Source organism: Apteryx mantelli, chromosome 1 (assembly GCF_036417845.1).
Source record: "Apteryx mantelli isolate bAptMan1 chromosome 1, bAptMan1.hap1, whole genome shotgun sequence".
Classification (NCBI taxonomy): domain Eukaryota; kingdom Metazoa; phylum Chordata; class Aves; order Apterygiformes; family Apterygidae; genus Apteryx; species Apteryx mantelli.
Genome location: NC_089978.1, coordinates 172815889 through 172875735, shown reverse-complemented (window position 1 = coordinate 172875735; position 59847 = coordinate 172815889). Strand labels below are relative to the sequence as shown.

Below are 59847 nucleotides of genomic sequence, written 5' to 3'. Positions count from 1 at the left end.
CTGTCTTCTGCATAACTGTCTTTGCATACCTGAAAACTGTTATCATTCGCCTTTTCAAATCCTCAATTCCAGACTAAACAAACCCAGCGCTCTCAGCTCTTCCACACTGGTCTTATTTTCCAAATGTCTTTTTAGTAGGAAACCACAGGCCAGCTTACAGGCTTAACCTTGAAATCCAACACTGAGCTTCTATTATCTGTGTACTACAAATAGCAAGGTAATACCAAATACTGCAAGGTAACTGACAAAAAATTTCAGGAAGGGATTTTGTAGCTTGATATGACCAAAAAAGCTCTACATGTAAAGGGTGTAAGTGCTCTAGCTAGTCTCTGACTGGTAGACAGTGAACATACAAAGGGAATTCTGGAAATACCATGTTCAGTAGCTTGAAAAATAATCTCTTTTCCCAGATTCCTCTCTCTCTCTCTCTCCAGCTCTCCATAAAATTCATTTCCTCAAAGTAATGGAAACTTATCTCTGAAAGCAGAAAAATGACAAGCTGGAGAGTTTCCTAGATTCCTCTCCAGTCTGCCCTGACTCTTCACAGGCTACAGAAAGTTACTTGGTCAGTATTTGCAAAGGGTCACTCCACACTTCATGGCACAGCTGCTTCTTCTGCTTCACAGAGGGTGGTATGTTACTGATGTTAGGGATTAGCTGTACCGAAAATGTAGAGTCTTTGCTGTCTCAGAATCCTAATCAAAATGTGTGATTTTTCCCATTTGAGTTCTTTCTCTGTTTTTTGATCCTGCTCTTGTCCAGAAATCATGTGCAGCAAATGACATGTGTGTCCATCTTGGCAAGAGCAGGCAGAAGCCCTTACATGGAGCCGCTCGCATCTCACTACAGTCAGTTGCTTGCAACTGCAACACTGTTCACAGCCAAGCCTGCTGTGCGATTTTTGAAGATGGCTGCTTGCAATAAAACCGTCTGTGTCAATCATCTGCAACACAGCGTGCGGCGTCTCCAAAATATCACGGTGGGCAGCCTTAATTTTTCAGTGGTTGCCAGAGAGCTTCCTGCAGAGCGAAGCAGGGCCTTGCAGCGGATGGGGGTTGCAGCGCGGAGCTGCACAGCAAGGCATGGCCAGTTCTCCCGTTGTGCCCTGTGCTGTGTCTTGTCTTTGTCAACAGCTATCATTGGGGCTGTAGTGACAGCAACAGTGTTGGCCTCTTGGCCCTGATCAGCCTTGGGTGAGGGGGAAAAGAGCTCCCCCAACTCTGCAGGAAAGTGTGTTTCTAAATCCTTTGCAAGCTGTGAACACAAGGATGGCAAAGAGGTCTTATTGCCATTTTTTAGCTACATATGGTCATGCTAAGTGCTAGAAGGAAGTGCATAGGATAATGTGCTAGTAGTATTAAGGATTTTCCAAGGGAAGGAGGCACGTGATCCAGAAAACTTCATGAATGTTCTTAATAAAGCTTCCGTCTCATTGCCTCATGATAAGGAAAGTATGAAGGTCTATGGCACCAGTGGGATGAGCGCTTTTCCACCCCAGAGCACTCAGTGAACTAGGGGGAAAATCCTTGTTCTCACTGAAAGAAAACAACCTGTTTTGCCCAGTGTGTAAGTGCCTTACTTCACACTTAATTTCCTGTTTCTTCAGAAGTCAGGCTGCTAATCTAATGTTTCTTGTTCTAAGCCACATGGTTGCTATTGGGAGTCCTAACAGCTCCTACATCTTCCAGTACACTTTTTATTGGGGCATGAGTGTAAAATCACAGAGAAATGCCTAGGTTTTGTAGTTTCTGAGGAAAATTACAGATATAACCTATTTTTTAGAAATACATATATAAAGTAGTAGCCATAGCAAATTCAAATACTTGAAGAAAACTGGTATGTGGGGCTACCACACTCCTCTCCAGGATAGCCTGTACTGAAATATACGCATTCGTGCTCTGTGGTGCACCCAGGAATCATTGGACCTACTTACTACATACATTTAATGCTATTGTTCTGTGCATAGCAAATTTAATGATTTCAGGACAAACATATTGAGCATACTCAGTTGACCTTTGCAGTACACACAGATTGGGCCCAGAGCTTCTCAGATCTATGTGGGTATGGTGAATCATGCAGTTGCTTAGGGACATGCCCGAGACTTTGGGATATATGGCAACCTGACTGGAGCTTCGGACCAAGAGCAATAACATTCATCTGTTAGTGCTATCAGATAGCTGCTAGTCTGGGACAAATCTAGAAAATCTTCAAGATCTGTCTAGACATTTCCAGGTTGAAAAAAAAACACGTGGTAGGAAGAACACAGGCATATGGTCTCCTTCTTTTCCTTTCCTTCCCGCCCCACAAGTTACCTGCAATTTATCTATTTTTTCAATTCATTCTCTCCCTCCCTCTTCTTTAAGCAATTAACTTTGTGGAAGGCAGCTAGCACATAAACAAGGGCTTGTTATTTTTAACGCCCTCGGTTGTGGAGGATCACTAACAGCAGTTTCAAAGTTCTCCTTTATTAGGGAGTTGTCATTCAAGCAGATCATTTGTAGGACATCACTGAAATGAATTCCTGCCTCTTTTTCAGTCAGTTTTCTCCTGTGCTCGATCTATCTAGTCCATGCACCTCTAACACATCCCCCCCCACCCCTTCCTCAGAGGCTAACCAGGCCACCACCACACTTGAGGTAGTCAATAAAAGCATAGACCTTTTAAATAACTTGCTCTTTTAAGGATTAAATCCATATGATCTTTGTCTCTTTGCTTTTCCCTAGCTGAAATTTCTGACTAAACTGGAGACAGGAGGAGGGCCTTATCGACCCATGACCCGGTGTCAGTGACCAAAAACACATCTGGGAAGGAAGAGCAAAGTGATCTTTGGCCCCCGCTATTTCTTACATCCCCCATCTCCCCAGCCAGCTTCCTGCCTCCTTCTGCTCTCTTGAATTCCCAGTTCTTCCTCTGCCCTAAGCTCCAAAACTTCTCATTCCATTTATTCCCTTCTGTCTCTCTGCCCAGTCTCTCCCTCTTCCCCAAAGCTGCTACCTCACTTTCTCCCATCACTTCCCAGGCAGCATGCACATGTTGCACTTTCTTTTCGCTTCACAGCTAGCTTCTGGTTAGCTAGTATACTCTGATTATATTTCTTCCATATATATACACTCCTTTGGCAGAGATGGATTTTAGTAAAATGACTGCAGACCTTTCTCAGATATCGGCTGAGAGCAAGGTTCAGATTTACATTGCTTGGGTGTGACATGGAATCAGCAACAAACACATTTCCTTGAGCAATTAAATTCACATAACCCCTGTCTCATGGATAGATACTAGCTGGGACATTCTGATATTAGCTGGAATATTCTGCCTGCTGATGCTCACTCTATTGCATTTAGTGCCTAACAGTTAGGCATACCTCTATGCAGAGACTACTCTCTTGCGCTCTCTCTCTCTCTTTCTTTCAAAACATGCCATTGGATTTTGTTCCCCATAGAAGTGGCAGATTTGCACCAAATGACTGAGAGGCAGGAGTGAAGCCAGGCTTTGAGACTTGTCCATGGAGATCTACACAGCTGTACACACATGCACACAGCAGTGGATTTCATCTAAGAAATGATGTTCTGTTCAGAAAGCTGTATCTCAACTTCTTGCTCTTTGGGCTGGAGGTTTGGGCCACAAACCCAGTCCTGCATCATCAGGAGGCAGATACTATTTGAGGCAATATAAGCAAGGATTTGAGTTTACAGTCTTAAAGGATAAAAAAGCTGGTGAACAATAAGGAATTCTCTACCTTAGCTACAGCAAAACTGGTAATCTACTACAATAAAGCACTTGAGGGCTCTGGCAGTCACAAGGCAGTAACGTAAATGCAGTCCTGCATTTCTAACATAAGCACTTTAAAAACAGTTATAATGTAATGGGTAAAAGAGCTGTTGGAAGACAGTGTCTTTGATTAAGAAATCTTAGACCACATCAGAAGACACAATGCTATTGTCTCATAACAGCTACCTTCAGCAGACCCACAATATGGCATGTTTATACCAAGTACCACACTCAAGATGGCCAGCCGCTATCATTGCCTTTCCTTTGTGATCTGGGACCGGGAAGACTGGCCTCAACAGAGGCCTCTCTCTTCTTAATGACTCACAGATGACTTTGCTGGCGTTTCTTGCAGCTCCTCCCAGAAGAAGTTTATGAAGTGTTTAGGGTTCAATTATTGCTGAATCAGTGCATCTTCATGCAACAGGAAAAGAGAAATTCTCTTCCACATCATCTTGCACTGAGCTTAATTAAAAGCAGTTCTGCAGCTGGTTGTGGCCTGTTTGCCAGTTGCAGTTTGACAAATGTTCCCAGTGATGTCTGAAAGCAGAGGTTCTGTTCACTTATCGGGGGACACAAGTATATCTGGTAAAGGTAGTTCTGCACAGGCAGTTTTTAAAACAAATAGTATAGATTCTGGAGCCTCATTCCCTCATGTGCTGTAATTCAGCCAATCATTCATGTCATGGACAATGTATCCAGGCATCTCTCCCCTGTGGATGTGATCTCATTTTTGGAAAAGATAATGAAAACCTTGCTGCAAAAGAGCAGGACCTGATATTATGATTTCACAATTGTGGCACCTCAGGCTCTTTCAGAAAGCCACCTCCAGTATTGTGGAGACAAACCAGTCTGTCAAAAGCTTTGTTGTTTGAAGACAGATTTGTGTTGGAAGTGTCACTGCTCTGCGAGCTCCTTTCTATCTAAATCTTTTACCTTTAACTCTCTTCTTACAACAATGAAGTCCCTGCTTACTGTGAAATGGCAAGTCAGAAAAAAAATAAAATAAAAAAAGGTGTTCACTGCACATCTTTTGCAGGGCTACATTCTGAGGTTTTGTCAGTAACACTGAGCTGCCACAGTGCAATGATAGATTTTTTTTTTTCAGATTTCTTGCACGGGAACAAAACCCCTGCCTGTGTATGTTTGCCACTGCTTTCTATCTGGTTTTACTTTTTTCCTTGACTGCAATTGGGTATTTGAAAATTTCTGCTGAAACTCTAATTACAACTTAACTGCAGTAAACATAAAATACTTTTGCAGTTAAATTGTTCACATAAAATTGATTTTGGTTTTGTTTTTGTTTGTAATATGAAAGCAATAAACATTCCACAGCCTGTTATAAATACCTTAAGGAAAGTTCAGAGAGTAGAGAAAGACCCTGATCACCAATGCTATTTATCTTTCTTCAAGCAGCCAATCCACAGAACTCTAGCTGCAGATAAAGAAAGGCTACAGATATTCCACAGAAATGTTGAAAATAAATGGTTGGTCAGCTCAGTGGTCTGGCTTCAGTAACACGCATTGTAGAGTTAAAGGCTCTTTAGGGCCCTTTAAAGGTTAAAGTTTGTTGTTTCTCCGGAGTGCTGGCTTTATAAAGGCAAGAATGGTGAAGATTACTGAACATATAGACCCTTCCTTCAAAGACATTGATTCTGTATTTGGCCAAAGAGGGATTGGTCAGTCCCTATTTGAAAGTGGGGAACATCTATCACCAATGAGGCTCGTATGATGGAAGGTAGGCAGAGCATACCTTTCAAGAATGAGATGGAAAAAGATCAAAAGGACACCATTTGGACTTGTCCTTAGTTGAGGCTTGACTTGGAGATTCTTAACAAAGAACCTCTTTGATCTAAAATCTTTTAATACTATAGAATATAAAAGCAAGGAACAAAATATTCACCTCAGTTATTTTTCCTCTCCCCTGCCCCAGGAAAGCGAACAATTCGGAGCCTGATGTAGGTTTTGGAAACGTAACTGTGTACTGTGTTTAAAAGTTCCTTTTTACCCGCATTTAACAACCAGCCACAAAACCTAAAGACTCTTAAAAAACTAGACTTGGGGTTATGCTAAAATGAAAGACTGATTTTCTAGTAAGCTCTGAGGCAAAAGAAAATATGCCAAGTATGATTTTACATCCTTGCTGATTGTCTTTTTTCTTCAGTGCAGTCATTCATTTGCTCTGTCACATGTCCCATATTATAAGAACATTATAAACAGAATTTATCAGAAAGTTCCTGGCCCAAGACTGTTAATGGCTATGTGGGTTTCTCTGGAAGTTTACAGGCTTTTTTTCTTTCTGTTCCCAAAGATACTTCTCTTATTTCTATTTTCAAAGAGAAACTGAAGTGTTACTCCTGTAATAGCAGAGGTTATCACTTTGTTATTCCCCCTTCCTTCTTCATCCCCCAGAGCAACTGGAATATGGGAGAAAGTTGGTTTAGTCAGATAAAGCTAATGTGATCATTTAACAAAAACATAGCTCATGCAGAACTATGGTGGACTTAGGTTTTTTCTACTTGGCAAAACATTTAAATATGGGTGGCTAAAACTATCTACTGAATCTAAATAGGAGCCACCTGATTTTCCAGGGCGTTAAGCAACACAAGCTTGCATTTGAGGCTTTTGAGACTGGAATATGGCTGAGGCAGATGCTCTACTCCACCCTCTTTATAGCCTAGTATGTTTAATTAGTCATGTTTTCCAGTATCGCTTCAACTGCTGATCAGAATTTATCCTATTCTGATTTTAGAAGTTCCAAGAAGTTGTGTCTGGATCCTTTAGCCTACATGAAACTGAAGAGAGCTTGCCCTAAAAACAGAGTAACAACAGACACATGATGCTTCCACCAGGACCATTTAAATCATTATGCTTTACATTGCACGAGGGGAAAAACAGTGTTTAAAGCAAAGATTTTTTCCCAGTATTTGGACCTAGCTGAATCCAAAATCCAGGTAGGAACTAAGGATTTTTCAGTTTGAAAATTGTAAAAAAGCACCACTTCTTCTTCAAAATCATGACCTTTTGCAATCTTGTGTCCAAACTTTACTCTTTATTTCCTCCTCTGCCGATTTTTTATTTGATGGGATGAAAACTTCTGAGCACAAACTTTCATATACTGGTTCTTTTTTTTTGGACGTTCCTTGGTCATCATGTCATCTCATATTCAAATATAGATGAACTAGCAAATAGGCAAAGCAGCTAAGGCATTTTAGTTTCTAGATGTAACAGCAGAACATAAGTCCTGCAGTTTTTCTGTACCTACTTTAGTGTTTGAATCAGCTACTGCCATTGCAGGAGCAGCTCATCAAGGGATATAACAAGATCTTAAGGGACACTGAGGAGCAGCCAGCCAGGACTGAAGCTCCCTTCTTCAGCAATCCCTAGGGGGGAAATCTTGACACATATTTGGCTCAGACTCATTCCATTTTGGTCCAGACATTGGCCAATCGTAGTACTCCAATGAAATCCAGAAGTGTAATTTTATTCTTGTTTGGGTCTGACAGCTGACAGACTGCCTGTATAAATGCCAAACAATAATGGTGAAACAACCAATAAAGTCCGAGTCTTCATTCTTTCTGTGCTGTTTATATAGTGGACATTTGAATAAATCCAATTTAAAAGAAAACCCCATGGATTGATCTTGGCAGTTAATCACAGGCTGTGAGCAGGAAGAGAGCTCCTACTTCTCATTCCTTTAGATTAGTTGCTGAATCCTATTTCCTAACAACTGTTCAGTTACTGTTGTCAGTGTTATGAAGCAGATTTCTCTGAAGAAAAATTGCTCTGTGCAAATTTCAGGGAAAAAATGTGCTTCTTTGCTTTACCATGATTTTGAGAGGCTCACTGTACATAAGAGAAAAACTAAAGTCTCTCCAGAGTTGCTGTAAAGAATATATATTTTTCCTCCACAAACAATATAATATAAAATAATACTAACATCTGGGATTCTTGCTACAAGTATTTTCCATGCAGGACTCTGAATAAAGAGAAAGGAAACATAAGGAGTTTGGAGGAAGTTTTACTCAGGAGGATTTGAGTTTAGGCTTGCAGAATTCTCTGCTCTTCCAAATGCAATTTGATGGCATCACTAACACGTAGCATAACGGGAGACAGATACCAGCTGTGCTTTGAGAGTTAATCTCATAAAGTGCTTGCAGAGCAGGTCACGTTCAGAACCCTGAGGGCTTCCAATCTGTTTAGACTTGAAAGGCATGCAAAGGAGGAATTGATTTTAAACCATCCAATTTTAGCATGCAGTTGGGACCCAGCCCTGTGAATCCCCCATGCGCACAGCAAGACACCAGTACATGGAACATGTTGAGAATCAGGCTTTCGGTCTGGAGCTCTGCATCTTCAGAAGAAAACATATAATAACAGGAGAGCCACAAAATGTAGTGATTTATTTGACACAGCACCTTCTATGACCTTTAAGATAAAAAGGTGCACTTCCTCTCACAAAACGGCCATTGCTTGCAGTGTAAATACTGGGTACAGCATGTAGGACTCTGCTCTGATTCTTTAACTCCCATTCTCCACTACAGTTTCCAAGTAAAAAGGCCCTAAATCTGCCAGGAAAATTCACTTATGCTCCAGATACTTGCCAAAACAAGGGGGAAAGGCAAATGATATGTTTGAACATAGCAGGTCAGGGGGAAGGAAAGATTATGGCAGCAGAGAGAAGCAGCATCATTTTCTCTTGCCGCCATTCTTCCAAAACACAAACAAGCCCAATTCTCTAAGTCAAGTAAACAAGCCATAGAAGGAACACTTGAATTATTCTAGTTTCACAGACTTACCTGCTAACACCCTGTAATGGGCTTGTTTTTGACTCAGTGCTCTAAAAAAGAGTATTCATACCATGTCATTCTGGCCCCAATATCAAGTAAGTGCCTATGTGGGGGAAGGCGGATTCCGTTACTGACCTAGTGGAGCTCCTCTAATCAGCCGTTCAGAGCCCCACATTAAAATCCCACTCAAAGTCACTTTTAGCCAGTTCTCTCTCTGGTATATATTTAGTTTCCTATAAAACAAACTAGGGAATCTAGTCTTCTGACCTAAAGATATAACTTAGCCAGTTGAAGCTAGATGATGTGAATACCCTCCCCTCCTCTGGCCCATTTCTTCTTTCTTCTTATCCTCTTATTCCTGAAGTCTTCTCTGCAACTCAGCAGAAGTTTTGCATGCCCAAGGAGACCTGAATTGGAAACAGTGACATATTCACAGTAAGTGCGACAGCACCTTGTTTTAACAATTGCTAAATAAATTTTCAGGATCTTTGTTAAATGCAAATGATATGATTTGGATGATCATAAAATGGCACCAGTAAGTAAAATAGCTGAGGAAGATTATATTAGCTTAAAGATAAAAGGAAATTAAAGTAACTGTGAAAATAAAAGTTAATTAGAACTTGAACTCTATGATATAAAAGACTAGCTTTCAATCTGACGTTTAGATTTGCTTTATTCTTACACAGATATGTAGAAATCCAGGAATATGACACCCAGCCCCCTTTTATTTGCCCATTTTTAAATCTTTTAGAATATTAATAATGGTTGCTTAGTAATAGGGAAAAGCTATCCAGAGAGATTCAGTAAAGGCTATTCCTTTTAAGACTATGAGATACTTTTTATTAAGAGTCAGTCTATTTCATATGAGCCAGCGGAAAACTAGCAGTGACAAGATTTTTCTGTACCAGTCAAGAAGAGACACTATTTTACAAGGACTGAGCAAAGTCAGAGCACCATCACAGACCATGGAACATGACCAGGGAACTGCCCCAGTGGAAAAGTCTACTGACTACAATGAGATATCATATCTTGTATTCATAGGAATAAATCTGTATTTCAAACTCAGACCTTTTGGTGTTGGGCAGGTTTCAAAAGCCTACAGCAAATACTTGCACCACAACTTATCAAGGAGAAAGTAGATAGCCATTTTTTAAACTGAGATTGCTAAAAATGCATATGAGAGTTGTTAGTTCTCATGCAAGCGATATTCACAGGATATTCAGTCTAGGTATTGCATCAGTTGAAAAAGAGAGTAACCTCATTTTGAATATTATTGAAGAAATTTAAGATTGAATAATGCCTACATGTTACACATGGATGTTCCAGGTCTGGGTTACTATAAATTAAAGATGATAACACTGCTCTGCCTAAGATTAATTGACTCTGCAGATAATCTCTGGGGATTTGATTTATTTGAGGCTAATAGTGTGGTATAATCAGTGAGTACAAAATTCACATTGTACAAACAAGAACTTAAAAAAAAAACAGGCTGTTAGGCTGTTTGGTTTAAGTTAAACTTTTATTGTAGGTTGATTCTTAAATTACAGTTTCCAGCTGGCATCACTCAGGATTTATAGCCACAAGGATCTTAATGTTTCCACAACATTTCCGGTACTCTTCACTTCCACCCATTTGCAGAACTTGTCTCTCTCCATATGTCAAAGCTGCATTAGAAGGATGAAATGGCAGTTTCCTTTGTCTATAAGCAATAAAATTAAAAAAAGAATAGGAATCATGATAAACCTGGAGGATTGATTCCCCATTCCCATCTGTGACCTCCTTGGAACAGAACTAGAAACTGTGTATGGGAAATTTTAAAACTTTTGACTTGTATATCACTGCTTTTTACAGACACCAAGATATCTCACTCACAGGCAATACAATAGGAATTAGATGGCTACTTACAGCAGTAAAAGGAAGGGGATTTTCATTTCATCTAATTTCAGTCATCTATAAGTGAAGCAACCAGTCTAAATCAGTTATGTGTGCCACCTCTTTAGTGAGTGGGGAGAGAGAGGCAGTTATAGGAAGCGATTCATCCCGTTAATCACACAGACCTATATTAAGACAAATCCACCACTATGTGGATATGCAGTTTTTTTCCACAGACCCTGTATGACTAGCTGAGATCGGATACCTCTGCTAGATAAATCACACCCTAAAGTACTGGAAGCCCTTTGAAAGCTGTACTTTGTGCAATCTTGCCGTCCAGACTAATGCTACAGTGTTAAGCTATGAGGAATATTTCGAATTTAAAATACTATTCTATGCTACTGCATTACCCTTACATAAGCGTGTCTGAGACCAGGAACAGAAATGAGCTGATATCTTCCAGACAGGTTCCCCTCCCACCCAGATGTGCCATGCTGTCTGCACTCGGGGGTAAGAGTCATGCCTTCAGTGATTTATAAAAGGAAGGCAGTAAGCATACAACTTGCCTGCTCAGGATCTTCATCCATTACAGGATAGCTAGGGTAAGAACAATATCTTTTTTTTTTTTTTTTTTTTTTTTCTGCTTAGGGCTAGTATAAAATGCTGCTACTTTAGAAATATTTTCCTGTGAGGTCAGTTTACACGATTGTTGCATTGAAGTGAAAATGCATGGCACACCTCTCCCTGGATCATTTTTCCAAAACAAGAATATACTGTAGTTAAGCCCCATTTCAAAGCTGTGCTTTATGGGAGCCTCCATAACGAAGACAGATTCTTCTGACAGACACTCTCCTAGAAGCCAGAGACCTATTAAAGTATTGGGCTTGCTTGATGATGCCCTACTTCATTCATCATCAGAAGTTCCAAAAATATCCCAAAGTATCTTAAACTTTGTAGATATTATCATCTTTGTTGTTTATGGTCCCTAATGACAAAATATTGGCTTTTGACTTTTCCTCTGTTTCCGTGAAAATGGCAGGTTGAAAAATGTTGCCAATCCAGTGGATCAATTTACTTTTGGTGTTTTGAAATTTGCAAGCTCAGAAATAGAAATGAGTGGAACTGAATTTGGTGAGATTTAATAATGGTGCGGAGACTTCATAAATTTTCTCCTTATGCCAAAGAACAATAAGAGAAATCATCATGTCCCAAAATAGTCCCTTCTCAGAAAGCTGAGGCAGACACCTCTCATTTGAGAAAGTCAAGCTGAAGTATCAGTTAATTCTGATCTGGAATTAGCACAAAGCTCTTCCATTATACTATGTGCCCTAACCACTAGGCATCTGGGGGTGTAGGGTCTCCCTCTGCTTCTCTCTCTCTGTCATACTTGATCAGCAATTTTATCATGAACCTAAAAAAAGCTTTCTTAATAGATGTGCTTAAATGGCACATTCCTGTGGAAAGACTCAGTGTCAACAAACAGATGATATTTTCTGACAAAAAAATATCAAAACAACTGGTTTGTCAGAAAGCTTTTCTGACAGCTCTGTTAGGGCAAAGCAACCTAATGACACTTGCCAGTTTCTCTGACTATACTATTAGGAGTTTTCTCTTGATATATCAGCTCACACCCCAACAGCTCCACTCCTGCCTTCCTTACAAATTTCCTTCTGGGATCCCTAAAAGCAGGACTTGAAGTGAACATCACAGATTTCAAGAATTGCCAGCTTTCATGATATTAATCTAAACATATAATACTTTGTGGTCACTACGAAGCCTCAGTTCTCTGAGGTGAATATCTAAGTTCTTTGAGGTTGCAACTAAGAATTCCATCCTTTTTCTTAAGTTAATTTTTGGACACTGTTGCTGAGGCAAAAAAGACTTAAATTATGTCTCAGGATCACTCTGAAGGCACAGAAATCAGAAGATAAGCATGAACCTAACACTTATAGCTTTAAAATTTTTCTTCTTATTGTGGTCTGTCATTATTTTTGACCACAAAAGCTGGGAATTTTTAACAAAGGCCTTTGGGTACATTTTGTTCATAAAAGAGACCACAGAGCATTTCACAATGTTTATGAAATCTGAAGACAAGTAAATCTGAGGCAGAGCATGTTCAGTTCTCTGGGTTACTTTTCTTATTCAGTCAAACGTCTTTTCATCCTGCCACTTCTTCTGTCATAGTTCCTTTGTGTGTTTAATCCTATTTGTATCTAACCTGACAGTGATTTGGAAGCCAACCCCAAGGAGGAGCAGCTATATGTATATATCTCTATATCTAGCCAGATGCAGCGACGACTGATGGTGCACTGTGACCTTTCCCATTCCAGCTCCTATCAGCTCATCTGAGACACCCTGGAGAGTTTCTGCTGAGGTGGATGTGGAATACATCTCCGATAGTTCTGGATCTACTTTTGCTAGGAAAATTTCAATGATATTGCTGCCTTTGCTCTATATTGAGTCTGCCTGTATAATGCTAGTTTGACTTTCCTGTGAGAAGGACCAGATTTCTAAATTCCAGACCCAACAAGTTATCTTCCCCTTTTGATCTTCTTTCTTGTCCCTAGTATACCTCTGCTATTTTCTCTTCCTGGGCACTTACCTGACATTGTGATAAGCACAGAGCTGTGCTGAAGTAATCAAGGAATTAAATACTGAATCCTTTCCCATAGTCTTGGTGTAAGAAACTTCAGCGTAAGTGTGAGAAGGCTGGACTGGGCAGATGAAAGAGAGTTTACTGGAACAGCATACATTGTAATTTGCTGTTTCTTACTCAGTACCAGAAAATACTTATTACAAAGTATGTGACCACTGGGCTTGGGACAGGCACATGTGATATCTAACCAATATTTCAGGAACAGCTGAGTCCTTTTTTTCTCCAGTCCACAGAGCTGCTGTAAGAAACCAGAGCTATAGTGTGTACTTGGAGGGTTCATAATGCACTGCTTGGTTTCTTAAGATCAAAAAGTAGAGGAAAGTACTGGGAGAAAATAGGAAGATTACTGACTTCAAATAAGCAGTTAGGGAAAACAAACAGAGGCAAATAACACTTCATTGTCACTGCATTAAGCAGTCCATTGTTTGTCCAGATGCTTTGTGTTGGCCGTTCCTCATCTACTGCTGTCAAACCCTTCTCAAAGCTGCTGTGTTTTTTCTTTCTTTTAAATTAAAATAGGGATGTTTCAAGTCCCTTCTCTGTTGAGTTGGACTGAGATCGAATTTCATGGACAGAGACCAATTTCTAGGTACCAAAAGCAGTAGCACTGAAGTAGCTGGGAGAAAGGTGCTATTCACTTTTAGCACTGAAATCATATATTTGGAGCTAATTTTCTTGGCACTGGGAATTCTCGTGTGAGTCTAGTAGCAAGCTCCCAAACTCCAGCATGGTTAAATACCATGCAGAAACCAAAGCACATTACAGAGCAGTGGATTAAAAACTGTCCTGTGAATATGTGTCAGGTTGTGTTGTTCCCTTTCATAAGATTTTCAAAGTGGAGGGACAGAAAAAAGCAAAACAATTTTGCTCTTTTTCTTCTTATTATTATTTATGAAGTTCTCCCAAGATTATAATTTTTCTTTAGTAAAATTTTTTTTGTGTTTGTTTTCCCACTTTGTCCTGTATGTCAGGAATCCTTGCCAACTCCTTTACATATTCCACAGGAAGACTGAAGGAAAGAAGCAGCTGTGGGCATGGGGCCTCTTTTCACCTGTTTTGGGGCTTACCTTATCTCTTGCCAAGATCCTGACTGTCTCATTTCATTAGTGAAAATGTAAAGTATCATACTAGGGACCAGATTGTGACATTCCTGCTCTCCCAAAGACTCAGTGAAGTCAATGGGAATACAAACCTTAGGAGCCCTGACCAACAAATCTGGCTTCTTCCACCATCCATGTGGCACCTGATAGAAAAATGATATTCCAGCATTAGCTAAAGGATTCCCTGAACATGTTGCTACAGGTACTCTGCAGCTGTGGGGAGACAACTCTAAACACGCACCCCATATTCAATGCAGCTGAGATAGTCTGAGCAGTGGGTTGCGAAAAAAGCTTGAATGAGATATGCCTGGGTGGTGAGGCAATGGCACAGTGAAGTACACAGCACAGCTTTGGGGCTCATGCTATACCACAGCTAGTCACCATCGTGGAGTATGCTGCAAAAGCAGGAGTTTGCCATTGCTTATCCTCTTCATAGTATGTGCAGCTCGGGTCTGAAATCCACGTGGATGAACAGACAGGGCAGAGCAGCTCAGTAACCCCATCACTTCTGAACTTGTGAGCAGGGTTTATATAATGATGAGCCATCAGCTCTTTTATTTCAAGTACTGCCTCAGCTTACGTGGCATAGTAGCAATCTGGCTTTGATGAAGAAAAATGTGAAGGAATGTGTTCCCCAGGGAATAAATGCAATAGACAGACAACATGAATAAGAAGACTATTATGCTGGTAAATGATACACATTTCCATCCAGAACATTTTTATTAGTCTTGGAACTAAATTAAAGCTTGTTTCCACTCTCATTTGCTAAAGGTTAATCCAGATTTCTAAGAGATGTGCCCAGATAAAGGTATGATCTCTTTAATGAACTGCTCTGCCCATTCCTCTAGCTTTTCTGTTTTCTCTCGTATTGATGTTACTACAGATATATGGAAAAAAGCAAAAAGAAAAAATACGTGGAACAGAAAAAAAAACAGACTAGTGCAAAAAAAAATCTTAGGAATGTCAGTTACAAATTCAGCATAGGACTGGCTAATGTTTATACACTGTGTGAGAAATGCAAATGGCAATAAAAACATGGCTGCATTACAGAAATATTTTAAATGGTTATTTTTCAGTCAGTTTTCCTAGTACTCAGTTAAGAATATTTTTGTTGTCTTTCTAAATATTATCTTTTAAGACCTAAAAAGAATCCTAAATAAAATGGTTGCTACAATTCAGTTTCCTAGTGTAGCAGTTAATATTTAGGTTGTACTGTTATTGCTTTGTCTGAAGCTCAGTAAATCCACTGCTCAGTCTTGTCAAAACTTTCAAGAGTATTTCACTTTTTTCTCCTGAATTTATTAATTTCTTCCATCATTCTTCCTTTGTACCTCACCAATCTCATGTTTAATCCCTTAAAATAGCATGTCTCAAGCAATGTCTCAGCAAGATTCTCATGGGTAAAAACAGATGTTAAAAAGCCACCTATCATCTTCATAAAATTGTTCCCCTCCTTAAATGCTTATTCAGATACCTGAGGCTTCAAAACACAGGACAATTCACTCTCAGATTTCCTGATTCTGAGACTGAAATATTTTGGTTTGGAATTTTCAATAACTTTCTTAAACCCTCTTTATTTTCATCTGACATTTTATGTCTCATGACATATGTTCCATTTCACTGACTTCATCTTATGGGATTTCCAATTTCTGGAATATTCTTTGACTCACTGAATGTTTTCTAAGTTCCCGTTATCTGTTATGGATTTGTTGTGATCATTATGAATTGTTTTTTGTTATAATACTGAGCAGGCCAGCAGTATTTCTCTTCCCTGCACTAGAGAGTGCTGAGAACAGATCCACCAGGGTCACTCCAGAGCTCAGGATCTCTGTTGGTAAGCAAACATCAACAAGAGAAAAAGAAAGCAGGAAAACACTTTAAGAAAAGTCTGATCTAGCTCTAAAAGAAATTGGATGCTGGACCTTTGATGAATCACCCATCTGCATGTTATTTGCATGAACTACCACAAATAATCTGACAAAAATATGACTAGTCCATTTTGAGTTTATGGCCTCAGACACAGAAAATAAGTATCATATGAAAAATACTAGGAATATTATAGTTCCCAGAACAATATTAGATTCCTGCTTCTGGTTAGCTTTTGCAAGACACCAAATCCTGTTAAATCCTGTGTTACTAAAGATGCCACTGAAATTTCAGTTTACCTAGGTGCAGGACTTCTCACAGAACCGAACCACTGAGTGTCGATGGCCAAATCTTTCCCACTGAAGGCAATGGTATCTTTGCCATTAACTTTAGGAGACAGAGAATCAGGTCCTGATAGCAGAGAAAGAGATTCTGCCTATTTGTAATTTATGCCTCACCTTTGAGGTGCCTTGTATTTTCACAAGGCCTCTGCTTTTCATTAAGGACAAGGTGGGTAAGCCATTCAAATGCAACTGTATGAAAATTAGACATCTAGTCTAAGTTAGTCATCTAGGTTTTTCCTATAACCAATAGAGAGAGAAAGATGGAGATTCATCCTACCTGTCTTAGATATTTATTCTAGAATAAGGAAAATCTGGCTCTGGATGTGCCTGTGACTCTCCACTGACCTTGAAGAGAGCCTGGATGCCAAGATGCCTATCTTTTAGGTAGCTGAGATTAACCAAAATGATCCCACCTACTAAAAGTGTCTAACTTGGGCACTGCTGCTGCTGGAAATCTAAGTGTAAAGAAGCAGCTCAGACTTGGCTACCTGTAAATCCTATGGAGAAAGAGTCCCACTGCCTTGGCAGGGCCTCAGAATTTCAGCTGGCGCAAATGAGAATAGCCATGCTGGCTACTCTGATTTCTGCCCGTTAAAAACTGGGTCTGAGGGAAGAGTGGGGTTGTGCCCCCCTCTGATCATGTGAGCTCTATTCCTCACTCAACTCTCAGGCCCATTTCTGCTGATGATCACTTGGGCATGGTGCTGCTATTAAAAGGTTCCCTTGCTATTTCCAGATCAGGTTTTTCAGACATTTTCCTTTTGCTCTCTATGCCTGCATTGCTAGCTTCCACAGGAGGTAATACAAGACTGTTAACGAACTACAGTGCTATTTTCTGCATCATTACCCTCCCAAAAGCATCCCTAGTGATGCGACAGATTTTAATTTCCTTTCCTTCCCTGTATATATTGCATCTCAACACCTAGGTCCAGGTCCTACAGAGAATCCTCCAGGGCAGCACTGGCTTTAGAGGCTGCATCTGCTCAAATGGGCCATGGCCTGTTTGGTGGACCTACAGTCAACTGGCACGACGGCTGTAAAATACGTCATGGTCTTTTGTACTGCTAAGGCCATGCAGCTAAACTCTCTCCAGTGTCCTAGCATTGTAGTTTCACTTATTGCGAACAGTTTTTGGCCCATGCTATGCTGCAGGCTGCGCTCAGGCATCGTTGGAGAAGTGCTGTGTAGTTCAGGTTAAACCATGCTCAAGAAAATGCTAAATGAACATTATGAATGAGCACCTGCCAGTGGTTTAACTAAGAGCCTGGTCCTTTAGTTTTCTAGTAGTAGTAGTATAGGTATCGCAAGAGTGCCTAGTATGGCCAATAAGGTTTACCAAACCAAGCTCTGCTGTCAAATATACATGTGCATCTACTGCCTAAATCAATGAGAGTCTTCTCAGTGTAAACAAGAATAGACTTTGACATTCTAAACCAAATGGTTAACACTGATACCAAAGAGGGATATGCTTACCTTTTAAATCCAAATTTCCACTAAGATGTAGTCTAACAAGCTCCTTGCCTTCATGCATGTATTTTTTTTTCAGTGTGCCATTTTACATAGAGGGAAGACTAAAACTATTCATCCAGAATTTTGCCTATAAAGGTATTCAGTATCTAGGTGGAATGGCTCTTTTAAAAAATACGGAAAAGCAGAGAGAAGGACCCTTTTCTCAAGAGGAAGACAAAACAGCCCTAGCATTCTTGCACTCTGGATAAAATATGTTTACTGTGAAACTTTCCACCTACTTGAAATAAATGTAAGATTGTATTATGACCAACAGTTTCTGTTCCTATTACATTACAATTTCCCTCTTCTAATTTGACAGACCAAATTAAAAAAGCCAACCTATTTGTCAATATTACTGGTTTTGTCTCATCCGTTCTCTTTTTCCCATTTGGACTTCTTCTCTTTCTGGAGTCTGATCAACATCTGACTCAGAAGTTTCCTCAGATTTTCAAATAATTGACCTTAGGGTTTAATCAGGAGTGAAAGAAGAAGCAGGTGGGAAGAATTCTTGTAATTTTGTTTACAAGAACATACTTCCAGAAACCTTGCCTGAATTCAGTGGAAACATAGATTTAATTTTCCTCCTATAAAGGATGGATGAAGTGAAGTTGCCAGAAAATGATCCATTTCAAATATTTGACTGTATGCTCTTGTAGCCTGTTTAAAGACTGTTAGGGTTATGACAGCAATGTGGCTTTGTATTACAGTTCTTGCATTTGAATTTACATCATGAAAATATGGAGCTGGTGTCAAAGCTGGGTCATCATCAAACCGGGCTCCACACCCTGTAGCGGCACCAGTGCCTGGAGAAGGAGGCCGTGTTTGCCATCAGAATGGTCATTATCAAGAAAGAAGTGTAGCTCACATGGAAACAACAGTAATTCAAATAATAGTGCCCTTCAAAACGCAGCCCGTGAAGAGTTTTTTCATGAACTTCAATAAATTTTGGTATAAACACAAGAAAGAAAGCAATGAATGAGTTTGTATCACTTTAAAAGGAAAACTACTAAAGTCCTAGCTAAGTGTTTTCTGTCTTTACTTTTTCCACCATACATGCATGCTAGAGAATATGTCCCACTGACTTCAACAGGTCAGCAATCACTACAAGTTTTTGGAGTTTACAGTGATGGATCATTAGGACTTACTGGAAAGCTGACTGTGGATGAATCAGAACAAGAAAGTGGATTTCTCTTAGAAAATATAGAGGCCCTAACAGATATGTCAAGGATAAGCTTTGGAGAGCCAGTAGACTTTTAGATGCTTACCTAAAGACTGGGCTTTTGAAGTTACCAGTTATTATTCATGCCTCTACTTGAAACCCCCAAATCCACAGATCTAAGAAAATAATGATAATATTTATTCACTGCAATATCCTCATAAATAAGTATTTAAAATAGTTAAAATATTTTCTTGTTTCGTTATATTTTACTATATAACCACTATGCTATGTCTTCTCTACAAAGCCATTCACCTAGAGCTATTAACAGAAAAGCTGATTAAAATATCATAAAAATAACTGAAACATCTTCCAAACAGTGTCAAGGATGCCAAAGCAGTATAAAGTTCTTCCAGCACTCTTATACTGTGACTACTTGAATACCACTGGCTAGTAGCTAGTGTTGTGAGTCATTCCTGTGTAGGTCAGTGGGTTTATTTGTTGAATGCATCATTCAGTGAAAAACGCATCATAAAGTAGCCAAAGGGTGTTTTGAGCTAACAACAAATATGAGCTGAGAACATAAGTAGTCTCAAATTAAAGCTATTCAGAAAATGAAAAGCAAAAAAAAAACTTTTTTAGTGTTGTACATATTTTTTATTCCTAGCTATAAGAGCCTTTACCCTTACAGAACAAAACATTTGGCTTTATAGGTGTTTTCCATTTGCCAAAAGAACTGCCAGGGGAATAGATAGTGAAGACCTATTTATCACCTCTTTAGAGCAACTGGGATCAAAGATTCCCTTTGTGGTTTTAAGACATGAAAAAGAAATAACTATGAAAACTAATTCTCAACTATTCATTATTTGTACCATTGCTTTTTCTTGTTTTCATTTCGCAAATATACTCAACTATGCAGGTGATGCAAAAAAAGTAACTTTGGTTCTTTCATATTTGGAAAAAAAATCAGCATTTTCCTGTTTTCAAAGTAACTGCAAAGGTACAGAATATGGGTCTTTTATTATATTTTTACTTTTATTACTATTGCTGTTATTGATTATTGTTAGCCAGTCAGTGAGGTGAGTCTATGCCTTTTTCTTGAAATGAGACCTCAAGACTTATCAGAAGGACTTTTAAACTCAAAAGATAGGTTTCCTTAGAACAGAAATTTGAACTGTTTGAAACAGAGAAAATTCAGAAGAGAAAGAACAGGAATAAAAGAACTTAAACCCCTCCTCTTCCTCCATCCACTCTGTCTTTGCAGGCCAAGTCCTTTCCTCCAGACCTCGGTGCAGCAACCTCAGGGACCTGGACAAACGCTGCAACATCCCTCTGAGTCCTCAGGAAAAGTCTGACTTTCTGATCCCTCTGGGCACGCCTGCTTCCCCATCTCCCAAGCCGTTCCCTGCTCTCTGCCTGCTCTGCCCTGCGCTGCCAATGCTCTGCCCACCAGGCATGCCCTGTTACACCCCATAAGCAATCACTCCCGTCTTTCAGACACTTCTGCCTTGTCCAAAAAAGAAGCCCTGCAAAAACAGAGGCAGATAAACCTCTTCCTTGCCTCCCAGTCACACCCTTTATAAAGGATCAGAGCTTACAATTATATGCAACAAACAACAAACAAGCCAAAGAATAATTAAGGTCGGAAGGAAGCTTTGGAGTTCACCTTCTCCAATCCCCTGCTTGAAGCTGGGCTAACTTCAAAGTTAGATAAGGTTGATCAGGGCCTTGGCGAGGTGATTTCTGGATATCTCCAAGGATGGGGATTCTAGAACTTCTCCAGGTAACTTCTTCTAATGTAATCATTTCCAATGTGGCATTTTTTTTGTCCTTATATCTAGTTCCTTACTAATTTTGTTTTATCCTCATTCTGTTCTCTCCTGTAAATTTAATCAAATTCATTAAATACCCGAGAAATAAACATTGAAATAGCTGCACAAAGGCTAATAGTGCAGCCCCCCCCTGTGCATAGGAATTCTGTGCTGAGATGACTCTCCAGGCCTAGCCCATGTGGTAGGAGAAAGTATATGGAAGGACAAAGGAGATAAAAGAGAAATGAGAGTCATGCTCCCCAGTTCACAGTGCTTAATACTACATTTAGGCAAAGTAAGCCTAGAGAAGCCTAAATCTCCTGTAACAAACGCTGAAAGCTGGGAACATGGCACTTGTTGCAGAAGAACTGAGATTTAGCTTGCTCCTTCATTTCTCTGTTCTTCCACCGAACTGGACAGAAGAGCACTCAGCCCAAGGCAGAAGCTGGCACAGGGTGTGTAGCACTGTCTCTGCACCTCCTCAGTAAAGAGGATCACAACTGCTCAGGTGACTTTGGCTGAAAGGCTTCTCCTCTTCTTTCACTGGTTGCCTAATTGCTTCCTCTCTCTTGAAGCACTAAGGAATGAGAATGAATGGAAGACATTTATGAATCTACTAGCTTATCTTGGAATAAGATAAAGCAAGATGATCTGTTTTGAAAATACAAATTGCAAGTTAGTAAGACTCCTGTGAATGTAACTGTTGACAACCCAACTGTGATAGGGAAAGGTTCATGGAATAATGCATGTTCTGTTTGAGTGCAGGACTCATCAGGGTCCTGTCTAAGGCTCATGAAAATGCTGAAATGCTCCCTTTTGAAAATTACATTAAAAACTGTTTTTATAATGAAGAAAAAATAATGCAGTGCAGCTTGAGCAGTAGAAGCACTACTGTGGTCTCCTTAATTCATCAGAAAGAGCTGACCAAAGAGCATATAAAGCTTTACATAAACACTCTGTTATTTTATCTTGTCTATGTTTGGACCTGTTTTAGACACAGTCAGCAAGGTTCTTTCTCTTCACATTACCCTCCTGGGATCAATAGGGATATTCAAGGTATAAATTATTTTAAGGATTCTTATTATTTGCTTTTTACTTTTTACCTCACACCATCCACCTTACTGCTAATGCATGCACCATCTTTTGCTTTTTATAAAATGAGAGTCTTTTTCATAGGTGCGGGTACAAACTCACAGGAGACAAGGAGTGGTTCTCCAGCTCTGCTGTTGGATATATACACTGTTCATGCACATTTTGGCTCAGAGATTTGAATTCTCATTTAGTCTTTAGATATGGTATCAGACTTCTTTTTTTCTTTTTAGAGTAGTTTTACCTTTTATCAGCAACTAAACATTAACTGGATCAGACAATTAGAACCAGGTCTGGATGGTGTATCTGGGTGTATAAGGCCATAGTTCAAGACCTTACTCTGCCTGATTGTGCAAGCCTGTTTTACCACATACCTGCAGAATACTATAACCCCCTCCACCCCACAACCACAGGCAATTTTAGGATAAATCTCTCTCTTTCATTCATCTTTTTTTTCCCCAGAAATTCCATCCAGTTGAAGTATATGGCTCTATATTTCATTTTGAGACATAAATCCATCTCCCAGGAGACTTTATTAACAGCTTTACCAATGAGGTAAAAATAATAATAATAATTAAAACATGCAATGCTTGTAAAAATAATAATGGTAATTAAAATATAAAATAAAAAAAAACCACAGAGACTGTAGGAGTTTTTCAGTTTCCCTTAATGGCAGGAAAGTGAAGATTTATTTTTAACTGAAGCTTTTACTGAAGCAGCAATTTTTCTTTTTTTTTTTTACTTTTTATTTTCAACCAGATGGGAGTGTCTGGAATGTTATTTTTTATTTTAAAAATAAGTCATCATTTTCACCATCAGCACTCAGATACGAGTCACACTAATCACAATACTAGTGGTTGAAAGGTCTGAGCATTTTTGTGGTTTCTTGAATAAATATAAGTAATTCAATTTTGGTGTTCTCAAATTTGTGGAATGTGATATTTGGAAGGGTCTAAGAACTGAAAATCATTCTAGTCCAAGAAACAAATGCTTTCAATCTTATAATACTGGATGGAAGAAGGCCTTTCTTTTTGCTTTGCTTTTTCCCATAGGGGGACAAGAACAGATAAAGTCTCTATTACACTTAACATCAATTGATGAAAATGAACTCACTGATTAAAAGATTTTGTTTCTTTTAGATAATGCTGATCACACTTAGCTCAACAATACTCTGTATCTCAGTCCAAGGGTAGCATTCAGTGATGATAAAATAAAATGTTTTCTCCCAGTGATTTGAATAAGCCAAGCTTACAGGGCTCCTAATTTTTCTTTTTTTCCAGGAAGGGGGCATAGTGGTTTCTAGCCTCACAGTCTTGATTATCTGTTTGTCTGGTGTCTCCAGCTCCTACTGCAAAACTCCAGCTAAGAACTAAGCCAATACTACAGTATTTATTTTCTGTGTAAAGTCTCCAAAGAAATACGAAGAAAAGGTCTGGAACATAGTTACTTTAGATGTTGTAAGAAAACAAAAATAGTAAAAAATAAAATAAAATAAAAAAATTGGCCAGAACTTTGCTTACAGTTTATGCTACAGAGAGTCCTGTACTTGCTGTTACAATGACTTGATTTGGGTAACAGGAACTCACCTCTGCTACTATACATACTGCCAAATGGGACACATTCACAGGGAAGCCACATCTGAAGAAAACAACACCTGGGAACAGTAGACACAATAACTGTGCCAGTCTGAGGCAGAGTTTCTTCCACTGCATGATAATTGTCGTGTAAGAGCCAGGAATGCCTCTCAGTCGGAAAACTGACACATTGCCACAAAATAGGGAGACCTACGTTCTCTTTGGTACTGTTTAAAGGATCCAGTGCCCTTGAGACCCTGTAAACATTTGAAAACTACTATTTTTGGAATACTGTCCATAGCATTTGATTATTTAATTACATGTCACTATTAGAACTGTCGTTTAGGAGCTCTTCTTTTGGCCTAAACTACTTAAAACTGACTGTCCAAGGGCAAGCAAAGAAAGACTGGGAGGATCTGCTACGGTTATTGAGTTCAGTCCCTTGTTACTGCTGGTTACTCGCCATGCAATGGCCTCCTGAAGTGTCTCTAGCTACATTTAAAGAATGACTAGGCTTTTGCAGACACTTCTGGACTTCCACAACACACATCCTTGTAAATATTCCCATGGCATTTCTTCATGCTTTGTTTTTGCCAACCTTTTTCTTGTGACAAGCAACAAAGTACTGAAGCCACGGAGGAAGCAGAGAAGAAGCAACCGAGGAGACTGATGTGTCTATATGCACAAACAAGCAAGGAATAGCACGAAACAGGGCAAGGACAGAGAGAGAAAACAAACTGTAGTGAGCTAATATGGAAACCGCACTTTCCCACTGGAGCTGCAGCAAAGAACATAATAAATAGTAACAGTTAAACATTCAGGGAGGTTTACACAACTGAGATCCATTCCTCAGCTTCTGCACAATGTCCTGCTCCCTTTGGTGCACCTAAATGCTCTGAGAGAGACCCCTTCCTCCACCAACCCTCACACAAGTGCAACTGGACACTCCCTACTGACTCGGGAGATAATCTGGATTAGAGGGTTGATCAGGATGCTGGACGGGTCAGTGCAGGGCTAGAGAAAGCCAAGCAGTCATCTGCTCAGCCACAAAACAAACAAGCAACCCTCCCTCCCTTCTCAGTCCCCACAGGAAGACCAAGGGTGGTATAACTGGTAAGAGAAGATTAGAGAGCTTTTTAATTGCATCTAGCATCATTTCTTTCATCTCTGGCTATAATATCATTCTGTGAAGACTTAAATTGACAAAGATGTTGACCTGAGTCTTTCCTTTTATTTTTTTTGCAAAAGATGTGAATTCCCTGCAAAAGGAGGGGTCCTCTGTACAGTAGTCCAAATAGATGTTTTCTTCTTTTTCAGTACAAGAGCTGACAATAAAATAAGTAGCTGTCTATATCTGTTCCTGCTAGGGGTTCCTGGTGAACGAGCAAGTTAAAGGAAAACAAATTCAGAAAGTGGCAAGGACAGTTATTAAAAATATCTGAACATTCAGCTGGTAGGTTGATTTCTATATAGAAATAATTCAAAACAAAATGAAACAAAAGCCTCCCTTTGTGTGCAGTAGAGTTCAAGGATTTGTGGCAGGACTTGTCTGCAAGAAACAAAGAGAAGAAATAACCCACCTAACTGCATGGATTACTGTAATTATAATCTTGAATAGAATTTATATGCAAAAATTCCCTCCCAGAAGCTTTTGAAGGGAAAAATATTAACTTGGCAGAAGGTAAATCTGGCATTTAGTCAATCAGTAATAGTGAGATGTGTGAGGAGAGACAATTATGGGTGGAGAAAGATTAGTTAGGAGAAGCCAAGGGGTGGGAAGAAATTTAACATTTTTGACTGTTAAACAAAACTGGATCCCAGAAATAGGGGGATTAATGTATGAACGGATGTTATCTAAACTAATTTATTTACTACTGGTCCAAATAGCAAAGGAAAAAAAAGGAAAATTTTTATAAATTCATCTCAGGATCATTTTTGGAACTGGTGTATGCTTGCTCTTAATTACTGTCTTCCTTCTCTGATTCATAACTGGTTCTCTTTCCCCATTTTTCATAATAGATGAGAACCAGGATAAACAAGTGAGACTGAAGTAAAAGCTTGATATAAGAGTAGACCTGGTATTTATCTATGCACACTTATGGAATTACCGAAATAATTCTGAGGAACAGATTAGATTACGGGGGAGTGTGTGCGGGGGGAAGTGACATTCATTCATACATTGACTGAAACTGTGGTTGAGATGATACTGCTGTTTTCAAATACAATCTTTAAACTTAGCACACACATTCAAAATGTAATTGTTAGCACACTCATTCATAAACTTAACTGATTTCAAAATCTCCCAACTCCTTCAAGCTCCCAACAAACAAAAACAATTTGCAGAACTTCAAACAGGCTAAATAGGTTCAAGGTCCTCCCAACCCCCTAAAGCCCCCAGACAAACAAAACAAATCTGCAGAATTTCACACACAGGTTACACAAAATTTTCTTACTTACAAGTTTCTCTTCGCTCCAAAGGCGGCTTTATTTGCATAAGGCAGCTCTACTGGACATGAAGTTTCTAATTTGTGAATTTGTGAACAAATATAAAGCTGGATTTTCAGTTGCTTTGCACCACTTTCCTTCTTTCATTGTGAAAACAATGCAAGAGAGAACAACAGGCCATACGTACACAGCTCCTCGGAGGAAGCTTGTGTCTCCTTGCGCAGTTGGTTTTGCAGTGGCACTCTGGCAGAAAATAATGTGCTGGAGGTAGTTGTTACTGTTATTACTGTAGTAATAACAGCAAGCGTGGTGTGTTTTATTTTTCTTTTGTTTAAATTTCAAGACTGAGAACTACATGGCTTTGATGAACACAGAGTATGCATGGCTATCTTTAGCCATTACGCAAGGGCTTCTTTTATGTTTTTATTTTAACAATGAACTTGTGAAAGTGCTAGCACTTTAGCAGCCCAGATATGCACGTGTGCAAGTGTGCATGGAACAAAAGAGCAGCAAGGAGCTCCGGGCTGTAGTGAGCACTTGGAGCATATCTATTTTGTACTCACTTTCTTGCTGCTTCCAAAAACAGTTCAGTAAATCATGTCTCTTCCAGTGCAATTGCGTATATACCACTTTACATTTTCAGCAGGGTTCCAGATGTGAGCAATTAGGCCACACTGTGCTATTATGCTGCCTCCCATATGTGAGACATGGCTAAATAAGAATAAACCAGCTCTTTCTTAAAATTGTGCACAGTTCTTCCCAGACAGGCAGTGGTTAGCCCTCACTGGCAGATCCAACCAGCACTTTCCAAACTCATGGTCTAAATACACGCCTAGACGATGTCCTGACTACGTGCTGGGACAAGGCAGTATCAGCCCCCAGCCTCTGCTTCCCTCTTGCTTCGCTGATGTGTGAGAGCTGCAGCCCACCGGCCAGTGGCAGCCACATCGCGTAGCAGGAAACAAGAGCACGCTGAAGCGTAACGTACACCACAGGACAGACACAGCTATTTGGACAAAACCCAACAAGGAGAGCTTCCAGGGTTGTGCTCAGTCCCTCTTGGACTTGAAGTTTACCAGGCACCTTAGAGGAAGCCTTCATTTCCGCTTGCTGTCAATTCGATAATGAGATTTGAGCTAAAAAGTACAGATACGGAAAGCTTGTCTGCTGCAGAGAAATGTTTAGGCCTTCAGTAATGTCTAAATAAATAGCAACAAGACATTTGGGTTGAGTTTTGTTTCCTCAAGAGTTTCCAGACTACTCTGAATCCAGTAAACAAAAATTGCCACTGGGGAAGTCAGACATATTTTTCTTTTCTCTTGAGAAACTGTGGATGTTATTCTGTGTTCTGTGGTAGAGAAAAATTTCCTTGGAGTAATTGGAAATTTCACATTACTGAGAAGCTGAGAGAAAGGCTTTAAGAAAGCAATCTGCTCTTTGAAAAGATGTTAAAGACAGATAGGCATTACAGATAGACATTACAAATAGACTTTAAGACATTAAAGACATCTTTCCAGCCCATTTCCAAAACTGCAACATCAAATTAGCAATCAGTTGCTCACTGCAGTATCTAAAATGTGGTGCTAGTATTAAAGGGATGTATCTGACACGTTATTTGGACCAGGCTGAACTGACTCTAGCAGGTGGTCTATGGTGAGGGTAATCAAGGCCATTGTACAGTTTCTGTCACTTGGAAAGCAATATTGGACTTATTTTTGCAGGGTGCAGACATGTATCCAACTGTGAAAGGGGCAAAATTGGCTGTGATAAAAGAGGGGAAAGAGCAAAAGAAAGAGAAAGAACAATTTATAAGAGAGTGTGATACTCTCCAGCTCTCTTGAAGGTATGAAAAAAGACCTTGGAAACCGCTGGGAAGATAGGAGCGGCCACAGGGTGGGAGACCTCAGACTGAGGAAGTAGGAAGTCCACCAAAAAACACGACACTGTCAGTGACAAACACTAGAGGTAGAATAATGGCTGCTGCCTAAATATGCCAATACAGCTGAGCTAGTGGAGCTGCTATGAATGGTTTCTAGTGTCCTGGTTGAAGCACCCTGGGCAACCATGAAGTGCACATTCAAGCTGCATGGGGACACAGAACAACAGACTGGATGTCATCGTGTGACCCACACTATGAGCCACCCCAGCACTAAGGTTTGCTATCCCAGACAGTGGAATGAAGCTTCTAATCTTAAACAACCAGAAGGAAGGTCTCCGAGCCTTACTAGGCACCAGGGCAGCCACCTCCTGGCCTGGTGAACATAGAAGTCACAGCTGGGAAGCCACTTCACATCAGCACTTCAGCCATCTTGGTCTCTACGTCCCAGCAAATGGTTCTGACTCGACTTCAGACCTTTCACTTTCTTCCTTGAACTCCCGACTTGAATCTGGTTCCTTCTCCTGCTTCCAGTATCCGAACTCTGTCCTAGGAACCTGGCTCTTGGACAGGCGCTGGGTTTGGCTCCAGGTCTCCTGCCTGTAGGCCTGGTTACTTTTGCTTGCTTGGCCTGCAATCTCCAGCATCACTAACAACAGCTCTTCTATGCCTTTCGCTCCAGTAAGTCCATGCCTGAATCACACACCCTTACCCAGAAGAGCCTACAACTAGGTAACAAAAAGATGAACACAGTTAACTAAGTAGTGATCACTGCACACTCATGACTGCTGAGTGTTTTATGGAGGAGGCAGGGTGGATGCAAGTGGGAAGATCAGCTAAGTGGGTATTTTTTGCAGCAATCATTGAAATGGGTTTAAAGGCCACAGTACTTCGGCAAAGCTATATTTATGAACACCCTAAATAATACCATATTTTGCCTATTCCAAAAAAAGAAGTTAGCCCTTTACTTCCCAATATCCCTATGCACTTGCATCACTTCTGACATACACTGATATCCTACATTTCTGAACATTTCTGGAATTCAGACATTTTATACTATAATCCTTCCATTTTGCTTGATCTTCAAAGATTTGGCTGAAGAAATGCATTTCCTTGTCCAGCCTCATCGAGGTTTTGAGTGCTCTTGAGAGCTAAAGAACAGAGACTTGGCCATGCCTGTTTAGCTAATCCACCACCTGTCAGAAAGTCCTTTCCTTTTGGTTCAGATTTCTGGTCGGTTCAGTCGAGTGGAAATGTTCAGTGTCGCATGGAGAACTCCGTGTATTTAAATTCCTCTGCAGGAATGTCTGGGGCTGTTCTGCAGGCAACATCCTGTTCTCATCCTGCAGGTGGCTGAGGAAGCAGGGAACACGTTCCTGATGGCCATCATGCCCTTGAGTCATTTTCATTTGCAGCTCCTGGTATTTTTATTATTTTGATCAGTCTATAACAACAGCAGAGCCCTCTAAATAATCATGGATTTCATTTACAGCATCCCTTCTCTCTCTAGATTCATCTCAGCCTGTCTCGGCATGCCACTTCGCCAGACCACTTAGCAACCCCAACAACACCATTTCTTCTTGTGTCTTCCAGGTAAAGATGCAGATTGTTATCCAGGTGAGGCATAAGCAAATAACGTCTATTTTGTTTCCTTTTCATGAGAAAGAGAACGCTACTGATGCTGGGTGAAATGTTGACAACCTCTCACTTTGGTCACTAAGAATAGTTTCTGCACATCTGAGGACTGCAGTAAGAGGTGACTGCTAAAAAATCCCTGAGATGAGATGACGGTGAAGGGCAATGTAAAGATGTATTTTCTCCATCTATTTCTGTGGACTTTGAATCAGATACATGGCCCACTGGAGTGCCTAGAGAGCAAGACAGCAATGTGCATCCCTACCCCTTCTGAGCTTTGAATATTCCTAACATCCAGTGGGTGACCAGCAGAAAAATCTCATCTTCCTGAGTGCATGCACAACACACACATTTCCAAAAATCCTGTTATTCAGCAGCTGCCTTCTGGGCTGGCTCTTATGTCATTGGGTTTGTAATAGTTGTTAACTTCCCAGCTACCTAGAGTTTTACCTTGCAGGGGTCACTGAAATGGCTTCACTTGTTTTTCATCATTGCTCACTTTCCTGCAGCCACCCCCTTCCCACAACTAGATATTCTTTTTGAGACAAAGAAATATTTGAACCCAAGCTTTAGGAGTGAATGCTGCCAAAAATTCTTCTTAAGATAAACATGACCACCCCTTGGCTTTAACTAACAGCTGTTCTAAAAGAGCAGAACTCCTTGTGCAGGGTGAGAAGAAAATTCTGTGTTTTGACTCTTCTGGCAGCATGATAAAAATAGGGGGTTGATATGTTGTGGAAGATTTGTCAAACTGAATGTTTAATCACAGTGTCTTTTTTTTTTCACTTTTATTTCAACTGCAAACTAATGAATAGAGTAGTAGTTTACAAGCTTTCAAAGCTGAATGCATACAACATTTCAAAGTAAGAGTATATGAAACAGCATCATGTTTATCTCATAAAGTTTTAACATGGGCAGCAATTTATCAGAAACCTTCCTCTGTTATTTCATGTAGGACTCTTCCCAGCCCCTGCTGCTTGGTATATTAACAGTCCTTCTCTATCCAAAGCAGCAGTAAGACATGCTTCAAAGTAGTGCACTTCTTGTTATGTGACCTTTCTATTCTGTAGGTCTTTCCAGAACAGGATGATGAATTCAGTGCAGTTTGTTTGAATGTTATAAGTGGTTGTTGATGTTTCTGTTGTATATGCTGACTATAAAGCCTACTATAAAATGCGTTGATGGTTGTTTATTTGAGGAGGTATAGCGTTGGTAAAACTGGACAGCCATAGAACCCTGAAGAAGACTTCTGCAAAACCACAGAAGGAAAATAAAAAAACGCCCATCAAATTTCAGCAAACAGCACTCTCAGACTAGCTTGTGAGCCCTGCCTCCAAGACTAAGTGTATAGTTCAGATTCCAATACTTTTGATTTCTGCTCTTTCTCCTGGTCTGCCAACCTGGGCACCAGGCAGTTCCTGAGGATGCAGGGGATGTGGCTGGGGGAGGACCACCAGCTGGAGGCCACAGCTCCCTGCAAAGTGCTCCACAGAGCTGACACATGGTGACCGCTGCCAGGGGCACACAGCATGACAGCCTCTGAGCCCACGGCCGAGCTGCTCTCCAGCTACCGGCCCCCGCGACTGTCTCGGCTCCTGCGTGGCCATCAGCTGATTAAAATAGATGTTGCAACAGGCTGCAAAACCGGGGCATTCTGGAGGGAGTTATCAGAGCCTCCATAGTCCTGCAGCCCTGGGTTTTAAGCAAGTACTTTCTCCTCTTTTGATTAATATCCATGCGTTCTCTTTCCCCTCTGTATTTAATTTTGAGGTCTGGTTTTGTTTAACCCTGAAATGCAAAGGGAATAATCTGTGCAAAATAACCCCAAACAACCCCCCTCCCCGCTCCACCTTCAGACACTCTCCCAGCAGCAAACCCGAGTGTGGTTTTTCATTGCAAAGCCACAAACTGGCCTGAGTTTGCTAAAACCTGAGCTAGCACACATGAAACCTTCAGTAAGCCTGCGAACTGATCTGGAGTCCAAGAAATTCAGAACTTGCTTGCACATACAACAAGGTTTTGTTTTGTTTTGTTTTGTTTTGCCTTGGCGCGGGGGATTTTTTGCCCCCAGGAGTCCCCCCAAATTTGCTCCCAGCGCAGAGGTGCCTTTCCGAGCCCCAGCACCGCCCCTTGGTGGTCGGTGCTCGCTCGCGCGACCGCAGCAGCGCTTGGCCAGGCCAGCGCCGGCAGCGAGCTGCCCTGGGAGCTGCTGCCTTGCAAAGTCCAGCAGGAAAGTGTCTATGGAAAGGCATCAGCCCCGCTGTCCTCCCCCCACTAAATTCATGCCTGATCAGGCATTTTATCAGCTTGTATTTCTGTTCCCTGAAAAAAACAAGGGTCTCCTTATGCACGTGACTGCTTCCCCTTCAGGGCAATATGGTGCAGCAGCCTCAGTGCAAGGACATGTGTGCGTGTGTGTGCGACAGGGGAAGAGGCAGAGAGAGAGCGGGGCAAAAGTGCCTTGAACACACCTTTGCACCTCCTCACGTTCTTGGCATGACCCTGCTATAAATGTGAGAAGTTTCACCGTTGTCCTGTTCTGCTTTTTGCAGCAGCCAGGAGTATCTGGAGCACAGCCCCCTCCTAGCCTGACCTTGACGGTGACCCAATCCCAACCCAAAGGCTGCTGGGGGGTGAAGGAGAGCCATTTTCCCCATGTAGCCCTGCCTAGGATCCTGTTCTCCCCTTGGCCATCCAAGTGTGAATCACCACGGGCCACCACCCCCAGCTGCGCAATCCCTTCGCACCGCCAGGGTGGTATAAACACAGAGCGCTCCATCGCTTGCTCGGTATTTCACTTCTCCATTGAAACTTGAAACAGCTTGGCTTGAACAGTGCAACCAGATGTGGCCAGACTCTGAGATCCTCACACATCCCAGCACATCCCTTTCTAATTTAAGGGTGACATGACTAATACCTGAGCAAACATTTAAGGAATTGGTCTTGTTTGTCTAGAAGTGCAGAAGTGAGGATGTCACTGCTGCTCTCTGCAGCAGGCTTTTTATTATCATATTTATTTTTTTCCAAGCATTCTACCTTTTCTCCTGTTTAGAAGATGATGGCTCCTTTATCAGAACCAGTCAGTGCAAACTGCTCGATGATACAAAACAGACATCCTGCATCCGCTGAAGATTGGGACAAAAGATGGAAGCAAAAGATTGTAACAGAGCACAGCTGGCTGATAAGCATGTTTAAATTTTGCAGAGATAAGCTGTGAGAACAGGAAGGAGTTCTTTCTCTCCCTTCTGTTTGTTTAGCTTTCTTTAATTGTTTATTTCTAGGACGAAAAACATGCCCATTCAGACTTATCAAGTAAATTAAAGCAAGGCACAGGGAGAAATTTGTCTCATAAGAAACATGAAAGCCCCGTCACAGCCCAGAGTAAACAGGACTTCCCATTTTCCAGAGCCACATATGATTGAGAAGGGTCGGACAAGTATGAGCTCTCCTCGCTGACGTTTGCGGCTGAGCTCTGGCCTGTGTAAAGCAGTGAAGTCTGACTGTGGGTCCGCCTGGCTCCCCTGGCTCCGAGACAGGGAGGGAGGGAGAGAGACTACACAAGCGCCACCTCACTTACAGACGTGATACAGCAGCGTCGGGAAGTTTCATAACTCCCCTTGCAAGGCGAAACACTCTTGTGATTCATTTCGATCATCGCAGCATGCACTCTAAGTACAGGTTATTCAGCAGGGATCCTCAGTGAGTGAGCGTCTGCTCCTGCTATCCACAGACATAAAAATCAGGCTCTGGAAAAGTGTTTTTATAAGGAGAACAAAACAAGTAAACAAAAAAAAAGTATTCCAGGGAAGCGTTACAGTCTGAGGGACTGATTCTGCTGCCATAGGAAGAAATGGACATTTTCCCAGTGTGCTTCAAAGAGCCAGACTGCCACAGGCAGCTAAACTGCCATTGCAAAAATGAGGTGTTTCATTACCCTTCTTCCTCTGCTTGCCTTGTCCTGAAGGCAAGTCTCTGAGCCTGAGTCCTCCTCTGATCCCGTACTGCAGCTGCAACCCTGCAGCTGTTTTTGTGGAGCCCCACTGGTGCGAAAGAAGTTGCGGGATCAGATCAGTGGTCTGTAACATCTCACTTCTTCCTCTCTGACCCAGAGCACACGCAGGAGGTCCCGCTTCATCATGCAGCACAACACGCTTTCAAAACGATTAAAGAAACTCTACCCGAGCTCGCTGTTCGCATTTGGGTAATGGCAATAACGCAGAAGCAAGCAGGTTCAGCCGTGCTCTCTGGGTGCTTTATGCCCTTCTGGAGATGCAAAGCTGCCAGCGAGCTCAGTTTCTGATGGCTTTGCCTCCCTGGAGCCATGCCAAGCAGCCAGAGGTGTGCCAGCAAATAACCCGAATAACCTGCCTAACCTTTCATTTGCACTGCTGCAGGCACTCTAACACTTTGTATGGTAAGACTTCGGTTCAGGCCTTTAAGACCGGTCATGAAGGGCTAAGACAATATCAGACCAAGAGGGTAATTTTATGATGCTCCCCTCCTACATTTTAAACAGCACCAGCATGAAACGGAAAACAAAATGGAGCTATCGAACTCAGATGAGTTCTCTCACCGGTCATCTTTGGTGGGGAGGGACGGGAGAAATGTTTTGTTTTCTTCTTTAGAATATATTAGGAGACTAGTGTATTAGTGCAATAGGCAAAGAAAGTACAACTGATATAAACAATGTGTTTCTTGTGCTTTAAACAATGTGGATCGCTCACATGGCCCATCCTTTTGGATAACTGCATAAAACTTGTTTGCAAAGATCACAGTGCAAATGTACAGAGACCAGCTGTCCTCATAAAGCTTGTTAGTTATGTTGAAGCCTGGTAATCCACATGATTCAGCTCAACACAAGCCTACTGCTTCCTCTGTTGTCCCTGCTGTTGTTACCACTGCAAGAATTTTTCTTTCACTTACATTTGTGAAAAAATCCATTTTTTAGTGGAAAAAGACCCCTAGGAGTTGCACAGTATCTGAAAAATCTGCCCTTGGCTCTAGAAGCCCCTTCAGTGTGATAATGTGAACTTTCACTAATCCTCGCGGGGACGCAAGCCCCAAAGGGCTCAGTCGCCTCGGCTCCGCCGCCAACGTTACGGGCGAGGAATGCACGTGATGGCTGCGCGGGGCCGCGCAGCGCGGCCAGCTGCACGCAAGCACGCCCTGCAGCTGCCTGCAACAGCCTGGACTTTGGTACGGCTTCAGAAACATAACAAGCTGCTTCTCTGACTTAGATTGCAGCAGCATGATTTGGACGAGAATGATGATTTACTTAAGTAGATATAGCAGCTGAGGGCACCCATTAAAATTGAAGTATTCATGTCCTAGGTAATTATAATCGGTAGTGAAAGACAGGCTTTACCCTTGTAAAGCTTTCTATCTAATTATATGTTTTGCTCCAAAATTATTACAAAGTATATTATTGCAGACTGGTTTCATTCATATAAATGACAAGTATTTTAATAAGTACCTTAAATACATGTGAAAGATTCAAAATGACACAAGGAATTGCATGTGCCTTGTAGATGCCTATTCTCTGTAAGATCATGTTTTTATGATAGATTGTGTAAGATGGAAATATAAATACACAGTAAAAATTACCTGAAGGCTTGCATATTCCCAATATGTGTTTTCCTGTTTCTACATTTAAAAAAAGTAGAACAAGCTGGATCAAATTCACAGTAGAAAAAATAAAATTTAAATGACAAGATCTCAGACTGTGGGCTCAGAGTTTTAACACTACTCTTTCTTCACCTTGTTGGTGGCAAATTGTACAGCAGTTCTTATCATCTTCCAGAGTGCCCCTGGATGAAAAGGGTAACAGATGCCCAGCACAGGCACTGTAAAATCCACATGAAGAACAGTAAACTAGTGTTTGTTGTGTCTTTCACTGTAGTTACTGTATCAGTACCCAGAATACTTCATTTCACTTGTATGAAGTAATCCTTTTCTTTTCTTGGAGCAGGGGAAGGGAGGGAAGGAGAAGACCTGAGGTGCCAAAAAGTGAAGGACAGGCACTCATACAGGAGAACAAAGCTCGAACCAAGAAAAGAAACAGTGGGCTGTGGGATTTCATGCAGCTGCTGTGAGACCTGGTTTCTATGTGTTTTGTATGATGTGCTTCCACGTAGGAGAAACAGCAATAGGAGCAGAGATACAGCTCAATATGTTGTAAATAAATAACTGGATTGGCAAGATAGTCATGTACAAGATACCTAATAATTGCATTTTTTTCATTGTTTTAAATAGGTCGCATTACTCTGAATCAAATTTTCCTCTCTGGTGCGGGCCAAGCATGTGACTCTTTGTAGCTGTAAAAAAGGGAGCAGCAGCAGACTCTTGGGGTATACCAATATTATAGCAGCCATGCAACAGATTTCTGCATTCAGAAAAGCTTTTTAGTGTTGGGTCAGGCAACAGCTACTAAGCAGAGACATATGATTTTTTTCTCCTGTTGTCAGAAGAAAATGTGGAACTGATAAGAAACACCTGTGGAAATGGAAAGCCATTTCAGAAACCAGGGTTTGTTTAGATGATGAAGAGATAAAACTAACAGCATGTGTCATAAGGCCAGATAATCTTGAACAGAATGTCTGGGTTTTTTTTAAAAAAAAAGGAAGAGCAGTACTACATTTCAGGTAATCAGCTCTCTGTGCAAAGAAAGGTCCTAGAGGATCATAAGGCAACATTGGTGCAGTATGTAAAACTGCATGAGCTACATGGATGTTATTCATTCATTTTTCTTCATAGAAACATGATTCCATTTACATTTTATTTGCATCTTGTAAATATTTTCTTAGAAACCTAGTAGGATACTGGAAACTATAAAAGCACACATTACCAGCTGAACATATGTAACCAAGGTTTTCTCTTTGCTTGCAGCTCAGCCTATTCCACGTGCTCTGATTTAAAGTCCTATAATACAATTACCACATAGGAATTCTATTTAGTTACATTTAACTTTTGTGAGGGAAGCAAAAGATTTGTCAGATCATTTGTCTTATATAATGCAAACATATTTTCATGCTTTTGTCCTGCATGAAAAGAAACTTTTAAAGGAAGTCTATCTCAATATTTCTTTGCATAGTCTGGAATGGGTGCAGTAATTAAAAGATAAGTACTTGGAACTGTGCAGTTTGGTGTGGATTCAGTGGAAATATGTCATGATTCTGTGCCTCAATGTCATGGCATTAAATCAGTCAGAAGACACTGGCAGACTGCCTTGTGTGTAATGCCCAGAGGAGGCAGTTCCAGTAATAATTTTAGAGACTGTGAAGTGGTTCTAAAATGGAAATTTCACCGGCAATTCTAGGAGAGCTGAACAAGAAACATAAGCACATGCTCAGTTTTAAGCATATGAGCAGTCTTGAAATCAATGAGACCACCCACCGGCTTACAATCCCTTGAAGAATCAAGCCTTTAATTGCCCAGTAACTGCTGCAGAAAGACATTGAGTCTCATTTGTATTACTTAATATTAAAATGGACATTTCCAATATAAAACACCAGTGGCTCCCAACTCACATCCAATGGATAAAGCAAGGAACCAAGGAAAGACTTACAGGAGGGGTGCCTTTTTTTAAAATCCCCTCCCATTTCAGCCCACTTTGATTTTTACCTCTTCTTAATGTACATGCTCAGCAGAACTCATTTTAGTCAGGACTGCTGAACTACAATTGTCAATTGCCCATCATTCAAAGGGGAAACAATTTCTGGAGGTTTGGGTATTTTTTTGGGGGGGGAGGGATACAAAGTCATAATCAGCCCCATATTTGCAAAAAAGTTCCATCCATGGCAAATCTTTTTTAAGACCTACACAGAATGCCAAGCTTATTTGTGTACAAGAGTACTTCTGTAGCTTCTCAAACTGTGTTACATGAGTGACAAATGAACTTTAATGAGTTGATTCTTTGCAGGCTATAAGGTAGGGAAGTGTTAATATCTCTGTCTTACAGATGGCAAACTGATTTGCAAAAGGTCAGACCCTTCAGCTGCAGAAAATCCAGGAAGCTGACTTGACTTTAGTGGAGCTATGCTGATTTATACCAGCTGAACATATGGCCCCGAAAGATTAAGTAATTTCTACGAGAAATCTGGGGCACACCTGGGACACTCCAGGGCCTTAGTCACAAGATCATCCTTCCTGCCCATAACATTTGCAAATATGCCACTGCTACGCAGGAGCCTGTGCTAATTTTTTTTCTAAACTCTTGGCAAAGCAATAATGAAATTGTTTGAATGACTGAGCCCAGGGAAAGTTGGGGTTAGATGGTGTGGACAAAACTGCCTTTCTCTGGTTACTTTGTACATCACATTAATTTGTACAGGTAAGCCAAATTATATGAAACATAGAATTATCCTATTTGTAGTCATGTTCTAAACAGTGACACAGCAGAAGGACTTTGCAGTCCAACATGGGTCAAGAGTTTGTTGAAAATCTTATGAGACAGGATTTGTTTCCTTTTTGCCTCAGTCCTGTGCCATGCTCTATATGACTAGCTCAGGGCCAATACAGCACTGTAGAGATGTTTCCCTGCATAGGCTATTTTATCATCAAAACTTTTATGGGAGACCAGCATTGGCATATGCACATTCTCCTAGGTATCTTTTGCCCAGGAAACAGCACATTTTTGGAAACACAACACAAATAAACTCACAAATATATTCTGATAAACACAATCATTCTGTAGCTGTTGTAGGCCATAGCAATATTTATTTAACTACTGCTACAGAAAACATTTAAACCATAAACCCAGTCCAAATCTTATTCAAAAAGGTTTCCAAAAGATGGGGGGAGGGCTGAACAGTTTATGGGGAAAAAAATGGTGAAGCTGTTCATGTGTAGGATTTGACTGATTCATGTGTTATTTTTGATAGTCCAGGCATCACTTCAAAATTATAATAATAATTTGAGATAATGATACTGTTGGGAAACAGAATGGCACTAATCAGTGAGAAAGAACAGAGAAATGTAATGAAAACTCATTTAGAATTTGGTTAATTCCTACATTATATTTAATTAGCAAAAGGCTTCATATTGAAGGGATCAGAGTCGGAAATGAACATGAAACACTCATTAACAAGTTTAAGAGACACTGCACAGTGCTAATTCCAGAGGGGAAAATAGCTAAAACTGAGTTGGAAGTAACTAGACTAAAAAACAGAACAATCTTATTCCACAACAGAGAAAACCAAGCACATATCCCACAAAAAGTAATCTGGAAGATGAATGAAAAATGTAATCAAACTATTCCAGAAGTTAAGAAACACAAAACTGTCTAGCTGGTTTTCACAAAAAATATGACAGATAATGTGTACGATTTTTAGAGGATTAATAATGTTTTATACTGTAAGCTATATTTATCCCAAATTCCAAAGTATTTATTTTGTAGGATTTATTTTTCAAGCATTCGTTAAACTATCTACTAAAAAGGGGGCAAGCATTAAGTGACCCTCCAATAGGGGAGGAAAAAAAGAAGAAAAGGTTATTTAGCATCCATTACCAGTCTGTTATTCAACAGTGAAGCAACATCTGCAAGCAGTTTCTCAAGTGATCTGCATAACCCAGCACCACCACCTGCTGTTTGGAAAGGAAGATTCAATATCCCATGTATTGCACATTAAATCTCCAGCACTATAAATGCAAACAAAATTGGCCATTTCAAAGAGTAAAGGAAGAGGGGAAGGATAAACAAACAGAAGAAAGCAGAATTTCCCATCTGCAGTATTGTATGGGAGAGAGAGCTCCACCAGTTTTAACCTACAGATAATCCTTCCTTGGATAGGGGGCAAACAGCTGTGGTGGCCCCTTCAAACCTCTCTTCTCCACACCATAATACCCTGCACCTGGTCTCGGGGCTCCCATGAAATCTTTATGGCATTTAGCAGTGCATGCAACTCCGCATATATGCTGCTTGCCTCCAGAGTGCTACCTGTCTTCCCCAAATCCTGTTGATTGCTAGGAAAATAGCTTATATTGGCTATATTTCTAAGAGCTCTTCTGGCAGTGGGAGCTGCTGAAATTTCCTTGCATGATGCTTTTGTGGGGAAGATGATCAAATGAATATCTGCTGCCCAGGTTTATAAAACTAGAATACAGTAAAGCCTGAAGGGTTTCCTTCCAAAAACCTCCCACCAGGCCTGGGAGAGATGTTGTCCCCTCCTGTGCGAATGGAAAGGAGGATCTGGGCCATTTACTTTTGATTAATATGGGACTGGATTCTGGAATGAGCCACAAGCCAATGGAGCCAAGTAGGCCTCAAGAAAGCCAAGGGAAGTTGCTCAGTACCATTTTGCTGCCTCTATCTAACAATGCAGATAAAAGCTGTCTTAACTGCACCTGAGAATTCAACCTGCCTCCAGCCTGGAAGATATACTGAATTACACCCAATGGGAACAGCTGCTGGGGAGCCATGCTCCGTATAGGCTGTTCAATCATAGTGCAAAAGCTGGCTCTTTTTTCCCACAGCTTTCTATTTAGGCAGGTAAATCTCCAGCTAGCCATTTTGGTCTATTTGTCTATCTAATTCTTTCCAGAACTGGTGCTCCATCCTATGTTATATGGGACAGTTTTGAAAGTGAACGCCACTGATTAATTCTTAGCAGATAGTAAAACATCCCCTCATTGCTAATCAGTATTAAAAATGAACTGGGATGTTGAGCATGTGCATTTCTGTGTCACAAGCTTTGTGAAACTCATTGCTTTGGGCATAGTCTCTGCAATTCCAATTCACCCCAATGAGGGGAGTGACAGCTTTTTTTTCCCAAAGAGTCTTCCATGCTTTAAAGCTGCAATTTCTGTGCTGTTTCCATTCAGCTCCTAAGGCTAGGTGATGTGGGTTTTATTCGCATGCCCAGCGCACACCTGAAAGCCTTAGAACTAATCTCATTACCAAGTTGTTGCAGGTTACATTCTTCTCCTCTTATGTTTTGCAATTCTAGCACTGTTGGATGAAACACAGCAGTCCGATTACCTCTGAATATCGAGACCTTGTAATAGCTCCAGTTTGCAGTTTTGGCCCTCTCTACTTTTCCGCTTTGCTTAAAACATTAAAAGAGCTGAAGAGAATTTTAAAAGTAGATTTTTTTTTTTCCACAAAAGGGAAGACATAGAGCCTCTGTATCAACAGAACTGTAGATACTTCACTGGACCTCTCATGAGACATTAGAGCTGGAAGAGGCAGCATACAGGCGTATGCATGCCTCATTACTATGCAGGGCAGCCCTACAACAAGAAATCTCCGTGAGCCTGAGGAGTAAGTATTGGACATGCAGGTCAGAGATCTCTTTCCAGCTCTCTTCTGTACCCTACCGCTGCATCAGGGATGCAATGGGAACATAGTTTGCAGCAACAGCCACTGGAATGAATGAGCATACGAATAAAGAAAAAAGGCTTTACAACTATTGAATAGCTGAGAGAATAGCCCTGTTTCACAGAAACCATAGCCTGTGTTTACCTCCACTGACATTACGGACTTCTGGAAGGTGATTCAGGTTTTAAGTACTAACCTTTTCCTGTTGGCTACAGAGGTTGCTAAAGGCAATTATGTTTTAAACTTAGGTGTCTCTGTTCAGTGCCAGTTATTGAGGCAGATGCTGTGTCGTTAATTGCACCCTGAATGACTGGAGGATTAGAGAGAATACAAATCTGTTGAAATTGTTGTGTGTGTGAAATAAATAAAAAACTCAGACCTAAAAATGGATATAAATTTCTGTAAGCTTCAAGTATGTGCAGAAGAGCTCTGGAAAATTTCCTACAATAACCAGCAGTGGAAATTTGTTGTGAAAAAGCTGCAATAGTGTTTAGAAAATAGATAGCAATAAAAAAAAATCTGATGAATCCCTGCAATGACATACTCCAGTGGTGAATTTATCTATAACTTTAAATCTGGGTATGCTGGGACTTCCCCTTTTGATATGTTTTTGGAATTTTTTTTTAAAAGAACATCTTTAAACTGCAACTATGCAATCAGTAAACCTATTGATTTCTTACTCTTGTTCCTATGATTAACCTTTATTTATTTAAAATGCATATTAAGGCATAGGGCAGAGGTCAAAGGTTAACATCTATTCATTCTTTCCTCCTAAAGAAAATTACACTCGCTGATGTCTCTCTATGCTCTCTCTCCCCTTTGTAACACATTTTTTATAAATGCAGACTACCTGATAGCCTCTCAGACATGTAAGTGCATACACATCAACATTATCAAGATTTATCTGACTATTTTCTAACCGAACAAGAAGAAGATGGTGCTCAACATTATGCCTACCACAGAAAGAGTCCCTTGGCATACACTGAATATGATTATAGAAGAGAAAAAGAGACTGTAATGTGGTAAGAAGCTGGCGAGGAATTTCTGGTAACCTGTTACGACTTAAATCTAAGTGAAAGAAACCTGGCAGGCCCTTAAATGTTCCAGCTGCTATATGGACTATTTTACTGTTTGAGAGATCAATTTGGGTGAGATTTTCTAGTGTCAGAAATGCCTCTTGCCTCACTAAAGAAATTCTGGTTTTTTTGAGCCTGAGTTCTGTCAGAAATGAGGACAATCAGTGAGGCACTCCAGGGAGAAAATTCTCTACCAAGGCCAGGTTTTCCAGTTTAATCATGTTACTAAATGCTGCCTTCTTATTGCCCTTTTTAGTAATTTGATTGTGACTGAGATCAAGCTTTTCTAACTCTGACAGCTCACTGAAGACATCATTAGGAATTACCGATATTTTATTGGCTGCTAAATATAATTCCTTGAGGGACAACTGCGGGAATGCTTCTCAGTTGATTGAAGTTCATCTTGATTATGTGCAAAGAGTGAAATGCCCTTTGGGGATGGCTTTGTGGGCTAATCTGTTACTGTCAAGGCTAAGTACCTTCAGGTTCTTGCGCTGACCCCAAGCCTGTTCTGACACATTGCTGATGCTGTCATTTAGCTCGAGCTCTGAGAGGGCAGCGGGCAGATCTGCCAGGATGCTACTAAGATTACTTTCACCCATGTAAAGAAGTGTGAGCTTTTGCATACCTTCAAAGGCTCCTTTTATAGCTCCATCAATGAGGCAGTGAGCAGAGGCAGCGAACAGATGCAGCAGTTTGCGCAGCAGTTCACGCAGAAGGGCGCAAGAAGGCACCTTCATCTCCAATCCTAGTAGCGTACGCTTCCTCCGATATGGTCATGAAACGTCGCAGAGCACATTTCCCAGTAGCTGTTGGAGTCGCTGCATCAGCTGTGTCAGAGGCTTCGACCCAGACAGACCCTCTGACAGTAGATGTGGCTCTACAGGTCTCAGGCTGCAGGGAGTGCTTGGGGCCTCTCCAGGAGGCCTGGGCTGGCAGTCAGCTCTCCTGCAGGAGGTGTGCTGCTGTTGACGAGCTGTGTTGTCAGGTAAAGGAGTTACGGGAGGAAGTCAGTAGGCTGCGTAGCATCCAAGAAGATGAGAAGGAGATAGACAGGGCATTCTCAGAGACCATACAGCTTCAGGAGTCCCAACCCCCCATAGCAGTGGAGTTGCTGGAGGGCTCTGTGCCATGTGAAACGGTACATCATAACACTGTAGAAGGCGGCTGGAAACTGGTCACTTCTCATAGGAGGAGAAAGGCTCTTACTCTTCCTGAAGACTTGCACTTGAGGAACAAGTTTAGTGCCCTCCAGGATGAGGAGGAGATGGGCATGGCTGCAAGGGAAGTACCTGGGACAACAGACCCTGTGCCATGCAAGAACACCCAGAGGAAGTGGTGAGTGATTGTTGTGGGTGACTCCCTGCTGCAGGGGATGGAGGCACCTATCTGCCTACCTGACTTCATGTCTAGAGAGGTTTGTTGCCTGCCTGGGGCTCGCGTACGAGACATCATGGAAAGACTGCCAAGGCTTGTCCACGCGTCGGACTATTACCCTCTGCTGCTCTGCCATGTGGGCACTAATGACACCAAGGGCAAACTGGAAACCATCAAACAGGATTTCAGAGCTCTGGGGATGGTGGTCAAGGGTCTGGGAGCCCAGGTCATTTTCTTCTCAATCCTGCCAGTGAGGGGGAAGGATGGGAGGAGGAGTAGACAGATTTTCCAAGTTAACACTGGCTATGCTGCTGGGGTTGGCAACAGGGTTTTGGTTCCTATGACCATGGGACCCTGTTTGAAGATCGACAACTGCTGGGGAGAGATGGGATCCACCTCACTAAGCGGGGCACATGTGTCTATGCCAACAGGTTGGCCAACCTGGTAAGGAGGGCTTTAAACTAGGAAGGATGGGGGAAAGGGAGAGTTGTAGAGACAGGGTAGTCAGCAAAATACGCCTCAAATCGGGATGCCTCCAGCAGGCGCATGTAGCCAGGGAAGTGTGCACAGAACATGGCTATGGAGAATCCTCTTGCACCCCTCCAGGGAAACCTGCATGCTCGATCACCTCTCTGAAATGCCTGTACACCAATGCACGCAGCATGGGGAACAAACAGGAAGAACTAGAGATCTGTGTGTGGTCGCAGGGCCATGATCTCATTGCCATTACAGAGACATGGTGGGATAGCTCGCATGACTGGGGTGCTGTCATGGATGGCTACGTGCTTTTTAGGAAAGACAGGCCAGGCAAGCGAGGTGGTGGAGTTGCTCTTTAGGTGAGAGAGCAACTGGAATGTATTGAGCTGTGCCTAGGGGTGGATGAAGAGCGAGTCGAGAGCTTATGGGTAAGGATTAAAGGGCAGGCTAGCATGGGTGACACTGTTGTGGGTGTTTACTACAGGCCACCTGATCAGGAGGAGGAAGTCAATGAGGCCTTCTACAGACAGCCGGAAGTAGCCTCACGATCCCAGGCCCTGGTTCTCATGGGGGACTTCAACCACCCTGATATCTGCTGGAGAGACAACACAGCTAGGCACAAACAGTCCTGGAGGTTCCTGCAGAGCATTGGTGACAACTTCTTGACACAGGTGGTGGAGGAGCCAACAAGGAGAGGTGTGCTGCTGGACCTCGTACTAACAAACAAAGAAGGACTGGTGGAAGATGTGAAGGTCGGGGGCAGCCTTGGCTGCAGTGACCATGAGGTGGTGGAGTTCAGGATCCTGTGAGGAGGAAGCAGGGCACTGAGTAGGATTGCAACCCTGGATGTCAGGAGAGCAGACTTTGGCCTCTTCAGAGACATGCTTGGAGGAATCCCATGGGTTAGGGCCCTAGAAGGAAGGGGGGTCCAAGAGAGCTGGTTAATATTCAAGCATCACTTCCTCCAAGCTCAAGATTGGTGCATCCCTATGAGTAAGAAGTCAAGCAAAGGAGGCAGGAGACCTGCATGGATGAGCAAGGAGCTCCTGGCAAAATTCAAACAGAAGAAGGAAGTATGCAGAATGTGGAAAAAGGGACAGGCCACTTGGGAGGAATATAGGAACATTGTCAGAGTATGCAGGGATGTGATGAGGAAGGCTAAGGCCCGTTTGGAATTAAATCTGGCAAGAGATGTCAAGGACAACAAGAAGGGCTTCTTCAAATACATCAGTAGCAAGAGGAAGACTAGGGAAAATGTGGGCCCACTGCTGAATGGGGTGGGTGCCCTGGTGACGAAGGATGCAGAGAAGGCAGAGTTACTGAATGCCTTCTTTGCTTCAGTCTTTACTGCTCAGGCCAGCCCTCAGGAACCCCAGACCCTGGAGGCAAGAGAGAAAGTCTGGAGAAAGGAAGACTTTCCCTTGGTGTAGGAGGATCGGGTTAGAGATCATTTAGGCAAACTTGATACCCACAAATCCATGGGCCCCAATAGGATGCACCCACGAGTGCTGAGGGAGCTGGTGGATGTTATTGCTAGGCCACTCTCCATCATCTTTGAAAGGTCATGGAGAACAGGAGAGGTGCCCAAGGACTGGAAGAAAGCCAATGTCACCCCAGTCTTCAAAAAGGGCAAGAAGGAGGACCCAGGGAACTACAGGCCAGTGAGCCTCACCTGCATCCCTGGAAAGGTGATGGAGCAGCTCATCCTGGAGGCCATCTCCAAGCATGTGGAGGACAAGAAAGTGATCAGGAGTAGTCAGCATGGCTTCACCAAGGGGTAATCATGCTTAACCAACCTGATAGCCTTCTATGATGGAGTGACTGCCTGGGTAGATGAGGGGAGAGCAGTGGATGTTGTCTACCTTGACTTCAGCAAGGCTTTCGACGCTGTTTCCCATAACGTCCTCATAGGTAAGCTCAGGAAGTGTGGGCTGGATGAGTGGACAGTGAGATGGATTGAGAACTGGCTGAATGGCAGAGCCCAGAGGGTTGTGATCAGCAGCGCGGAGTCTAGTTGGAGGCCTGTAGCTAGCGGTGTCCCCCAGGGGTCAGTACTGGGTCCAGTCTTGTTCAACTTCTTTGTCAATGACCTGGATGAAGGGACAGAGTGCACCCTCAGCAAGTTTGCCGACGATACAAAACTGGGAGGAGTGGCCGATGCACCAGAGGGCTGTGCTGCCATTCAGAGAGACCTGGACAGGCTGGAGAGTTGGGTGGAGAGGAACCCCATGAAGTTCAATAAATGTAAGTGCGGAGTCCTGCACCGAGGGAGGAATAACCCCCTGCACCAGTACAGGTTGGGGGTTGACCTGCTGCAAAGCAGCTCTGCCGAGAAGTACCTGGGAGTGCTGGTGGACACCAAGTTAAGCATGAGCCAGCAATGTGCCCTTGTGGCCAAGAAGGCCAATGGTATCCTGGGCTGCATCAGGAAGAGTGTTGCCAGCAGGTCGAGGGAGGTGATCCTCCCCCTCTACTCAGCCCTGCTGAGGCCTCATCTGAAGTACTGGGTCCAATTCTGGACTCCCCAGTACAAGAGAGACGTGGAACTACTGGAGAGAGTCCAGCGGAGGGCTATGAAGATGATAAGGGACTGGAGCATCTCTCTTATGGGCAAAGACTGAGAGAGCTGGGCCTGTTTAGCCTGGAGAAGAGAAGGCTGAGAGGGGATCTTATCAATGTGTACAAGTATCTAAAGGGAGGGTGTCAAGAGGATGGAGCCAGACTCTTTTCAGTGGTGCCCAGTGACAGGACAAGAGGCAACGGGCACAAACTGAAACACAGGAAGTTCCATCTGAGAACGAGGAAAAGTTTCTTCACTGTGAGGGTGACAGAGCACTGGAACAGGTTGCCCAGAGAGGCTGTGAAGTCTCCTTCTCTGGAGATATTCAAAAGCTGCCTGGACGTGATCCTGTGCAACATGCTCCAGGTGACCCTGCTTGAACAGGGGGGTTGGACTAGATGATCTCCAGAGGTCTCTTCCAACCTCAACCATTCTGTGATTCTGTGAATAAAACAAACAGTCTGTTAGAATAAAAGCCTGTGGATTCAGTTGTTAATTGGTACAAATTAAAAAAAACCCAAAACTTTCTTTGATGCCTGTGGTTCTTTTCTGGTTTATACCAGCCCTAGGATGAACCTGGATCCTCTGGTAATGGAGAAAATGATTTCTTCTTCAGTTCCAAAGGCTAGTAGGTTTTTACGCTATTAAATATATTTATATTTCAACAGGGGTCAGAATGACATGATTCTTTAAACTGGAAATGGCATTTAACCTGACATTCAACATAACATCAAATCATTTCAGTATCATTTCAGTATCTTTAGATATATGGCACATGGGATCTCTTGTGCTAGGAGTAACTACTAGTACTCCTTTGAGTAAACTCTCCCAAAGGCTTTTGTTTGAACATGGAACTCAGTCTAATCCATTGTAAACACTTCTGTTTGACATGACCTATTGCCCCACAACTGGCAACCCAGGGCATACTGCAAGGTCTTGTTCCTTGGATTACTCTTTTATATGGAGTGAGGTCAAGAAGGTTTAGAGACTCTTAATAAACAGGGGCATGACTGATGATACCACTTTTGTTAGCGATGTATTTGACACAGACAATCAGGTTAATGCAATAAGACAGTACTTCATTATTACACTCTTGGAAGAGAATTTGACAAGATGCAGTTGATAGGAATGAGTATCTCCACTGATATTGCAACTTTCCCTGTAATGTTCCCTACAGCTCTCCAGAACTGACTCCTTTGGTAACTGCCCCATCTCCTGTGGCCTGCAACCACCATACTCTCAGAATATCTCTTCACACCTTCCTGCACTATGTCCAATCTCTCCCTCTTTACATAACTTTAACTTTCTATAACATGCTCAGCTTCTTCATATGCCACAGGACTCCTCCCAAATCCTCCTTCTATCCTGCTTTTCCCTATATATTACTCCAGTACAGCAGCTGCAGCTCTCCTTTCTTTCTCTTGCCTAACTGTGTTTAGACCTTTAGCTGGGCACAAATATAAGATGTGCTGGCAAACTGGAAGCTATAAATATACTGACTGGCAGACTGTGTTTCCCTGAGTGGGAGCCCTGACTGGATTTGTTTTCTCCATCCAGCTGCTGATTTTTTGTATGGAACTTGTAAGATCTTAGTATTTACTTTTCTGTCAAATTTGCCTGAACTTGGCCAATAGGATTAAAAGGTACAGGGTTGGGAGACAGACAGACTACAATTGTGTAACCTTGGTTTGTTTGTTTTTAAACAGAATGAAAATAGGATGAAAGTAAATTAAACAATAGCATGTGTCTTATTATTAGTTCATGTAGTAGACCATAATTTTAGCAAAAGTTTTTACCCTTTAAGCCATTACCTGAATTTTCCAAGGGAAGACCTCAAGAATAAGATTCACCTAAAATTTAAGATGTCTATGGTCAGCTAGATATTTTGGATCTCTCTAGGATGAACAGAGGAAATTAAGTAACTTTAGATGCATTATTTATCCCTTTTTAAGATTGGTGTCTAAAACAGATTAGAAAATGGAATTTCCAGTTAAACACAACAAGAACAATAAAGTCAATCTAACACAACCATTAAGCTGCTCACTTCTCTAAATGATTGCACAAACTAATCACATATAGAAAAGAAAAAGAAAAACACTTCCTTTGGTTTTGCAAACTCTTTCTTCTAAATACAATGAAGGTAGAGTTCACTTTCTTGCACCCAATATCATTACTAATTTATATTCCCCTTTAAGGAAAATCAGATTATTCAAAGAACAGGCTAACTTTATAAGAGAAAAAAAAATTCTGAATGGATAGAAATGAATACCCGCATTATAAATGAAATTCATTTTGTTAGTCACTACAAAACTAAAAATTTTCATTGATTGTTTTCTTTCTCTTACGCTAACACACACATACCTGGATATACATTAACTGCCTAATGGTTAAATCAGGTAGATTTCCTACCACTAGATTTTTGCAGAGATGTTTCACCACCCTATGATGATGTGCTACTCTACTTTATATATCTCACTGTAACATTTTTTTGATCCAGTAATTTATAGTTATGCATCCATCCCGGTGAAAATGGGGGAAAAAAACCCAAACTTTTGCATATTTGGAATGCTCTGAACTTTTTCAGCAGGATTTTCAATAACAAGACACCAACTTTACAAGCCTGCTACTTTGTTTACAAGTTGTTTATGGAGACCTACATGCCCACTTTGCGCCAAATGCTCGGCAAAGGTATTCCAAAATACTTCAGTCAGATCCTCGGGCTTTACAAGAGGGAAGACTCCATGAAGATTGTGCCCAGCATTTTCTTTATCCTTAGTAAATGCAAGTGCTCTTAACTGCTGTAACAGATTTCTGAAGTACCCTATGGCAGGATGGTACTGTCAGAGCCTAGACTCACATCATTTCATTGTACACACCTACCCTACAATTTCTGCTCTGTGCTATCAAGAACATGGAACAGAGGCATAATAATGTTCTTCAAAGTGATAATAACATGAAGAATCATTCAAAAATTAGGACTGCACCTACACAGCTGTAATCCTTCTGTTTCCCAACTGTGGTCACACAGTGCACGGCGCAGGCCCGTGAGAGCTCTGTGGCCGCAGCAGTTTGAACATTTTCATCATGTCCTTTGCCCTGGAGGGCCAGCAGGAGATCTGCTCAAGCCTCAGGTGAATGAAATACTAGAATAAATGGAGGGGGTAGTCTGATCTAAGGTATCACAAAACAGATCTTCAACAGAGCATATGAAGATTCAGCAAAATGCAGAGGGCACTCAATCTGAGAATGAAAGGATTCAGACAACTGATCCTTTTTATCACTTGGGTGATGCCTGTGCTGACAGTCCTCTACAGTTTTTAGGGATTTCAGGAAGTCTGTTAAGTGCAGTGTTACGTCAGAGAGTTTTCCACTTTGATTCAACAGCATCTAGATATTTATACTAAGAAGGGGAGAGGATGCTCTTGTGGTGAAAGCAGAGGCCTGGAAGTCAGACCTGGGTTCTGTTGCAGCCCTGACAGGAACCTCTGTGAAACCATTACGTGAATGTCTTGCTCCTCAAGCCTGTAGCAAGATCTATACATATGCACTCAGACAGCACCATAGACTCACAGACATCAGTGGGGTTTGGTATGGGAGCCTGAATCAATGGAATTTTAGCTAGATCCAAAATGAAGATCAAAAAGCATAGTTTTTGACACTCAATTTCCTTACCTCTGAAACAGAGATGAGATCACAACGCCTGCCTATCCTTTAGTCATTGTAAACTGTTCTGGGATCTCTGACCAGAATGTACCATGTAAACACAAAATATTACCAATTTTATCTGTACAAGTGCTTCAGTTTCTCAGCTATCTTTGCATAGATTGTCACTGAATTTAAAAAATGAAAGAATATATTATTATCAATTACATATCTCTGCCAAAAAAAAGCGATTAATTGACTGAAATAATTAGAAAGTAATTATATCTCTGCCTATTTTGATTTCAGACAGGTAAGATGAAACTCCAACAGTCATTTTCTTCCTGAATGCTTGAAATAGGAAGTATTGCCTCAAGGCTTTACATTACAATTATTCCACTGTGTATTATTTTTATAATCATTTCTACTCCCACTATGTGCTGATGTTTACATATTATGTTTCAACATGTTCCCAGCTTTGACTGTTTTTCACTGTAGGCTAAATTCTTCTGTTATTACTGGTGTTATTTTTCTAATCTGCTTGCCCAAACTGTCCACATGGAAGAGGCTGATTATATGCTTTGTTAAGATTAAAACTGGTTCAATTAATAATGGTCAGTGATCAGAAGCACCTCTCAGTCAGGTTGCATAGTTTAACATGACAGCGTAATTCCTTTGTCTTCTTTAACAAGTCACCTGTCCCCAAAATGATATAGTCCATGATACAAAAAGATGAGAGGAAATAAATACATATTTTGATGATGGTATTATTAAATAAGCATCCTTAAGTCCCACAGCAGTCTTATCTATAATCTCATACACCAAATAACATAAATCTCCAAAGAAGTCTCAAATGTGAAAAATAAAGTGGAAATTGAATGTCTGCCCTTTAGCCTATTAAAGACAGAATATCCCAGTTAGAATAGGACACAACTATGGCGATTCTATGATAGCATTTTTCACACGGGACTGTAAAATACCATTGATCTATGCAGCATAGGCTGGTCACACATTACTAGTTCTTTGTTCCTCCACAGAGGGATTTTGCCACGGTTCAGATTCTCATACCAGCATGTCTACCGAAGTATATGCCTAATGGGAATAGGAGCAAATCTGGAAGCCTCTAAAAGGCATCCTTGTAAATGGATGAAAATGTTGGTGAAGAGACAGGGTACATCAGAACTCTGACATCCCCAACAGCACCAGAGGACCTTAAAGTCAAGCACTGTTATACCATAAAATTCTTTCTTTCAAGTCTTAAAGATTTTTCCTGCAAGATGTCTTTCTCTGGGGTGAATATCATTTTAGTCTCTGTTGTAATCTGTAAAGTCACAGACCAAATAGGCCATATTATTGTTCTTTTTAGTTTTGCAGTGGGCAATACGACTACTATAGGAATGCTGTGTCCGGGTCTGGTATTCACAAGTCAAGGTGGAGATCTGAAAGATAGAGAAGTCCAAGAAAACTCATGAGAATGACTGAATGACTGGAATGTGTTTTATAGGAACAGACTCAAAAGGATCAGTTTGGTGACAAGTGGTTGTTTGGGTGATGTGATCACAAATGAGCCACAGACATGGAGTGAAAGAAAAGGTGCTAAAGAACTAGTAAGGAAGGTCTGACAAGATCAAATGGCTGAAAGTTGCAACCAAGACAGTTTCAGGAAAAAATGCATTACCTTTTGATGTCAGAAGGTAATTAATTATTGTAATACCTTATCAACTGTTGTGGGCCATTCTACAGTAACAGTTTGATCGTAGTGGGATGTTTTCCTAAAAGACATACTCTGTTTCAAACAGGATTTAATGTTTGGAAGTCCATTGCCCATATTATTAAGTAATTCAGGAGAGATGTTCACAATGTTTCTATCCTTAGAAACCTGTAATCATATGATCCTTGGCATATGAAGCAGTTCTTTGGGAACCATTATTCATTGCTACAGAGGAGAGTTGGTACAGAAGAGAATGCCCTATAACCCCTGTCTCTGCCATGCTCTACTTCTCTGAGACATCAGAATATCCATTTATCTATTTTCAGTAGTTTTCACAATAATGTTTTTCTGTTTTTATCAACTATGGCACTGATTTTCAGTAATTCTCAGTCTTCTTAGCGGTTATGTATAAACGTTGCTACTAACAAATGGACTGAATACAAACTGATGTCTGAAGAATTGCTAGGTTTTATTTCTGGCTTTCACATCAACTTGCTGCGTGGCCTTTGATATGTCACTTGCCCTACAATGTATCCTATGTATACAATGAGAAATGTGTAAGTTTATTAGACTTGGGAGTCAAGTGCTACATGAGAATGACACATTAATGTTTTTACTTTCTGAACACTGCCGTTCTCTTAACAGTGGACTTAATATTTTCATAGTGCCAGTGATCTCTGCATGCTATTGGAAAAGGAAAAAGGAATCAGCTCCACACATCACCTACATACCATTCCAATAGTGATGGCTGAGGAACTTCTATGACATGCATTTCCTTAGATTTTGAAGAGTGGATGGATCCCAGGGGGATTCAGACTGGAGGGAAAAAAAGCAAAAACAAAAACACATTTTTGATACCTAAGGCTGGATTCAGCTTCAGACAGTGATGTTGAAATTTAGGTCTCCATCTGTAAGCATCTACATGCAAACTGGAATTAATCTTGAACTGTATTCTATCCTTAAAGTCTATTTCCAGGTAAGCAGCATGCTGCTTAAGATTACAACATTTTGTTGCATTTTTTCCCATGCATATTTTATGAATGAAGGGTGAAAAGATCTCTACCTTGGAAGTTGGTACAGACCGCTAAAATCAAAGCAGAGATCAGCAGCAGCACTCATGGGTCTATGATGTTTTGCATATTCAGTTTATTCACTAAAGTTGATACCGATTTGGATTAAGCAATAGCATGTGGCAAAAGCCACTGCCTTAGAAGAGAGAGGTTCTTGAGTCACTGCTCCTTGCCAGTGCAAAGGGGGACAGGTTTGGTACTTGTGGGAGGTGCTCTGTCACCTGAGGAGGACCCTCAGCAAATATTGCCAAGCAATATATTTGTTTGTTTGCAAATGCATTCTGTTGTTGCATTTCCCCTGGCTCATAACCATGTTCACTAATAAAGGTTTCCTTGTTTAGATGGTCTTAGTCTATGTTTATACTGGTATGTGCCCAAGACTGCCCATGATCCTCAAGCCAACTGTCATGGAATTCCCAACATTCATACTATTTACATTTTTTAACCACTCAAAACAGATAAGACATCCTTCCACATCAAGACTACCTAGAGGGAATGGTTCCTGGCCCCTGCTGTCTCCAGAATCATGTCTGGAAATCATCTGAGTGATTGCAATTTGGCCTTCGCCAAGAGTGCCAGGAACTGCTCTAACAATTTAAGAATATAGACAATATAGAAGCCTCTACCAAAGACCCCCAGAGAGGTCCAGGAAGTCATGGAGTGGTTACAAATGACTTTCCCTTCACTGCCTCAACTTCCTATCCTAGCACTCAGAACATATCTGTTCCCCACGCTATGGGTTTTGTGGTGCTGCTTGTCCAGGGAAAGCTTGAAACAAAAGGAGCTGAGAATGGACATAGGAGTCAGAGGGAGTCCTGGTCCCAAGCCTGGGTGTCTTGATTAAAACTGCTTACAGCCCATTTGTTGTTATATCATTCAGGGAAACCATCTCCATGGTTTCAGACTTAATCCAAATGCAGTAATAGAGGAACAGTAAAAAGCAAAGCTTTCCATTGAAAAGTGGTTGCAGAGTTTCCACCCTGCCTGCCAGAGAGATAGTACTGCATTATAACTGGGGAGTGCTGCAAGATTTCCTAAGCTGTGAAGAATTACAAGTTTCCAAAAAGGACATGCCTTTCCCATTACTGGGTGAATTCTCAAGCACAGCTATATAGCTTCCTGAGGTTATATCTGCATTTGAAGAAGTATTAAGACCCAACAAAATCTTTATTCCCTAAACTGAGGAGCAACACTCTTCCCACGTGTCTTGTTAGTAGTCTTACCACAGACATAGCAAGACGTTCCTTTCTCATCAGTGTCTTTTTATACTTTCTTTACACCTATCCACAATGGTAACGAACCCCATGACTTCTATCCAGTTCCACATACCAGTATGCAGCAGTCTTCCTGACATACTGCCTTTGGACTGTCTGTTGCCAGCTGAAGCTCATCTCATTTGAACCTCTTTCCTCCCCCTAAATCCTCCCTCCTTTCACTTTTTTTTTCCATTGCTGCTGACAACTACACCCTTTCCTCTCTCTCAGACTCTCACACTTTATATAATCTTTGATCCCACCTCCCCCAGTTTCTACCCTACATACGAGTCCTGGCAAAGTATTGGCCAGATACTGTTGGGGTTTTGTTTTGCTTTGCTCTATTGCATTTGGGGGTAATTTTTTTTAACATTTAAAAAACATAACTCTTTATTGAAATTTTAAGGCAATGAATTGCTTATATTTGGACAACTCCAGTTTGACGTATTGTAATTTTGTCCACTCTAATTCTGATTATACAGATGCCAATGCCCTCCAAGAAGCTCAAGAGTTCAAAGTTCATTCTTATCCTGCCAAACAGGGCAAATTACACTCCCCATCAGCCTGTGTGATCAGTTCAGTCTTTCTTTTTACTCAAAGCAATAAGTTTAAACTCCTTAAACTTCAAGGTCAGCATATTGCAGACCAGCTGCAAAGCTGACAAGCAATTCTTTCAGTCCACTCATGCTAGTTCAAAAACTTCTCTTAGTTTCTTCTCATAGCATACTTTTTCACTTTTCTTTTCAAGGTTGTGCTAAAAGCTTACAGTAAAATAACATCTTACCATTTATTTACAATGCACAGATACAGTGCAATGCCTTCTCCATAGCTTGTGGAAGGGACCTCTGAGACAGATGCAAGTTTTCTGCTTTCATACATTGCAAATAGTCTCAGATTGCACAGAAAGGATTTAAGATCAAGGCTAGGATACAAATCCAAGTCTGCCAGCCTAGAGGCTCAAAAACCCAAAAGAGATATTTTAGCTGTAGTCATCAGCACTCAGACTGGGTTTCCCAATTAATTAGTCCTCAGAGAATAAATTTTAGGTCTCTGCTTATTCACTTTCCTCTCAGCATAGACTACACCTTGCTTGTGGGTCACTCATGAAAATGCAAATAAATATAATCCATGACAAGTCCACCTATATCACTCTTGTCTCTGCTTTCTGGATTGTAAATGCTGTGTTATACAGCTTTCTCACCACTGCTGTCTTTCCCAGCTCTGTGTGCTTTATCACTGCATCTATTCTCTCCCACTAGACCTGAGTTTGCTCCCAACTGATAAACACTGTAAAAGATTTTCTGGGATTTAGCACCTCCTCAAGAGCCAACCTCGGGGAAATCAACAGCTGACAGAAAGACAGAGATACCCATGCAACTGTATGGGGATATTTTAGCAGAAGACCACCTGTACTCAACTTTTGGTTACTTACTGTCCCCTTTTTTGAGCCAAAGGATTGTATAATCACACACATCTGTGCAAATATAGCATGCAAAGAGCCTATAGTAGGTCTATTTCAGCTCTCTCTCTCCTCCTCGTGGTTTTGGCTGGAATGGAGTCTGATGACGGACACACTTAGTTTTAGATAGATTTATCAAACAGCCTTGCAAGGAAAGTGTATGTTGTACATCATCCAGTTGGATATGCCTCTAATTTTCTTTTCAGTTCCAAATATAAAATACTTTTAGAGGTCAGACTAGTGTATACTGTTTTTTTTCCACAGCTGCAAAGAAGTCACTGACATGGTGGAGGAAACAATTTTCACAGATGTCTCCATGCTAGTATGAAAAAGTACAGAAACATATCTAAAACCTCCTGATCAACTCACTTTAACTATTTCTCTTCTGGGGCCTGTGCATGTACACACAGCAGGGTGTGATGGTGTGTGGGAGGAAGGGGTGATGGTACTGTGTATAAAAGTCTACCAGGAGGTACTTGTAGAAAGTCGTCATTTTTCCCATATGGAAAGAAAATCCCTGGGAACTAGGTTCACAGAGTGAGCATGTGATTGGTGTATGAAAAGGTCCAGAAGTACAGTCTCAAAGATGTCTGTGCTGATGTTTGTGAAGGAAGATTAGCTGCAAGAAGATCAGTTTTTTTCCTAGGGACTGGAAATCTTGTTTCTTTCTTTTATAGAAAAAAGCTGTAGTTTGGAGGTCCAGGAGGTTTTCTGGGGTGTTAGTAGAGTAAAATATTATTCCTAGGACCTGTCGGGTACTGTGACAGGTGACTCATAAACCACTAGTCTCCAAACAGCCACTGAATGCATTGGGCATCAGTTTAAACTGACAGATGTGAGCATTTGTGTGCCTCTGTGCATGAGATAGAGATTGGCACAAGTTCATACAGTCATTCACATTCTTAAGTCAGGAGACACTTGATTATTTTAAACATTAAATCTGAATAGTTGGAATGATTCAAGTGACCTGTCGTCACTTTTAAAGCCCCTAATGGCTTATCTCCATTCAATCCATCATGTTCACTTCATCAGATGTGATGTCCTTTCATCACAGTCAGTCTCCAGTGCCCAGTTGCACAATTTTCAAGCAAGCATTTTCAGTTTTCTCTTATGCTGATCCTCATCCTTGGGAAGAGCTTCCAATAATTATACATTAAAATCTGCATCATTTTCCTTCCTCCTATAAGCTTACCTGTGCTTCCAAGCCACTGGAAACATTAAGAATGATTAGTTTGCTTGTGTGCTGAAACCACTACACATCACATTAACAGGTAAGGCCTCCTTATTTCTCTCCTATAAATATGTTGTTTTTTTTCTAGATTATAAATATATTGGTGCAGGGACTGCCTTTTTGGTCTGTGTATGCTGTGCCTAGCAGAGTTGAGTCTTTGTCCAGGACTGGGCTTTCAGACAACATAGAAATACGCATGACAATAAAGAAAAGTGTGCTTTTTTGTGTTTGTGAGAGTAGAGGGAGCAAATTCCCCCAAATTTGTTGAATGTAGACCTGCAAAATATATCAATATAGCAAAAGATATTAATTTAAATTTAGTTTTGTTTTGTTTTTCTCTGTCTCAGAGAATGGAACTGTCTGGAGTTTAAATTTGTTCCATTTGCCCAGTGTCTGTCAATGCCTTGCCAACAATAGAATAAAGGATGGAAGGTTCTATTTTTTGCCTTTCAGGTGCAACAAAATTGCTCTCCCACAAGTAAAAATACAGGAATTCACCTCAGTTTTTTCCCTAGCAGGCAGCTCATTAAGCTTCCTGACAGGAGAAAGCAGCCTGTTAAATGTTGCTCAGCAGCATGCCAGAGCTTCAAAGAGATAGTACTTTCTTTCTCAGAGGGGCTTTATTAAAGTATGAACTCATAGAAAATGAGGATTTGACACAATGAACTCCTGAGGCTTCAGAGTTAGTGTCTGCTAAAAATGTAAACAAAATCTATCTACTGGAGTTTGCAATCAGTTAAATCAGTACGTGCACCACTGAAAATGTATGTTTAAAGCTTCTCTATATATCAGGCAAATAATGACCAGAGACACCCTGTGTGCTGATCCTAAAAAATAATAACCTTACAATGGGTTTCCTTGTATCTATTAAGTTGAAAGAAAAAAATAACACATCACCAATAAGAAAAAACCCTATAAACTCCAGGTTGACTAATGAATGAGTGCAGAGAAACTCATCTGTTAACAATACCAGCTTACAAAATCAACTAGTTTAATGCATGTGAAAACATGTAGGAGGGATCATACACCAGCACAGCTATTTAGATTAGAAAAACTTGTGCTTCAAGCAGAGAAGTTTTTGATCTATGATGAAAAAAAATATTGGCTATAATTTGACTTCTTTTGTTAACAGATCTCATCTCAGCTAACACATTATTATCCTCTCTCTTGTTCTTATTAGACATGGCACAAAATCAGACCCAAGCCTTAGTCCAAACTTTGGGAAACTCAGATCCAAATACAGACTTTACAACTTCACCATTTCTAATTATTTGTTTTTTAGGTTTGGGCTTTAGTTTTTATTAACTATAATGAGTATTTCTGGTTTCACTGAAGTTCCTGTCCAAATCTGTTAAGCCCATTTTAGAGTAGTGACTGAGGACCTCTATGCTAATTCAGTCTGTCTTCTCTCCTAGTCTTCTGTTTGATCTGATGTACTCTCATTGAATTTTCCTTCACTGATTTTATTCTCATCTTCTCATTACCACAGGAACAAATTTATGGATTTCTTACACAGCTATATTTACCTCACTTGTGTAACCTTTGTACTGACATCCTGAAATTTCCCATTAGGTATAAATCATTATGAATGATCTGAGGAGTCATCCTAACTCAGCCCTCCCTTTTCCTCTTTTCTCCTCTTTGTCAGCTCCCCAGTAAAAATGGCACTGAAAGTCTTCCAAATAATTCCATTTTTGTGGTCTACTCTTTGCCAAGTATCAAGGCATAACTCTTGGATTGTGCCAAATATATGTAGGTTGTCCAAGTCATTTTCCATCCAACAGAGATTTTGAAGCAGGCCTGCATGAAGTTTCTCAAAGGATAAACACACAAAATGTCTCTGAACTACTATACAGTCATGCATTTGCCAAACACCTTTCTCGCTTTGGCTATACCTGTTCTGAAAGCTGAACAAAATGCCACAGGTATCCAAACATGAGACTGGAATGGCACCTCCCTGAGACTGAAATGGCTGAAATGACTTCTATAACTGGAACCACTATACAATTCCACCAGTGGGACTGTGGTCACTAAGTCATTTGACTTTAATATGCACCATGCTATATTTCAGCCAAGGTCAAACACAGACACTTAAGCAAACCCTAAAGATATTGACCAAAATTCCATCTTACTAAGGAATACTGTAAGATTTTATGGTGAAGCTAGAAGAAAAGTCATTTGAACTATGTCCTTCCTTTGGATCAGCCCTTATATTCTCTTTTCAACAATACTCTCTAGGAACTACAGTTGGATTTGTACTGCTATATGTAATTGTCCTTTTTTTTGAAGCTTAAGCAAAAACTTTCAGCAGCCTTCCATCACTTTGTTTTTAACCTCATATTGTCCTTCCTGAACAAGACATCAATTTAAATACTGGATTCTGCAGAACCTGATTCATTTTTCCCTTTGGAAGAGTAAGCAGCATATTAGTGCCAAACAAAAAGTGATGAAAGGATTGCTTCCCAGATGGCATTGTAAAACTATAAGCTTTGTTTTGTCTAAAACAAGCAGAGTTTGCCAAATCCACCAGCTGCACCTAATGAAGAAAGTATTGCAGCACCAGTTTTCTTGAACCTATATCTTTCAAGGTGAAAAGGATTTATTTTTCCTTCCTTACTGTTTCAGTCTGTTCTTGTTTCTATTTTCTACTTTTTTTGTCTGTTAGGATCCATGCTGATGGAAAGCATGTGTATTGTTTTTCATCAAAAGCACCAGAGGCACAACACTTCTCTGGTCCACAACTAACACACCATTCTTCTATGATATTCTACCAGACCGTTCCTTTACATTCTACCTATTTTGGGGACTGCTAAGATCAGGACCTTCAGACAGATACTGAGCCATAGATCATGGCCAACTGTTTCAATGTGGTCAGCACTATCTCTTACTTATGTAGGCCATATCCAGTTTCAGTGTTTGTCATCCAGCTTTTAGATAGTGTTTTTAATGAAGCACATAAGAGTAAGTTAAAGAACATATAACTCCTGCCTTTGTTAAGAAAGCCAACAGATTATCTGTTTTCCCAGGCTACTTTCACAGTCTCCGCTAGTATATCAGATTGGGGTACATTTCTTACAGATCTCTTGAGCAACTGGTCACCTCTGCTCCAAGTTTGACCTTAAATGGAATATTCTTGCATATCTTGATATTAATTGACCCAGCCTTTTCAAGTGGGAAATCTGGGTGGTTGAA

General features: G+C 41.0%; 2 long non-coding RNA genes across 2 annotated transcripts; one reads left to right on the top strand and one right to left on the bottom strand.

Annotated features, from left to right (window-relative positions):
- Positions 1–8912: 8912 nt before the first annotated feature.
- On the top strand, positions 8913–29595 carry LOC106488512 (uncharacterized). Its single transcript, XR_001293206.1, has 3 exons — positions 8913–8990; positions 20323–20841; positions 29520–29595. It is a non-coding gene; the product is annotated as an uncharacterized lncRNA (long non-coding RNA).
- Positions 10056–26207, bottom strand: LOC106488511 (uncharacterized). Its single transcript, XR_001293205.1, has 2 exons — positions 25990–26207; positions 10056–10254 (listed from the first exon to the last, which is right to left on the bottom strand). It is a non-coding gene; the product is annotated as an uncharacterized lncRNA (long non-coding RNA).
- Positions 29596–59847: the final 30252 nt, after the last annotated feature.